At 34.0% G+C, this 72,089-nt stretch overlaps 6 protein-coding genes across 8 annotated transcripts; 5 read left to right on the top strand and 1 right to left on the bottom strand.

The window, feature by feature from the left end:
• The first annotated feature begins 33,121 nt into the window (after positions 1–33,121).
• Positions 33,122–40,648, top strand: LOC141664326 (uncharacterized). Of its 2 annotated transcripts, none has more exons than XM_074470253.1 (7): positions 33,122–33,379; positions 33,504–33,622; positions 35,893–35,930; positions 36,011–37,017; positions 37,139–37,219; positions 38,585–38,647; positions 40,210–40,648. In XM_074470253.1, the coding sequence occupies exons 1-7, from the start codon at positions 33,326–33,328 to the stop codon at positions 40,264–40,266; spliced, it is 1,419 nt and encodes a 472-aa protein (XP_074326354.1). In that variant the 5' UTR covers positions 33,122–33,325; the 3' UTR covers positions 40,267–40,648. The 2 variants fall into 2 exon arrangements, with proteins under 2 accessions (XP_074326354.1, XP_074326352.1); XM_074470251.1 differs by having other exon boundaries at positions 33,124–33,379; positions 35,893–35,939.
• A 2,114-nt stretch (positions 40,649–42,762) lies between these two features.
• On the top strand, positions 42,763–46,271 carry LOC141668382 (chaperone protein dnaJ 16-like). Of its 2 annotated transcripts, none has more exons than XM_074475251.1 (12): positions 42,763–43,145; positions 43,665–43,788; positions 43,928–44,010; positions 44,163–44,274; positions 44,367–44,471; positions 44,606–44,656; positions 44,828–44,917; positions 45,039–45,150; positions 45,257–45,405; positions 45,480–45,533; positions 45,617–45,842; positions 45,929–46,271. In XM_074475251.1, exons 1-11 carry the CDS (start codon positions 43,012–43,014, stop codon positions 45,836–45,838), a joined length of 1,236 nt encoding a protein of 411 aa, XP_074331352.1. In that variant the 5' UTR covers positions 42,763–43,011; the 3' UTR covers positions 45,839–45,842; positions 45,929–46,271. The 2 variants fall into 2 exon arrangements, with proteins under 2 accessions (XP_074331352.1, XP_074331353.1); XM_074475252.1 differs by having other exon boundaries at positions 42,766–43,145; positions 45,042–45,150.
• A 5,725-nt stretch (positions 46,272–51,996) lies between these two features.
• On the top strand, positions 51,997–54,660 carry LOC141666690 (IAA-amino acid hydrolase ILR1-like 6). Its single transcript, XM_074472836.1, has 5 exons — positions 51,997–52,360; positions 53,422–53,547; positions 53,633–53,947; positions 54,047–54,178; positions 54,269–54,660. Exons 1-5 carry the CDS (start codon positions 52,025–52,027, stop codon positions 54,635–54,637), a joined length of 1,278 nt encoding a protein of 425 aa, XP_074328937.1. The 5' UTR covers positions 51,997–52,024; the 3' UTR covers positions 54,638–54,660.
• Positions 54,661–54,871: 211 nt separating this feature from the next.
• On the bottom strand, positions 54,872–60,779 carry LOC141666689 (DEAD-box ATP-dependent RNA helicase 22). The gene is made up of 8 exons (XM_074472835.1): positions 60,396–60,779; positions 59,340–59,630; positions 59,079–59,201; positions 58,554–58,993; positions 57,800–58,127; positions 55,909–56,061; positions 55,559–55,610; positions 54,872–55,366 (listed from the first exon to the last, which is right to left on the bottom strand). The coding sequence occupies exons 1-8, from the start codon at positions 60,735–60,737 to the stop codon at positions 55,311–55,313; spliced, it is 1,785 nt and encodes a 594-aa protein (XP_074328936.1). The 5' UTR covers positions 60,738–60,779; the 3' UTR covers positions 54,872–55,310.
• A 3,064-nt stretch (positions 60,780–63,843) lies between these two features.
• On the top strand, positions 63,844–65,952 carry LOC141664569 (uncharacterized). Its single transcript, XM_074470524.1, has 3 exons — positions 63,844–65,145; positions 65,307–65,846; positions 65,938–65,952. The coding sequence occupies exons 1-3, from the start codon at positions 63,844–63,846 to the stop codon at positions 65,950–65,952; spliced, it is 1,857 nt and encodes a 618-aa protein (XP_074326625.1).
• A 70-nt stretch (positions 65,953–66,022) lies between these two features.
• Positions 66,023–66,430, top strand: LOC141664568 (putative mitochondrial protein AtMg00860). Its single transcript, XM_074470523.1, has one exon. The coding sequence runs from the start codon at positions 66,023–66,025 to the stop codon at positions 66,428–66,430; it is 408 nt and encodes a 135-aa protein (XP_074326624.1).
• The last annotated feature ends 5,659 nt before the right edge of the window (positions 66,431–72,089 follow it).

The raw sequence follows: 72,089 nt of genomic DNA, 5'->3' as shown, positions 1-72,089 counted from the left end.
TATTCTTTATTTTATTAAAGAATAATGTGTCGATAATCAAACTCACTTTTGATTATTCAAATAAAGATATTACTTTCGTATAAGTATATCTTTGGTTATTTAATATTCATTTCAAGTATAAGTTTTACAACTTCTACTTCAATTATTTTTATGAAGATTATTCTTTATGGGAATATTATTTAAATAATAATATTCAGATATTTTCTAATATATTGGGACTGATTTATTTTATTAAATCAGCATCACTCCAAACATTCTTAAAAATGTTTTCGAGTCTTCAAAATGATTTTTAAAAGTTAGAGCGGATCCCAAAACTCATTTTTATATTTAAGATCTTTCTTTTGAAGGGGATTTAAATACTCGCTCAAAATCTGAGGGATCCGGCTCAGTGATGTATTTTACATTCGCAACGAGGTTGCTGTTTTGAGAAACATCTTGATTACTTACCCAACGTTCGGGAAGTAAGTCCATCTATTGAGTCGACATTAGCAACATGGGCTCAGTGGGCGTCCATGAAAGTGTAAGTGGCTCAGTGGGAGTCCATCAAATGCGTAAGTGGCTGAGTGGCAGTCCAGCATAAGGTCCTATTGCGGCCAGGGTGATGACCAGTGGGGAATTCGTCCATCTACTAGTAGAAAAGGTTACTTATTGGTATCTTTGCCTGATCAGCAAGATATCGGATTTATGCCAAAATTCTTTTCCTTTCCAAAATTCATTGGATGTTACAAACTCTGTTCATACTTTACATAACAGAGGTTTCCAGGAAATGTATAAAAGATATATATGTGGATATATATATCGGGACTGAATAAAGTATCTCGTAACTTCATTTCATTCAATAATATATCAAAGATTGAATATATTCAAGTCTTAACTTGTAGTCTCATCTATGGGATGACCTTTTGAAACCTATAATACTTTGAACAGTGGTAGTTCAAGTAGCTTTATAAAATGGTATAAGTATAGAGAAGTAATTGGTAACTTCATCTTCCTCTAAGCTTATATCCAGTAAGTATCTACCTTACACTTGATAAAGGTTTCCAGTAAGATATCCATTTAGATACTTGCATTATTGTTTACACTATATATTATCTTGTGAGCTGTAATGCTCACTCTTGCTTCATTTCTTCATCACACAACAACAGTTAGGAAAGATGGCCAGACTCAAGCAGACCCAGCGCAAGCGCGTGGGAAGCGTCCCGCATCTTCCCATTGATGTTGTAGCTGCTATAGCTGCAGAGGTAGATCTATTGGTAGATCAGGCATTCTAATTTTGGGAACCAAATATTGTATAATTATAACTTGTGCCAGATAATGGCAAATAACTGTAAACTTATCAAGTAATCATTTTGGGTTGTAATAACTTTTGAATTGTGGATTCAAGGACTTGTACTTATTTCAATTTCATCTCTGAGACTATAACGGGTTGTGGTGTGTGTTAGTGTGGGGTCACAGCATGAGGTTATTTATTATTAATTAAGTTAAGTGATATTGTGGAAAGAAAGACCGTGACGACCCGGATCCCCGACCCCGGATCTGGGGGTGTTACAAGTACAGCTTGGCTCTCTTGAAGAATCCTGTAAAGTGGCCACACAATCTCCTTTCCTCCTTTGTACTTGAACACTAAACTTTCAGGTAGGTTTCTGTATGCATCAATTCCCATCACTTCATCTAGTTCATCCAGATAGAGGTTTAGATCAGAAAATTATTTGATGACACACAAGTACAAGTAGTCTCCCTTGTTGACTTTGGATTGAGCTTTAACTACTGATTTGGATTTGAGAGGTGACAACTTCACTTTCTTGACTGCCCTTGACTTTGTCCTTTTTGGCTTGCTAAGGATTGGTAAACTGAAGTCAGGAATTGGTATGTTATCCCACTCTATTGGCTCATCCTTGGGCACAATAGGTTCGCCATGAATATTCCTGTAGGGATCCACCACCTTTATATCTTCAAATACCACAGGGGGCTTTGATGCTTGAGTTGTAGCTGGTGTGGGTACCTTAGGAAATTGATCTTCCAATTCCTTGTCAACAATATCCAGTTTCCTTTTTGTTCTTCTAGCCAATTCTTTCTTCCTTGGGGATTTCTTTTGTTCTTCAATTTGCTTCCTTGATTCAGTGGCTTCAGATGGTTGAGAGGGAATTTGTTAAGATGAATTCACAGCCTGTAGCTTGGCCAAGATAGCAATCTGCTCTTTCTTTTGTTTAGTCTTCTTTGCATCTAGAGCAGCTTGCTTCTTTTCCTGCTTTAATCTGACTTTTTCTTCCCTCTTTGCTTGAGCAAATTGTGGATGTCCAGCTACCACACAAATTTCCTTTCCATTTCTGAATATCTTAGCAATTCTTCTTTTTGAAGCTGAATCAGTTGGATCTTTATAGAAGACAATTGATCTTGACAGAAGCTTCTTCTCATCAGGCTTGGGTGTCTCATACACAGTGTCCAAGGGGTTCTTCAAAGATGATTTTGGATAGTTTGCCCTTGGTTTAAGAATTATTTCAGCCTTTGGAGACTTGATGCAGGAAGATTATCCTTTTTCTAGATAATTCATGCTCATCTCATTCACACTGATTTGCTTGACTTGAGAGTGATGGATGGCTGACTTAACTGGCTCCTTGACAAGTTCAAACTTTTTCTGTATCTCCTCATCAATCTTATCCCAGTTGATCAAACTCAACTTTCCTTTCTCAGCAACTTCCAAGTTTGCTGATGCTGCTTTAATTAGATCTATACCATCTGTAACTGGTGGCTTGGAGACAGTAATTGAAGGTACAATTACTTTGTTGATTTGTACTTAAAGTTTCTCCCCCTCACGTGGTCCTTTATCCCCCTTACTTGGTTCTCTCTCCCCTTTTTTGTTATCATCAAGTTGAGGAGTTAGGCCTTGTGCTTTAGCCAGTTGCATGAGAAGATTTGTCTGAGACTGTTGATTTTGAAGAAGGATGGCCACAGAATTCTCAATAACTTGAACTCTATCTCCCAGCTTGGCCAGCTTCTTTTCAGAATCTGATTCTCTCCTCAGTCTCAGTAATAGATCCTGCATGGTACCATATGGCATGACTGAATCCAGCTTCTCAGAATTGTAGGTCTTCAAGTCAGCTATATCCTTTTTGAGTTCATCCACACTCAGATTCTGTCTTAATTGTTGTATCTTCATGAGATGTAGAGAATATAGGTGAGCTTGAAGAATAGCCTTGGTACCAGCATCTGAAGTTTCCTGAAGGGCCTTTTGAATAGCCATAACCTGCTTGACCAAAGATACACCAAATTGTCCTGGTGTAGATTCCTTTGTCCATGACCATTCAGGTAAATTTGGAACAGAACTTGGGCCTTCATCTGAAAGGAATATGTCCTAAGTCCAATCATGTATGAGGATTTAGGAATAACTTTTATGTAATCTGTTTTGATTTCATTGATATTAATAAAAGACTTGTTTTGTTTTTATTACGGGCTTTATCTATTTAAGTGTTTAAATAAGATATACCATAGTTTAGAGTAAAGCTTTTTATGGATTATGATGAGATCATAATAGTGAAACCTAAAAGATGATAACTCTAAACTTAAATAGTTCCTGATCATAGGATTACTAACTGGTAATTAATAATCCGCAAAGATCGGTACATACTATGCTTGCTTCATTATGAAGGATGTCTGTTCTCATAGACATTTATGTGGTGACACTATAGCTAGTATGTAGGTGCTTATTATAGAATAAGTTCACTGAACATGACCCCAGCTGAATAACTGATGGAGTTCACTCACGTGTCAGCAGTTGTTCACATAGTGATAGTTGTACAAGTATTCTTAGACTTGAGGTCATCATAGTAATCTTGTGTACACTGAACTATGCTTTGGTTTAGTTCTTAGTCTCCAGGGACAATTATTAGGGCTCTTCTGGGTATAGGAATTTGTACACGAAGATAGTGTATGATCAATAAAGGATCTACCCCTTCCAGTGAAGGAAGCGAATGTTCAAGGCTGATCCACTTATGCTAGTTTAGGAATCTCTGGCCAGAGTGAATGAAATTAGAAAGGAGAATCTAATTTGCATAGAACTAAGCATAGTAAATGGTAAGCAAGTGATTGAATTAGATAGGCTTGACACGAGATCCATGCCTTGTATTTAATCGGGACATTGTAGGGTAGAAGGAGTTTATTGTACGGTAACTATTCACTGAATAGGTTCTTGGTATTCTAAGCAGTGAATTCATATTATCCGGATAGTCGCGATATGCTGAGAAGTATCCCTCACGATGTAGAATAAATATGATTAATTAATTAATCATATTTAATAAATTAGAGAATTTATATAAATAATGATAAAATAGTTTTATTACTATTTATTTCTACTACCGGCTTAATATTGAACCTACAGGGTCACACCATAAAAAGAGAATGATTTAATGGTGGATGAATTAATTAATAATGGCTAATAATTATTTATTTATGAAATAAATAATTAATTGGCAAATTTAATAATTGATTAAATGAGATTTAATTGATTATAAATTAATTAAGAAAAGTTCTTAATATTATTAATTAAAGGATTTAATTTTTGGAAATTAAATCAAGAGAGAGAATTATTTCTAAAGTGTTTAGAAAAAGGATTAATAATTAAAAGGTGTTTTAATTATTAATGAGAATAATACATGGGATAATAATAATAATATTTATGGGAAAATTTCAGCTGAAAATTTTGCCTATAAATACACTATTATAGACCCTATCTTCATTCTAACACAAGAACCCCAAAAACCCAAAAAGTTTGGAAACCCCAATTCTCTCCACCTCCTTCCTCCTCCTTAACATCGTTTTCTTGGTGGATACCGGTGGAGTGCTTCACACTTGAGGAGCAACTGCTAAGGATCTCTGATCGTTGTCTCCGAATTATTTTAAAGGTTAGATTTGATCCCCTCGTTTTTACCACGATTTATATGCTTTTATTTGGATTTTATATGCGTAAAAGTGTTTTGCCATGCCCCGCTGCGTTTAAAATCCAACATCATCTCCCCCTAAGTTCATGCTTCCATCCAAAGAAACAGAGTCATCATAATTAGAATTTACTTCAAATTCTTCAGATGGCTCACCAGCTTGAGAAGGCATCTTATTGACAGCAGTTTTATCTCTTTGAAGAGATTCTGAAGTGTGTACTAAGTTCAAAGTCTGTTCTGCCTCCACATTGCCCTGAGCAGCCAACAGTTGATAGGCTGACACAGGGTGAGTAAAAGTGTCAGCATCCAAGGAAATTTTATCAATTATAGCTTTGTAATGTTGCTGAAATTGTCTTTCCTTTTCAGCATCATCCACAATCATTGACTCACTAGCAATGGCTGGATCCACCCTTATAGCTTCTGTACCTGATTTTCTCTCATGCTCTCTCTTTTGTTGCATCAGGGTCTCACCCTGGCTCCCCACCCTCACCTTCACCTACTAAGGTGGGACTCCTCTCACTCACTTTTGCCAATCATGAATAAATGGATTGCTGATTTTCACTCTTTTCCTCTCCTTTTTCCTGGGAGCAACCCAGCCTCTCACTCAATACACTCTCCTCTCTCAGTCCTAAGAGTGACTGTACAACCACTAAATCTTTTGTACTTGAAATAATTGAAGTTTGAAGTTGTGCAGAGATACTCGACGGATAAGTGATATCCATCGAGTGAGTGGTAATGTTATCCGACGGATAACTGCTGTTAAGCTTATCCGTCGGGATACAATCACTACTCGGCGGATGAGCAATATCCATCGAGAGAGTAGAAATGAAAGAGGGGGGAAGAGAAACTATTGTTGACTCTGTGTTGATTGAAAATATTTGAGGCACAGATGTCACAATAGTATCTGAAAGAATTGGCAAGTGAGCCAACAAATCATCTAAAAGATGATGCTCACTTGCACTAGATTTTGGCTTCCCCAACAGAGTTAAAGAAGGGGAATCAGGAATTGAAGTGTTTATCATATCCACTTCCAGAGAGTTTGTTGGTGAGTATGGTGTATCAGATGCTTGTATAAATAGAGATTTTGGTTGTGACTCCACATTTATTAGAGCCACATCAAACTGAGTTTGAGAGAGTGCAGGGACTATGTCTTTAGCACCAGTTTGCACTGTGTGTGTGCCCTGTGCATCCCCGGAGGTTTTAGATTTCTTCTTTCTTGTGTAAGTTTGGGGTGAGCTTGTGTCCATAACCCTTTTGGCATGTGCTCTTGGCTGAGAGCTTTGTTCAATAACTACATCCTTTTGGGAGGATGCAGCTAGAAGTGAGCTTTTATCCTTTTTAAGCACTGCAGTTTGTTAGGAAACTGCAGTGTGGCTAGGCTGAGATTCACTCAACTCTCCAACCTTATTCTTGGGGTTTCTTTGATGTTCACCCCTTCCCTCACCTGACTTTCCCTCCTTCACACTCCCCTCTTTTGCTTTTGTGGATTTTTCAACTGGCATCTTTTGAGAGATGCCAGAGGGGGTTTTCTTTGATTTAGATTTGGAAATTGTAGAGGGTTTGGAGGCTTTGGAAGGCAACTGTTTGGTCATTGGCACAGTTGTCATAGCTACTCTTGAAGTCAAATAAATAGTGAAGGTTGGAATAGTTGTAGGGATGGATGAACTTACCTCACTTACCTGAGGTGTCTGCATTACAGGAAAATAGAACATTGGCACATCCCTGTGATGGTTGGCTCTGTTCAAATCTGCAATGAGTCTTCTCTCTTGAACCCAACAAGCGAGTTTGTTGTTTGGGTTCTCAAGCACAATCTCTTGACATAGATGGTTAGCCAATAACATGAAAAATCTAGCATAATACACATTCTTTCCTCTTTTAGCTAACTCACCTAGTTTAAAACCTAACTCAAACAAGACAAGGTCACTGAAATTATAAAATTTATCTGTAACTAGCATGTATAGCATGTTAAGCATGGAAATATTCACTGAATCAAAATTACTGACTTTTCCAGAGAAAACTTTAGTAACCACATCACACAAGAAACTCCACTCCTTCCTAAGACCCAATCTCCTAATATCACTTAGTTTAGTAGTAGGAAGTGCATAATGCATGGAATTAAGCATATTGATAATATCAGTGTCATTGTGTGGTGAAGTCACATTATTATCAGGAATTTTGACATCACTATTGATACAGAACTCATTACCTTTGATGGTTAGAGTGATGGTCTTGTCAGCAGAGTTGTAGATAGCAGTGGTCCACATCTCTTCAACAACTTCACAGAAGATTGTGGGTAACTCCAGCATGGCGTAATTTAGCTTGCAATTCTTCACAAAGTCCATCATCTTGTGATAGTCCTCTCATTGTTGAATACCCTTATTGACCAAAACAGTGAAGTTGTTCTTCTCATAAATGAACCCAGTTTGAGACATAATCTTTACTACAGGTGCCATTGTTAGATAATGAAATCTTGAAGAGAAAGAGAATATTTGCTTGAGAGAGAATGTAATAAAAGCAGTTGAATTTGAGAATGATAAAAGAAAACAATTGGAATGAAATAAGCTTTTATACTATCTCAAAAATAACTGATAAAATAATAAAGAAAAGTAAATTAACCAATAGAAATTGCCTAAAATAGTCATTTAAAAGTAAACTGTAAAAATTCCACCCATTATCCGTCGTGTAATGCTTACAAACTGTAAGTATACTCGATAGATAATGTTTAGGGAATTAACGGCTGAGATTTAGACAATTCGACGGATGAGGATAAACTGATATCCGTCGAGACATAAAGTATTCCAGAAAAGTAATTGACTTTTATTAGCAAGTAGTATATCGACGGATGACTAAACTCGATAGATAAGGGTCATCCGTCGAGATGCAAATTTTGACTTAGCCAAAATTTCATCCAAGACTTAAAAATCAACTAAATTTCTGGCTACATTACAACTTGCAAAATAACTCAGATAAATTTAAGAGTAATTAAGCATACCTAACTCCCTTACCAACCTTGAAAAGGTGGATTCATCCAGTGGCTTGGTAAATATATCTGCAAGTTGCTTCTCACTTGGAACAAAATGTAATTCCACGGTACCATTCATCACATGTTCCCTTATGAAATGGTACTTGATGTTTATGTGCTTTGTCCTTGAATATTGCATTGGATTTTCAGTGATGGCAATTGCACCTGTGTTATCACAGAAAATAAGAATCCTATCAACTTGCAAACCATAGTCTTGCAATTGATTTTTCATCCATAAAATCTGTGCACAGCAACTGCCAGCAGCAATATATTCAGCTTTAGCTGTAGAAGTAGAAACTGAATTTTGCTTCTTACTGAACCAGGACACAAGCTTGTTTCCTAGAAATTGACATGTTCCTGTTGTGCTCTTTCTATCAATTCTACAACCTGCATAATCTGCATCTGAATAACCAGTTAGATCAAAACCAGAATCTCTAGGGTACCAAATGCCAAGTTTTGGTTTTCCCTTGAGATATCTGAAAATTCTCTTAATAGCTATCAAGTGAGATTCTCTAGGATCAGCCTGAAATCTAGCACATAAACATGTAGCAAACATTATATCTGGCCTACTAGCTGTTAAGTACAGAAGTGAGCCAACCATGCCTCTATAACTTGAAATATCCACAGACTTTTCAGTAGTGTTTAGTTCAAGCTTAGTTGTAGTGGCCATGGGAGTTTTTGCAGATGTGCAATCCATTAGATCAAACTTCTTTAAAAGATCAAAAATATATTTAGTTTGACTAATGAATATTCCATCACTAACTTGCTTAACTTGCAAACCAAGAAAGTAAGTTAGTTCTCCCATCATACTCATTTCATACTTACTTTGCATCAATTTGGCAAACGTTTTGCAAAGTTTCTCATCTGTAGAGCCAAAAATAATATCATCTACATAAATTTGAACAAGTATACTAGAGCCACTAACATTTCCTGAAAAATAAAGTTTTATCTACAGTACCTCTTGTGAAATGATTTTCCAAAAGGAATTTTGATAAAGTGTCATACCAGGCTCTAGGTGCTTGCTTCGGTCCATAAAGTACTTTAAAAAGATAATAGACATATTTTGGAAAATTTGGATCTTCAAAACCAGGAGGTTGACTAACATACACTTCTTCTTCCAAATGTCCATTTAGAAAGGCACTTTTGACATCCATTTGATAGACCTTGAAATTGGCATGGGCTGCATAGGCTAATAATATTCTGATGGATTCAAGTCTTACAACAGGAGCAAAAGTTTCATCAAAATATGTTCTTTCTTGCTGACAATAACCCTTAGCAACCAATCTAGCTTTATTCCTGATTACTATGTCATTTTCATCCATCTTATTTCTGAATACCCATTTGGTGTCTATTGGATTCTTTCCTTTAGGCTTGGGTACCAGCTTCCATACATTATTCCTTTTAAATTGGTTTAGCTCCTCCTGCATAGCTAAAATTCAATCAGGATCCAACAAAGCTTCTTCTACTTTCTTTGGTTCTTCCTTTGACAGAAAGCTGTTGTATAGACATTCTTCCTGAGTTGCTCTTCTTGTTTGAACTCTAGAAGAAACATCACCAATGATAAGCTCAAAAGGGTGATCTTTTGCCCATTTCCTTTGTTGAGGTAGATTAGCTCTAGATGAAGAGACCTCATGATTGTCTTGATGTGTGATTGAGTTTTGATTGCTAGAAACTCCCCCTGAGTTTGTGGATCTTTGATTTGAGAAAGGGGAATTTTCTATAGGTGATCTGTCTTGACCTCATGCTCCTTTTGATAACCCGACGGATGGTGAATTTTGAGTACCAATGGATGAGGCAGGTTGTCTTCCGACGGATAACACAGATTGCCTTCCGACAGATGAAGCATTATGCAACTCGACGGATGTTGAGTTTTGTGCTTCATTTGTGGTAGATTTGTCTGCATTATCCTTAGACACTGTTTCTTGATCACTCTCATCATCACTGTCATCACTAACCATCTCCACATTATCGAATTTGAGGCTCTCATGGTAATCTCCATCTTTCAGTCCTTCAATCTTTTTATCATCAAACACAACATGTATAGATTCCATAATAATGTTGGTTCTTAGATTGTAGACTCTATATGCTTTACCAACAGCATATCCAACAAAAATTCCTTCATCTGCTTTAGCATCAAACTTCCCATTTTGATCAGTTTGATTTCTCAGGATATAGCATTTGCAGCCAAAGACATGAAGAAAGTTTAGAGTTGGCTTATTATTCTTGAACAATTGATAGGGAGTCATGCATCTTGCTTGATTAATCAGAGAAATGTTCTGAGTGTAGCATGCAGTATTTACAGCTTCGGCCAAGAAATATGTTGGTAGTTTAGATTCTTCAAGCATTGTCCTTGCAGCTTCTATAAGGGATCTGTTCTTCCTTTCCACTACTCCATTCTGTTGTGGAGTCCTTGCTGCTGAAAACTCATGCAGAATCCCATTTTCTTCACAAAATGCTCTCATGACTGAATTCTTGAACTCAGTTCCATTGTCACTCCTGATTCTTCTAACTTTGAAATCAGGATGATTGTTGACTTGCCTTATGTGATTGATGATGATTTCACTAGCCTCATCTTTAGACTTTAGAAAATATGTCCAAGAGAACTTTGAGAAATCATCTACAATTACTAGGCAAAATCTTTTCCTTGAGATGGACAATACATTGACTGGTTCAAACAAATCCATGTGAAGCAGTTGCAAAGGCTCTTCAATTGCTGAATCAAGTTTCTTCCTGAATGATGTTTTAATCCGCTTCCCTTTTTGGCAGGCATCACACAGTCCATCCTTTGTAAACTCCACTAGAGGAATGCCTCTTAATAGTTCTTTCTTTACCAGCTCATTCATGGTCTTGAAGTTTAAATGGTATAGCTTCTTGTACCATAGCCAACTTTCATCCTGACTTGCTTTACTGAGAAGGCAAGTTACTGAATTCTGCTTTGGATGAGTTGAAATCAGCTAGATACACATTTCCTCTTTTTACACCAGTGAGAACCACTTTGTTGCTTTGATTATTAGTCACAACACAGGCTTCTTTGTTGAAGGTTACTGAATTGCCTTTGTCACAAAGCTGGCTGATACTCAACAGATTGTGTTTGAGACCATCCACTAAGGCAACCTCCTCAATGATGACATTGTCCTTTAAAATCAAGCCATATCCCACAGTATAACCCTTGTTGTCATCTCCAAAAGTAATACTTGGGTCAGCTCTCTCCTTAAACTCTGTGAGCAGGGTAGAATCACCAGTCATGTGTCTTCAACAACCATTATCCAAGTACCAAAGATTCTTTCTGTTTCCCTGCACACATCAAAATCAAATCAAATTGATTTTGGTACCCAAGTTTCCTTGGGTCCTGCCTTGTTAGCTTTCTTCTTCTGTTTCTTAGGTCTTATCTCATTTGACTTAGGAATTTCAGATACATCCTTAGTCATTTGGGTTGGACCTTTGAAACCATTCATTGTAACAGAATTATCATGCATGTTATGACTAACAGGAAATGGCATGATTGGTGTAAACATGTTATTCCAGTAAGGCATGCTAAATGGCATTTGAGGCATACTATATGCAGCATAATAAGAATTATGTGCAAATGGCATATTAGCAAACTGTGCATTTATGTTCTGTGTAGACATAGCATTAACAGACATGGGAGGCATGGCATTCATGTTGGGAAATTGAGACTGAACAGACATGGGAGTAGGCATAGCAGATTTGCAATTAACAGATAAATGATTTACACTACCACGCTTGACACAGATTTTTCTAGGAGCATATTTATCAGGTGTGTAGTTATTGTGTTTGTTAATCCCTACTTTACCATTCCTATTGTTTTTCCTTTTAGTCTCTGTTTTTACCTCAATTTTCTCAAGTCTGTCACTTAACTGTTTGACAGTCATGTGACCAACTTTAGCCTTTTTTCCTTTCTTAACTTGACTTGACTCTCCTGAAACAAAGTTCTTGGAAACAAACCCATACTTCTCATTCAGCTTGATTAGTTTGGCTTTGCTAATGGGCTTGCTCACAGCCGACGGATGAGGATTTTCATCTTTCGACGGATAACACTTTTTATTATCCGACGGATAGTCCTCATCATTCGTCGAGTCTATATCTGTTAGCAAACCATCTACCAAATTAGGTTCTAGTTTCTCTTTGCTCTTTTTCCAGGCTTCATCACAAAAAGACTCAATTCCTTGAACTTTGGTGATTTGAGCATGGACATCCCTGGATGTTTTCCATGCTTTAATCACCTCTTGTTCACGCTCGAGCTACTTCTTTAAAATCTCTTCCTTTTTCAAGGACTCAGTTATTCCTCCTTAGCAATCTTACACTCAATTCTTAATTTCTCAAAATCAATAAACTGAGACTCAAGCACATTATTCCTCTCACTTAAAAACATATTGTTTTCTTTGATTTTAGCATTTTCTTTAGTAAGAGACTTAAGTGTAACACGCAAATGATATAATTCTGTAGACATGTCATTTATGGCATCATTACACTTAGCTTTAGATAAATGTGCAAGGTTTGTAGTAATTACCTGATTGCTTGAGGAACTTGTCTCTGTTTCATCAGACTTGGCCATTAGGGCTAGATTGGCATAGCTGACATCTTCATCTTCATCCAAACCATCTGCTGCCCAGTCATTCTCTTGTGTAATAAAAGCCCTTTCCTTTTGTTTGAGTAGATCAAAGTATTTTTGATTATAATCCACAGACTCAAACCTTTTTTTACTGAAATCTGACTTTCTACACTCATTTGCAAAATGCCCTGCCAAGCCACATTTGAAATATTTGAATTTTGACTTATCCACCATGTTTCTATTTGGCTTGGCTGCTCCAAAGTTCTTCTTGAACTTGAGCTTTGCAAATCTCCTGGAAAGAAATGCTAGGTTCTCATCAATGTCCTCCATGTCATCTTGGCTCAATGAGTCTTCACTTTCTACTGCAATCCCCTTGCCCTTGTTCTCACAGACCTTAGAAGTTGACTCAACAGCTTCCATCTTCACTTCCTTCTCCTTTTCTAAATCAGCAACTAGTGCAATGGATCCTCCTTTCTTCTTTCCTCTCTCCATCCTTTCATCCTGCTCTATCTCAAGCTCATAGGTCTTCAGGATGCCATACAGTCTCTCCAAAGTAAACTCTTTATAATCTTGTGAGTTTCTTAATGAGACTGTCATTGGTTTCCATTCCTTTGGAAGAGATCTAAGGAATTTCATATTAGAGTCTTTAGTCTGATAGACTCTTCCATGCAACTTAAGAGCATTTAGTAGTTTTTGAAATCTACTAAAAATGTCAGTGAGTGACTCACTTTCCTCATTGTGAAAATGCTCATATTGCTGAATCAAGAGCTGCATCTTGTTTTCTCTAACTTACTCAGTGCCATCACAGATTATCTGTATAGTATCCCAGACTTCCTTGGCAGTTTTGCAGTTGATAATGTTGTCAAACATGTCTGCATCAACTCCATTGAACAGAATGTTCATGGCCTTTTTATCCTTCCTGAGTTGTTCAATGTCAGGATCAGATCATTCGTGCCTTGGTTTGGGAACTGATGGCTCGTTTCCTGTTGCAGCTCTCATTGGAACGTGCGGGCCTCTTTCTATGCAGTCCACATAGGCCTCATCTTGAGAAAGCATATGAAGATGCATCTTTACCTTCCAATGATGGTAATTATCTTTATCTAGAAAAGGAATCTTGACTCCAACGTCTTTCTTGTTCATCTTGCTGAATTGTTTTGATCTTTAAACTCTTTGTAGATTAAGAGATTGCTCTGATACCAATTGTTAGTCCCTTAACAATATAGCAAGAATTACAGAAGGGGGGTTGAATGGAATTCTTGAACCTTTTTCTCGAAATAAAAGTGTTCAACTCGAATATAGATATAAGTGTTTTGATTAGCACAATGCGGAATAGAAACTTAATTGAATCAAAACATAAGTAATTAAAAACAAGAGTCTTTAAAAACTTTCTGGTGGATTTAAATAATTCCACCAGAGATATATATATTATATATCGAGAGAACTCTGTATGCAAGAATGCTCACAGCTGCTTATAAATTGAACTACTGAGAATACAGGGAAATGCTAATAATACTGCTTACAAAGATTTCTCTGTTTTTGTATCTCAACTTTTTTTTTATTTGCTACTTTCTTGGTTTATATATTACCAAGATTACAAAGTCAAAAAGACTGAATAAATATAAAAATTATCAGTCTTAAGCTTTGCTATTTTTCGTCCTCTATAACCCAGTTAATGGGCTTCCACAGTAGATTTGTATACATCTCGACGGCTGTGCTCAGCTTTCAGTGTTCAACTGCTGTTTGAATTCTTTATATGATCATCCGTTGGACTTTATGAACATCCGTTGGATATATGATCATCCGTCGACTTTCTGAACATCCGTTGATGGCTTCATTGATCATCCGTCGACTGCTATATTAAACATCCGTTGATAGTCATTTGATCATCCGTCGATAGCTTTGTTAATCATCCGTCGGTAGCTATTTTGGCACTTGACTTCATTTCACTTATGCAAAATTACAAGACATCATTTATATACAATTAATCAACCTATTCTGCATATCCAGTTAAAGTCAACATGACTTATAGGCTACTATAGAATCTATACAAAGATGTATACAGAACTGTGCTACAGACTCATTATTACATAAGCTACTCATTCGATGGATAATAAGTCAACATCCGTCGGGACTATAATGAGTTATCCGTCGGGACTATAATTATTATTCGTCGAGTGCTACATTATTTCACTAAGTAAAATCTACTTAGATATTTTGTTTATGAAATCATCAAGTACACAACATATGCACAACAAACGTCGTTGATCAAATTTCATTGAACTACTTAATTAGGTTATACTCCCTTTTTGGCGTTTGTATACGAGTCTTCTAGCTCTCATATAACCAAGCTGGTTCATGTATAATTTATACTAGCATATAATCATGTATTAATATAGTTTGTTAATAGTTGAAAAATAAATTGAAGAACATAATAAGTTATAATAAATATATTTTATGATAATTTAAAACTTGACTGAAAATAAATAATATAATAAATAATATGTTATTAAGGGAACTTGAATCTTGAACCTGTTGAATTTGTTCAAAATAAAGAATATAAAAGTTTAAATATAATACTATGTTGACGGAATTCGAACCCTGAACATATGAACATATGAGAACAATTTAAATATTAAGATAATATTATTTTATTATTACATTTAACGGTTTCTATCTATCTGTCTTTAGATCTAACGATTGTTATTTACCGTACGAAACAACAACTGTACCGAACAACCGACCAACAACTACCAAATAGAGGGTGTTCTGCTTATAATAGTATACTAGCCTATGACCCGTGCGATGCACGGATTGCTTTTAACACTTGAATGATTTTTAATAATATAACTATATCTTAAAATTATTAAATTTTGATATATAGTTTCAAGAAAAATAAATTGAAAAACATAATAAGTTATAATAATAAATGTTTTGTGATAATTTGAGACTTGACTGAAAATAAATAATATAATATTATATGTTGTTCAAGGGACTCGAGCCCTGAACCTGTAAAAAATTGTTAAAATGAAAAATATAAAAGTTTAAATATAATAAGTTGTTGACGGGATTCGAACCCTGAATCCATGAGAGCAGTTTAAATATTAATATAATAATATTTTATTATTGCATCCAACGGTTCTCATCTCTCTGACTTTAGATCTGACCGTTGTTATTGGTCGTACCAAACAACTGCACCGAGCAACCGACTACCAAATAGAGGGTGTTCTGCTTATAATAGTATAGTATAGATAGATAATATAATAGATTAATATTATAAGTACTTATTTTTTGGTTCTTATATGAAACTACATTAATGTTTCATATAACCAAACATTAAAAGCTTGGTCGTCTATATTTATTTTTTAATATAAACTGATTTTACATAATTACCCTTACTTATAGATTATATTAATATTATTTATTAAAGTCAATTACTCATCTCTATTTTAGTCTATAATTTCAATTTTATGACCACTCAGATAAATTTCTATAAAGTTTTTTATTTGGATAAACTGCATACTGCCTCTCCAAACTACCTGCACCGTTTGTGCTCATGTCTTCAATGCATTCAACTCAAAACTTTGTTTACTCGCTTCTCTGTATTGACGCCCCATTAAGTTATTTTGTGAATTAAAGTTTGTATAATTATTATAATTATTAATTATTATAATTACTAACAATCAATCAATTATTATTTTTAACTAAAATAAAATACACTCTATTTAATTCAAAAAATGATATTATTTTTAAAAAAAATCAATTCACGTAAATTAAAAAATCACATACATGTAAAGTTTGGACGGTCAGTCATTCGAATTCTAATTGATATTAAAGTAAAATTCATGTACATATTCTAATTGGAATTTCGCGACGTGATTAAGTAAATAAAGTATAATTCTGTGTTGTAATTATAAATTATGTGAATAAATAAAAGGTTAAATGATTTTTGTTGGTCAATTGTCTTTATTGTATATTAGTAACTGGGAATGTAAAATGACCAATTCCAGTTTGATGAGTCAGCTTAGGAGATAAGTTGTGTTGTCGGGCCGTCAGGTTGAAAGGAACCCGTTTTAAAAGTGATTAAGGTATTTAAATATGAACTATGTGTTAGTATATGAAATAGGAATGTTTAAGTGAGTATTATATTTCAGTGAGGTGTTAGTTGATATAAAAAGGATGATTGTCGGACCGTCAGACAAGACGCGTCCCGTTACGCGAATAGTGAATATGAATAAAAAGGGAAAATTTTTATGATTGAATGTATTACAATATGAGTAGTGATATGTAAGTATATGTTATTGCCTGATAATATGCATGAATATGTGATCTGGATATTTTTAAATAATTTTAATGGATTTATTTGATTTAAAGTAAGGTTTATTGAGCCTTTGTATATTTTTATAAAATTATCCGAGTATGGTCAAGATGTAAAATTTGTTCTGTTATCTTCAAAATAGTCCTAGAGACTTTATAAAAATGATAGATGAACTTATTTGGTGATCGGTGTATGTTAAAATGATTTTATCGAGTTATAATTCTATTTTGAGCACAATCTTGTAAAATCCATATTAAATGAACCATTCGGTCAAAAATTATTTTAAAAATATGGCTGAAAAGCTAATTTCGAGAGCTATATTCTAAAATGGTTGTTCGTGGCATTTTCATCTTTTCCGAGAGATTTACGTATTAAACAAATTCGTTTTTGATTGAGAATAGAAAGAAATAGAGAATAAAAGAAAGAAGGATTTGCTAATTACTAAAATGCCCCTGCCCCTAATTATATAATGTCACCCTCCCCCTTTCTTTTTCTTTCTTCACCCGTGTACTCTCTCTCTCTCTTCTCTCAAATTCTCTCATCTATCTTCTCTCTCTCTCTCTCTCTCTCTCTCTCTCTCTCTCTCTCTCTCTCTCTCTCTCGGTACAACCTCCTTCTTCCATTGATTTCTATGAATTCTTCCATAAAACTGCATTATTATTCCATATATAAGCTTTAAATCATGTGCATGTGTGTGTGGGTGCTTACATGCGTGTGTGCGTGTGTGTTTGGGGCTCGATATTGAGCCGAGAGCCGAGTTTTTGATTCATTTTGAATGTTCGACTTGAGATTGTGTTATTTCTGTGATGATTATGTATTGCATGTATTTGCTGCTGTGTTTTTGATTGAAATCGGAGGTTTAAGGTTGGAAACTCCCGAATGGGGGCACCACCGTGAAACCACCGCCACCGATGATGAACTCTGGTGAACCGGTGGTAAGTTATGATGTGTAAACTGAACTCTAGTATGCATAAACTAGATTTTCTGTAGTTGCATGTGATGTTTTGCTTGAAACCGAATGGGTTTTTGATTTTTAAAGAATATAAGTTGATTTTATTGATTAAGATGATTGTGGATAATTGATATTTTAGAATATTGGATAATTAGATTGATTGTTGGTTAAAGAATCGAATTGATGTTTGCAGGTGATGTTTCTTGGTAAATCCGAGTATTATAAGTTAAATTTGTAAGAAACTAAGATTTAATTATGTGCTTAGGTCTTAATTGAGTGTTCAAATGGATTATAGAGTTGAACCGGAATTAGTTTGGGTGAAATATTGAATGCATGTCATAGAAATCTATGCGCATGTCGCTAAGAGTCATTGCATGTTAATGTTCTAAGTTTCATTTGGTTTTGATATGTGTTAATATGAATGGTAGCATTAAAATGGTTGCAAGTAATTTGGTTGGTTTTGTGTTGATGTTTGGTTCGAATTTTTGGATAAAAAGGAAAGGATTGAGTTGCGTTGTTATCGAGTCATACGAATTGTGATTATTTGCTAAAGTATGGAGTTTAAGTATATAAGTATACACTATTAAGTGTTATGTGAGTATTCGGTGTCTATACTCGTATATATGAGTTAAGCATTAGATCGAATTGGAGTAATTATTAAACGTTCCAGGAACGTCGAGAGGGAATCTAATTAGGGTTTTGATTCGTGGATTATAGATTCGGAGCATGAAGGCATTCAGGCTAGAAAATGGAAAGGTATTCTAGGTGGCAGTAGCTCAAACCCCGTAAAGCAGGAAAGCGAATTCAGGAAAGTAACACTGCCTACTTGTATAAATTGTGTATAGAGAGGATATTGTTGATGCCATGATAGAGTAATGATCTTTATAAACACTTGTGATAACCTGTTGCTGATTCTTGAACCCCGATATTAATTCTTGTACCATACCTGTTATTGATTCTTTGAAACACCCTGATATTGTTCTTGTAACGACTTGATATGATTATTGTTCAAACCTTTATAGTAACCCTGCTGATTCCTTTTGATGCCTTGATTTTTCGTGAACCTTATAAGAACCTTACGAACTCCCCTGCGTATTGTTTCGATTTACCTAAATCCTTCATTTGTTTACCTTATTCTGTAATGATCCTTGGAGCTGTTTTGATGCCCTAACTTGTATACCTTGCTTATCATTTGATCAAGATCCTTAGTATTGATCCTTGATTACCTTTGATCCGTTCATTATCTTTGAATTCTTGAAATTGAACTTAAGAATAATTTTCGACTTGAAAGAGTCTGAATGATTTCATATTCTTGTTAATGATAAAATGAATATAGTCAATCTTTTCTTTTCCAACACAAGGTTTTCCAAATAAATTCCTGATGGATTGGATTGAGATGTAAGAGACTAGTTGTTATTCCTAGTAAACTAACAATGAGATTTACATAAGGGGGTTGAATGTAAATCTCAAAACTTTTTCAAGTTTTGAGCAGTTTCAAAGGCTGTGTGTTTAAGATAAACAAGTGTGTGAATTGCTTTAAGCTAATACAGACAGATATATATTCAAGCACAAAAGTACAGAACACAACAGACCTTAAAAACTTTTCTGGTGGATTTGTTGTTCCACCAGAGATGGTATTTCAGAAAATCTGTGATTCAAGAAGTTGATCACAGCTGCATCCTAGTACAAACTAGATAATTTTTCTCAAGATTTTTCTAAACAGCTCTGGAAAAATTCTCATCTAATTACTAGCTGCTACTTGGTTTATATAACACCAAGTTTACAAGTGAAGACAAAGATAAAAGTACAATAATAAAATAAGTTCTCCACTTGTTTCTTCTCCATTTTACTCCAGTGCATTGTTGACTATTGCCTCTTTATACTAGAGTAGAACGACTGCTTTTTCTGATATTCCTGAAATAGGCTACCACATCTCAGTTGTCTCTGTCAACCCATGTGCCTCTGTTTGTAGGTACAACTACCACTTGTCAACTGCTATTTAACAGAACATCCGTTGAAGCCTTCATCCGTTGATGGCTTTATCCGTTGATGTGTTAGCAGTTGAAGCTCTATCCGTTGATGCACTCATCCATTGAAGGATGTTATCCGTTGAAGCTTTAGAGACATCCGTTGAAGCTTTATTTCTCATCCGTTGAAGGTCTTTAAGTTATCCGTTGATACCATTTCATTTATACAAAATTACAAGGCATGAAATATTTACAATTGGCCTTCCTATCTGCATATCCTTTAGTAGTCAACATGACTTATAATTTTCCTCAACATTTAAGAATTATATCTCAAATTCAGAGACTGAAATGTGCTACAACACTAGACTTATTTCTAAGTAAAGCTACACCATCAACGGATAGCCAAAGTGGTCTTATCTGTTGAGGCTACAAACACTAGATTTCTACTTAAGTGTTTTGTTAAACATATCATCAAACTAATGCACATATATTCCTAACAATCTAGCACAGAGACATGTAGAAAACATTATATCTGGTCTACTGGCAGTTAAATATAAAAGTGAACCAACCATGCCTCTATAACTTGTAATGTCCACAGACCTTTCAGTCTTATTTAATTCAAGTTTGGTGGCAGTGGCCATGGGAGTTTTTGCAGATGAACATTCTATTAAGTCAAACTTCTTTAAAAGATCATAAATATATTTAGTTTGACTAATGAAAATTCCATCACTAACTTGTTTAACTTGTAAACCAAGAAAATAGGTTAGTTCTCCCATCAGGCTCATTTCATAATTACTTTGCATTAGCTTAGCAAACTTTTAACAAAGCTTATCATCTGTAGATCCAAATATTATGTCATCTACATAAATTTGAACAAGTATACTAGAGCCATTAACATTCCTAAAGAAGAGAGTTTTATCAACAGTACCTCTAGTGAAGTGATTCTCCAAAAGGAATTTTGATAAGGTTTCATACCAGGCTCTAGGTGCTTGCTTCAGTCCATAGAGTGCTTTCAACAAATAATACACATAGTCTGGAAAATTTGGATCTTCAAACCCTGGAGGTTGACTTACATAAACTTCTTCCTCCAATTTCTCATTTAGAAATGCACTCTTGACATCCATTTGATAGACTTTGAAATTGGCATGGGCTGCATAGGCTAGAAAAATTCTGATGGCTTCAAGTCTTGCAACAGGAGCATATGTCTCATCAAAATCTATTCCCTCTTGTTGAGAATAGCCTTTAGCAACCAATCTGGCTTTATTCCTTATGACAATGCCGTTTTCATCCATCTTGTTTCTGAATACCCATTTTGTGTCAATAGGACTCTTGTTCTTTGGTTTGGGTACCAGCTTCCAAACTTTGTTTCTCTCAAATTGGTTCAGCTCTTCCTGCATAGCTAATATCCAATCTGGATCCAATAAAGCTTCTTCCACTTTCTTAGGTTCCTCCTGAGATAGAAAACTACTATACAGACATTCATCTTGAGTAGCTTTTCTTGTTTGCACTTTAGATGATGCATCACCAATGATCAGTTCAAAGGGATGATTCTTGGTCCATTTCCTTTGAGGTGGAAGATATACTCTAGATGAGGTGGCCTCAGTATTGTCATGATGTGAGACATAGTGTTGATTAGTTGAAACTCCCCCTGAGTTGTTGGTCCTTTGCAGGGAACTTGGAGTTTTATCAACTGATGATGTAAATCGATTATCCGTTGATGAACTATGATCAACGGATGCTTCATTTTGTACTTCAACGGATGATGCACTATGTCTTTCAACGGATACTGCATTGCCTCTATCAACGGATGCAGAATTTTGTGCATTATCCAAGGGCATGTTTTGAATCCCTTTTGAAGTGTCATCTCCATCAGTCTCCTCTTCACTATCATCACAATATATCTCAATGTTGTCAAATTTGAGTCTCTCATGGTGTCCCTCATCTGTTAGTCCATCAATCTTTTTATCATCAAATACAACATGCACAGATTCCATAATAATGTTGGTTCTTAGATTGTAGACCCTATAAGATTTTCCAGCTGAGTAACCAACAAATATTCCTTCATCAGCCTTTGCATCAAACTTCCCTTTATGGTCAGATTGATTTCTCAGTATAAAGCATTTACATCCAAAGACATGAAGAAAGTTTAGAGTTGGTTTTCTTCTCTTGAACAACTGATAAGGAGTCATGCCTTTAGCTTGATAGATCAAAGAAATATTCTGAGTGTAGTAGGCACAATTAACAGCTTCAGCCCAGAAATATGTGGGTAACTTTGATTCTTCAAGCATTGTTCTAGCAGCCTCAATTAAAGATATGTTCTTTCTTTCAACTACCCCATTTTGTTGAGGTGTTCTTGGAGCTGAGAACTCATGCATGATTCCATTTTCTTCACAGAACAGCCTCATTGTCAAATTCTTGAACTCAGTTCCATTGTCACTCCTGATATTCCTAACCTTCAAGTCAGGATGATTATTGACTTGCCTGATGTGATTGATAATGATTTCACTTGCTTCATCCTTTGATCCAAGAAAATAGACCCATGAAAACTTTGAGAAATCATCTACAATCACTAAGCAATATCTTTTTCTTGCAATTGACAATACATTGACTGGTCCAAACAAATCCATATGTAGCAGCTGTAATGGTTCATCAATTGTTGTTTCAAGCTTCTTTTTGAATGATGCTTTCCTTTGTTTGCCTTTCTGACAAGCATCACACAAACCATCCCTTGAGAATTCAACAAGAGGAATTCCTCTAACTAAGTCCTTTTTGACTAGATCATTCATTGTCTTAAAATTCAAATGGGATAGCTTCTTGTGCCATAGCCAACTTTCAACTGGACTTGCTTTGCTGAAGAGACAAGTAATAGATTCTGCATCAGTAGAGTTGAAGTCAGCTAAGTACACATTTCCTTTTCTAACTCCAGTTAGAACCACTTTGTTGTCTTTCTTACTGGTGACAACACAGGCTTCAGAATTGAAGGAAATTGTATTCCCTCTATCACATAGTTGACTGATGCTCAGTAAGTTGTGCTTGAGACCATCAACTAATGCAACTTCATCAATGATGACATTCCTTGTTGAAATCAAGCCATATCCCATAGTAAACCCTTTGCTGTCATCTCCAAAGGTTATGCTAGGGCCAGCTTTCTCCTTAAACTCTGTGAGCAGGGAGAAATCTCCTGTCATGTGTCTTGAACAGCCACTGTCCAAGTACCATAGATTTCTTCCGTTTCCCTGCACACCATAAAATCAATCAAGTTGATTTTGGTACCCAAGTTTCCTTGGGTCCATTCATGTTAGCCTTTCTCCTAGACTTTATTCCTCCTGCATCTTTAGACTTAGGTAACTTTGAGTCAACCTTGATCTTAGATGTAGTTGGTTGAGGTGTAGGGTTAGTCACAGAATCATTTAGCACATTTGGAATTTGATAAGGCATGGATTGTGCAAACATGTTATTCCACATAGGCATATTGTATAGCATTTGAGGCATACTGAATGCAGCAAGATAAGGATTGTTAAAATATGGCATGTTTGCAAAATGTGCATAAGGATTCTGTTGAGACATAACAGGCATAGCATGCAGAGGTGATGCAGACATATTAGGCGTGGAAGAGGGTACAGGTATGGGAGTTTTCTTAATAGATTTGCAATTAGCAGATAGATGATTAACACTATTACAATGCACACAGCTTTTTCTAGGAGCATACTTATCAGGTGTGTAATTGTTATGTTTGTTAACCCCTACCTTCCCATTTCTATTAGATTTCCTTTTAGTTTCCTTTTTATCCTCAACCACTTTGAGCCTATTCTTTAACTGTTCTAAGGTCATGTGTCCTATATTCACCTTACTGAAATCTTTGGATGTGCTTGCTTCTTCTTTGACAAAGTTCTTGGAAGTTGAACCAAACTTTTTATTGAGTTTCTTTAGATTTTCACTTTTAGAAACATCTGCCTGTTTTAATTGAGGAACCTTCAACGGATGCTCCTTTTCTTCCTTCAACGGATAATTTTCATCATCCGTTGATTCCACATCCGTTGACAGCCCATCAATTAATTCCATTTTCTTTTTGTTTTTATCCCAGGCAGCCTCACAAAATGATTCAATTCCTTGTACCTTGACAATTTGAGCACTAACATCCCTAGATGTCTTCCAGGCTTTAATCACCTCTTGCTCTCTCTCTAATTGATTAGAAAGTATTTCTACTTTCTTAACAGATTCAGCTAGTTCATTTTCAACAAATATACAATGTTGCTTAGTTTTCTCTAGGTCAATCAACTTATCTTCTAACACAGCATTTCTATTACTTAAAAACAGATTGTTCTCTTTAATCCTACTATTTTCTTTAGCAAGAGATTTAAGAGACACACGCAAGTGATACAATTCAGTAGACATGTCATTAAAAGCATCATTGCACTCTTCTTTAGTAAGCTGTGTTAAATCAGTAGTGATTACCTGGTTGCTTGATGAACTAACTTCATTTTCCTCAGAATCAGCCATGAGAGCCAAGTTGACATATTCCACATCTTCATCCTCTTCTTCTCCATCAGCTGCCCAGTCTTTTTCTTGAGTAATGAAAGCCTTCTCCTTTTGCTTGAGCAGATCAAAATATTTCTTTTTGTAATCTACTTGGTCAAATTTCTTCTTTTCAGAAGTTGGCTTTCTGCACTCACTTGCAAAGTGTCCACTTATACCACAATTGAAACACTTGAACTTGGATTTGTCCACCATGTTCTTATGAGGTTTAGTGGCTCTAGTGTTTTTCTTAAATTTCATCTTTGCAAATCTTCTGGACAGAAATGCAAGATGCTCATCAATACCATCAGAGTCATCTTGGCTGGAGTTGTCTTCATTCTCAGCAACTTGCTCCTTACCCTTGCTTAATTCTGATTTGCTTGTGCCATCTTTGGAGTTTAATGTTGATCTCACTGTTTCTTGTCTGCATTCTTTCTCATTTTCAGCTACCAAGGCAACTGAACCTCCTTTCTTTCTTCCCTTCTCCAATACCTCATCCTGTTCCAGCTCTAGTTCATAAGTCTTCAAGATTCCATATAATCTTTCAAGAGTGAAGTCCTTATAATCTTGAGAGTTTCTCAAGGAGACAGTCATGGGTTTCCATTCCTTTGGCAAGGATCTTAAAAATTTAAGATTTGAATCCTTCACCTGGTACACTCTACCATACAGCTTCAGTTCATTCAACAGCTTTTGGAATCTATTGAATGTGTCATTTAAAGATTCATTTTCTTCAAAATGAAAATACTCATACTGTTGAATGAGAAGCTGCATTTTGTTTTCTTTTACTTGTTCTGTACCTTCACACAGTAGCTGAACTGTGTCCCAAACCTCTTTGGCAGTTGTGCAATTTATCACATTATCAAACATATCCTTGTCAAGACCATTAAACAAAATGTTCATAGCCTTCTTATCCTTGTGGACTTCTTCTGTGTCTTCCATTGTCCATTCTGCTCTAGGTTTTGGAATGGATTGACCAACAATAATTGTGGCTGTAGCAACTGTGGCTACTTTGTGGGGAATGTGAGGACCATTTTCAATGCAGTTTACATAACCTTCATCTTGGGAGAGTAGATGAAGGTGCATTTTCACCTTCCAATGGTGATAACTGTCTTTGTCAAGAACTGGGATTTTTACTCCAATATCCTTCTTACTCATCTTTGTTAGTTTCCAAGAACTTTAAACTCTTTGTATGTCAAGAGCCGGCTCTGATACCAATTGTTATTCCTAGTGAACTAACAATGAGATTTACAGAAGGGGGGTTGAATGTAAATCTCAAAACTTTTTCAAGTTTTGAGCAGTTTCAAAGGCTGTGTGTTTAAGATAAACAAGTGTGTGAATTGCTTTAAGCTAATACAGACAGATATATATTCAAGCACAAAAGTACAGAACACAACAGACCTTAAAAACTTTTCTGGTGGATTTGTTGTTCCACCAGAGATGGTATTTCAGAAAATCTGTGATTCAAGAAGTTGATCACAGCTGCATCCTTGTACAAACTAGATAATTTTTCTCAAGATTTTTCTAAACAGCTCTGGAAAAATTCTCATCTAATTACTAGCTGCTACTTGGTTTATATAACACCAAGTTTACAAGTGAAGACAAAGATAAAAGTATAATAATAAAATAAGTTCTCCACTTGTTTCTTCTCCATTTTACTCCAGTGCATTGTTGACTATTGCCTCTTTATACTAGAGTAGAACGGCTGCTTTTTCTGATGTTCCTGAAATAGGCTACCACATCTCAGTTGTATCTGTCAACCCATGTGCCTCTGTTTGTAGGTACAACTACCACTTGTCAACTGTTATTTAACAAAACATCCGTTGAAGCCTTCATCCGTTGATGGCTTTATCCGTTGATGTGTTAGAAGTTGAAGCTCTATCCGTTGATGCACTCATCCGTTGAAGGATGTTATCCGTTGAAGCTTTAGAGACATCTGTTGAAGCTTTGTTTCTCATCCGTTGAAGGTCTTTAAGTTATCCGTTGATACCATTTCATTTATACAAAATTACAAGACATGAAATATTTACAATTGGCCTTCCTATCTGCATATCCTTTAGTAGTCAACATGACTTATAATTTTCCTCAACATTTAAGAATTATATCTCAAATTCAGAGACTGAAATGTGCTACAACACTAGACTTATTTCTAAGTAAAGCTACACCATCAACGAATAGCCAAAGTGGTTTTATCCGTTGAGGCTACAAACACTAGATTTCTACTTAAGTGTTTTGTTAAACATATCATCAAACTAATGCACATATATTCCTAACACTAGTGGGACTAGTCCTGTCATATAAGAGACTAGCGGAGCTAGTCCAATTTAAGGCTGAAATTATGTCATAGGTACCTTAACGACCAGATGGAGGTCGGTACGGGCTGATCACCCGTATTATTATTTATGAAAGATAAAGTAGTCCAATCAAGGGTTCCGTATCACTTTATAAAGAGTAATTGAATACATTTCCTTAGCAATTATTTCCTTGAAAATGAAATTATTTAAAATGAATTGAGATGAGTTGATTGTGTAACTGTATAGCTTTGAGAACCCTGATTCTTATCTCTGATATTGTTATCAATCATATAATTGATTCCCATAGTTGTATAGATTCTTACTTTCCACTTGAAAGATCCTTTGAGATCCTGCTAATGATTTGTGATGAATGTCGGCTTTCACCCTATCTTGAGCCTTGATTCCTGAAAGCCCGAATCTTTCTTCATACCCCTTTCATAGCCAGAAATTGAAATCTGCCACCTAGAGATTTAAAGTAGAATGCCTTAAAAGTTATTTTTGGATATTTGATATTGTTGTATCATAGAACTGTTTTATGGTTACTTGCTGAGCTTTTTATGCTCATATATTTTGCTTTGTTCTAACCATGGCAGTTAAGCGAGAAGATGGTCAGACTTAGGCGCACTGCTCGTAAGAGCGTACCTGGTGGTTCCTACCGTGTCGTAGGCTTCCATATGCCAGAGCAGATAGAACAGGTTGTGTGAGCAAGCGCCTTAGTTGGAAAGTTTGTAAAGATACAATGGGTTATCTGTCGGCTCCCAGTCGGAATCGATTGTATGAATTAAATATTATTTTGGGTTGTAATATATTATCTGGTTGGTAGTTGTAATCTTGTCTCAAACTTAATCCCGTTTAGATATTGTTAATAGTTAATCGGGGTTTATGCTTATTTATTGTTAGTTTAGAGGTGTGTGGGTCCTCATTTCCTAACCCCGAGATTGAGAGCGTCACATCTATATTATTCAAATTGATATTGAAATCAACTTATTCTACTAATTTATTTTTATTCAATTAGTTTCTAAAATGATATTTAATATATTTAATAATTTAAATATTATTTACTTTAAAATAATTTACATTTTTCATTCGAGTTAAAACAATAATAATTTTTTTATCCCCGCTAAAATATAAAATTAAAAAAAACTATATATAATTAGTTGGATTTGGTTGGTATAACGTGTCTCGAGTTAAAACAAAATAATAAATATTATTGATCTGGATAATAAAATTATACTATTCAACCGAGTTAAAATAAAATAATTATACTAATCATTCAGACTAAAAACACATTATACAATTGATCCTGGTTAAAAAAATTATAATAAAACTAAACTAATTAGTTGGATTTGGTCGGTGTAATGCACCTCAGGTTAAATCAAAATAATATAAACTATTAATTCAGAGATGAAAAAAAGTTAATATCAGAATAAACATAATTTATACACTATTCATCTAAAATAACTTAACTTTTAATTAAAAAAATTGTGATCACACGTAGAAATATCAATAAAAATATATAACTGAATGGGTACCAATATTTTTTTCAGATACCTCTTCTTAAAAATGTCATGAACATTGATTAATATATTTATCATTAAATCATGTCATTTAAAAATATTAAATGAACAAATTTAGGAATTAAATTCATATAAAATTTTTAAAAAATTATGTAAGATTATAAAAAAACCCGTGCATCGCACGAGTTTTAGGCTAGTATATTATTAATCATACACAAAGAAAAGTTCCAGGGAGACCACATTTTTATCGGAGACCATCTATATTCTACAATCAAAACACTATGAAATATATTATTTCGTGAAGTATGTTCTACGAATATCACTAATCCATTAAAATTGTTGAAGATCATTTAAGTTTAATAAGTATACTGTGTATGTTCTGCAATTTGAATAACTGCAAACTAAACATGTTTTGTAAAATAAAATATTTTGTAATGTTCTACATGCAGCACTACATGTATGATGTTCAAGATTTTGAATAAAATAATGATATTTGTACAACATTATTCGCAAAACAATACGTTTTGCAATATTTTTATGCAAGATTTTAGTTGCAGAAAATAAATGGTCTCCAGCAAAAACGTGGTCTCCATAGAACGTGACTCATAATACACATATTAGGTGTGATTGTGTGTGTTAAAGTAGTAAATATTTAATGTTATATATATAGCCTAACTAAAATTTTAATCATCTTTTTCTTTTTGCATTTGTACTTTGTACTATATAGTAACTTATATATTTTAAAATTATTCAACTTAGTGATACATTAAGAGCCGACAATTTCGTACACGACACGATAACATGACACAAAAACGACAGGAAAATAATAGGTTTGGTTTGACATTTTTGTTACACGAACACGAAAGTACACGGATGAATTTAGTGTCGGTTTTGGGTTTACACTTGGGTACAAGACACGAAACGAAATTACACGAAATAAATAAATATTTAATTAAATTTATCAAAATTATATGAATACATATATCTTACAATAATATTTTACATAGGAGTATAATATTTACTGAATATCGATACAAAATAGATTCAAATTTAAATTTTATAAGATTTGACCGCACTTGAGTCTTTATGACTTATCGACTTAAGACTCGATTAGTAAAAACTTAATATTTAAATATATATTTTATTTATCTTTATTTTTATTATTAATTTTAAATTACACGAAACACGACACGAAACGTACACGAAATGAAGTTACACGAAACGAAACGAATCCTTAACGGTTCGGGGTTGGGTTAGACATTCATGACACGAAACACGAAAGTACACGACACGAAAGTACACGACACGAAAGTACACGAAACGAATGAATTGCCAGCTCTCTAGATACAATATTAGTAATAATTATTTTCTATATATAGAAAATTGTAATATGTTAACTAGATATTTATTATTATTTAATAAATTCAAACGTAATAATCATAAATTTATATATAAAAAATAATTAAAGTGGATACATATATACAGTAAAAATAATTATTAAAATTATATTGTTAGAAAGTAAATGTAATTCAAATCGTAGATAATAAATTGTTAAATTTTAGTCATTTGGTCAAACTGACCTTAAAAGGTGAGAGAAATCATCAATTATGAGGTAAGAGTGCTACAAAGTGTATCGACAAGTATAACTATTTTTAGTTTTTATTTGGACTAATCCGTTTAAACTTATTTTGAACTCAGTATTAGAATGTCACTCAAATTTTAAAAATTACCCAAAATTTGACCGTTTTTCACAAAAGGTGTCACAGTCTTATCGAGCTAAAATGAATTTTTTACTCTCAGTTTTAGTACGTTTGTTTAATCGTTCGATGATGATATTATCTCAATAAAATTGGGTATTTCTAACATTTTACATTCACATGAATTCGTGCGCAAGGGACCTTTATAATTTCAAGCCAATAAATATTATAGATCAAAGTTGTTAGATTGTTTGTGGTGAGTTGTTAAAGATTTGACCCGATTATTAAAAATTACTTAAGACTTGGTCAAAGTTATCGCACGATCGGATAAAATTATGGGCGTAGTACTCTACCAAATTTTTCTTAATATTCCATTGCATTAGGAAAATATGCATTATTATCAAAATTTAAAAATATGTGTATGTGATATTTTAATAATAAATAATTGTAAAGTAATGGAGTTTAAAATTATAATTTATTTATTCAAAATTAGAAGAAGAATATTAAATTTTTATAATTATAAAAAATGCTAACGGCTAATTAATTTGAAAAAGATATTGACATTTAACGATTTTAGATAATACCTTTTTAAAAAACAAGTAAATTGTAATTGTTTCATATAATTGACACTATGTTTTTATTCAAAACTTTGTGAATGAAATATTGAACCCCGCACAATTGTTTGATTTGATAAAAAAATATCCCATATTGTAAAAACTTAAATCACACTATTTGTCATGAAAAATCACCAAATTATACTTAAATCAAAGATCTCAAAAGATTAGGTAATGTAAAATGTTTAAAATTACTTTAATATTTAAAAATACAATATATGAATAAATCATGTAAATTCACTCAATTATATGACTTGATATTCCTTTCTTGAATAATTTAAAGAAAAATGATTAAATTATTTACATAGATTATTGCATTAATTCTTTCATAAAAAATAAAATTATTATAATTTTAAACTAATATTTATGACACTTTAAACGAATTTATAAATTTTTGTTGGGAAAAATAATACAAATTATTATTATTAAGTTAGTATTCGAAAAAAAGTTGAAATCATTAACGGACATGACTAAACAACGATTTAAATAACGTTATATTAGTCTTTAAAACAGAACACAACATATACATACATCATGCATAATATCACTCAACATGCTAGACAACGATTGAGAATAAGCTGCTTTCAGTGACATATTTCGTATACTTTATTTAAATTATTATGAAATATATACTTTATTTTTCAACAACACTACCAAAAAAGGTCAATAGCCAATTGCTTGAAACTGGTGTCTAAAATGTAAAAAATCGATGTATTCATGGGTGTAGTAAAAGTCCATATTTTTCACATGTGAAAGACAATTATAATACATTGTTTCCAGATAAATAATTGATGTATTATAAATACCAAGACATCAATTAGTAACCAGTGTGAAAAATAAAAAACAATGTCAATTGGCCATACAACAACGTTTCTGTAAATTAAAAAGACGTGTTATGCACACACCAAGACATCAGTTATTGTCTGATGTTTTTATCAAATTGGGGGAAACCGTCTCCGTCTTTTTTTTTTGGTTTTTTTAAATAGTAGTTTAGACGTCGATTTTGTTTACAACTAATGTATACAATCTCTTTTAACCATTATTTCCTAATTTACGGATGTTAAAAATATCTTTAACATCCGTCATTTTTTATAGCGATATATATGAGATGATGTCAATTAACTATTTTCTTGTAGTGCAAAACCTGCACAAAGTGAAAACTCGAAAATTATACGTAAATTATATGCAAATAACACGCCCAATATTTCGAAATATAGCTATATAATGACCCGTGCCTCACACAGGTTATTATGCTAGTTTCACTAATGAGATATTTTGATCTTGCATTCAAGTTTATTCATCTTTGATTATTATTTAAAGTATTTTATCAATTATATCAATTCATCCATTTTTAATCGATTAAATTGATTTTTACCTTGACAGATTAATAAATATCAATAATTTATCTAATTTCAGCAAACTCATATGTTAATTAAAAAAATTACAGGCCTAATCAAAAGTGAGGGGAGTGAATTTTTTTTTGCAGACGTGTTAACATTATGTGTCATGTACAAACATTTTTTGTACTTTCATATTTTTTTGTCAAAATTCGCAAACCCGAACCCAACCCGGTCCAGTTAACAATGACTAATTTAGTGGACATTAACCTGAAATTAATATATTTGTGTTAACCTGTCTCAGATTGTAAATGAGTTAATATGCTAAAACATAATTGAACTATTACCTGACTTGCAGTTTAATAACTAAACTCAAAAAGTTTACGGTCAACTCATTAAACTGATAAAAACTTGTATTTAGGTAACCGAACTCGAAAAAATTCAATCAACTTGATAAAAAATTGTATTTAAGTAATTGCCATTAACATTTACTAACAGAATGAACGGAAGTTTATTCAAATTTCTTAAATTCAATAATTTATAAATTTTATAAATTTTGTAAAAATGATAATTTCAAAAACTTTATAAATTTATAATTTTTTTAAATAAGTACGTAAAAAGCAAACTAATTGATTTATTTAAAAAAACTAATTGATTTAAGCAAAAAAATTAGCATATTTATTTAGAAAAAAATCAAATGATGTATTTAGAAAAAAAACACTAATGGATATATTTAGAAAAAAACTAATATTGGGAAAAAAGTTAAAAAAAATTAATTGATTTATTTAGAAAAAAGAAATGAAAATAACTAACTGGTTTATTTGGAAAATAAATAATACAAAATAAAAAATTAACGAATTTTGTTAAAGTAAAAAATAATTTAACTTTTGTGTAAATTTTTTAATGTTCACCGACTAAATTGCAAGTTAAATGTAGTTCACTACTGATTCGTTAGCAAGTTTTTTGAGTTCAGTAACCTACTCGTAAGTTGGTGATTAATTTAGTGATATTTTATTCTATTAACCTTATAAACAAACAATTCCTAATAAAAAATATTAAAATAAGTGAAAATATTTTTGAAAGTACAGTAAAATACGTTCAACATCAAAATAAATATTTCTCATGTTCTTTGTATTTAGGAGAAAAAGTTATAAGTTTTATTAAAATATTATATATTAAAAGAATTAATTTAATCATTTCATGTATTTCATTCGATATCTAGTATCGGACAAACGAAACCCATCATAAATTATATTCCTATTTTTTAGTATTCATATATCAAATATTTACAATCAAATGTCAATTATTCGTGTTTTTCCTACAATTTCGTACAATATTAGGTATGTGGGGAAAAATTCCAATATTTCTTTTTTGAATCAAACATTTTTAATTAATTTCATCTCCCCCAATTCCAATCCCCAATTCCCCGTCCCATCGTTTCGTCATTCCTTTTCTCTCTCTCACACACAATTCAATAAACCCTAATCTCTCCTGATCTCTCTCTATCAAATCTCTCTCAATCATCAGCACCAAAAAATGATTAATTAATTAATCACCGTATCGAATCACTCAACTTGAATCGCACACTTGCATAATGTCAGACTCTTCGATGTCTCGAGTTACTATCACTCTCGGTCGTAGTGGTCAGGTACAATTTAATCAACTCTTGCTTTATATATACACATCTATACACACAGCTATACACACACATATATATATATATATATATATATATATATATATATATGAATGTTTGTTTTTGTTTGTTACAGGTGGTGAAGAGAGCTGGAGCAGTGTTGGAGAGTGCTTATACGGATCCAATTCCATCGGTTGGTGCTAAGAGATCTGTTCATGATAGACTCGGAACGAATGTCGAGCTCAACAGTAAAAGGTGTTTTTCAGTTATATTTTTAATCGTTTCGTTTCCGAGATGTTGAACTATGTAGTTTATCCGTGTAGTGGTTTGTATGGAGGTTTATGATGTTATTTGTCGTAATTTAGTGTAATGATTTGTTGTTGCGAAAAAATGTAGCGATTTTATCTTTGATTTGTGTTGCTAGGAGACTGTTATATAATAGTTGATTATATCACGAGTATGTTTGATTCATTAGAATAGATAAGTTTATAGTGTGTCAGTGTTCCGTTATTTCACACTAGAGCATCTCCAAGAGACTCGGTATATTCATTATATCTACTTATCTATTTTTTTTATTATAATTATTAAAAACAACTTGGATTTATAAGAGCATCTCCAGCAAAGGCACCTCAAACATAGATGCTGGCATCCTTATTGGCTTTGGCTTGGATTGGAGATAATCCCAAGTTGAAATATATGAAATTTGACTTGAATTGTACTCCAACAGTCTCCTAAATGGTTCCTTAAAAGTTAGGACACACCTCTCATTCATTCTTGAAAGCACTAGCCTTCGTAATTTTTTGTTAGTGGAATTTGAACCTAGTATTATTTTATTTATAAGGGACAAGTATAAGGAGTACTGTCGGAGTTGACATACAGTATAATATCCTAAATTACCAAGAGTCATATTATTTTTAATGTAACTGGAAAACTGTTGGACTTGCTCTACTGTTACTTAGAATTGGATTTGGACTCTTAAATTGAGAAGAGAGACTCTTAGTTATTTTGAGGATCTCCGGGAGGCTTTTTATGCAAGCTTTTAAATTAATAGAAAAGATATTTGTTCAAATGAAAGCTACAAGAGACTCTTGGAGGCTTTTTAAAACTTTAAGAGTCTCTTTTTTCTTCTCATTTTAAGAGCTACTAGTAGCTCTTAACTTCAAATTTATTAAAAAAAATTCATGTTAATGAATTCTTGCACAGTTGTCATAGTAGAGTTGGTTTGTTAATAAATTATATATATATAAAAACCTAAATATAAAGAGCAATGTTGGAGTTTGGCACATTAATCAATGTCATAACTTGCTAAAAGCCATATTTATATAATATTTTTAAGAATCAACTAAGACACCCCTGGAAATGCTTTTACATCTTTGATAGACTCTTAAAATACTCTCAAATATAAATAGGATATCGACTTTTAAAAATTTAATGTATATTCATCTCCAACAATACTCTTTATAACCATTCCCTATTTAATTTTAAATTAATAAAGTACAAAAGAAAGTGGAAGTGGACAGAGAGAGGGTTTGTTTTATTAATTTAAATATAAATAATAGGTAAGAGTGGGAAGTAGTTCTTAAAATTGAGGAGAGAGATGATATTTTTAGTGATTTTTAAGAGTCACTAATAGTCTCCTAGAGCAAAAACAATCATCCATTCTCATATTTACAGAGTCAATATGAAGATTCTCTTAGAGGTGCCCTTAAAGAATCAATAAGAGCCTTTTGGGGCTACATTAGAAGCACAAAAAACCTATGCCAAGATTCTTAAGTTTTAAATATATCCAAATAGACAATCTACATCAGGATACAGATCGAAAATTTTCTGCAACATTATTAGACAAAGTTGAATAGCATATACAAAGGGCTTTTATGTTTTGAATTGCATTGGGATTATATTATAAAAGTCTCCCCTGCCCCTGTATCTCACTTGGTCAGATTTTGTTATTAATTTTGTACGTTGAGCATTTTAAATCTGTGATTGTGTGCCTTACATTTTGTCATGTTTTTGGGTAATCACGTTTTTTAACTTCACATATTTAATTAAAAGGATATGTCTTTATAGATTCGATGTACTTAGAGTTTCAAATGGATGGATCACGTATCATTGTCCACCATAACACCTAAATTAATGTTACTGACAATATTGCTACATTCTAGTGACTGGATGAAGGGAACCCGGGGACATGGATTTCATATAGATTTGTAACATCTTCTTAGTAAAAGAACACCTTTTGTGTTCGTAATTATCTCTTGATCAGCGGTAGAGTAGCCGGATTAAATTAGATCTTATGTGATTTGAATGTGGTAAGCAAGAATGCAAGGATACTAGGAGATATGTGTTCCTTAGGTTAACAATTCTTGAGATAAGTTAGGCTGCGGAAATTTTCTCTGCTCCATATGAAGTTAGGGGTGTATAAGCTGAATTTTATTGTCGGACTATCCGCAGTTAAAGAGTTTGGGATTTTTTTAATTGGAATTTCCATCTGGTATGTATAATACGTCTACAATACCTTTTGGCAGGCATCGAGGAAACGATAATGGTCCAAAGTCGGCTAATGGTGTGGACGGTAATTAGTTTCCTCAGAATTACTGTATGAAATTTGTTTCTTCTTAATCTCATTATAATGAATTTGACTAGATGAAGGTGTGCCTCTTCGCAAAGATGATCTCCGTTACAAAATCATGCAGAAAAGCAAAAAGAAGGGAACTGAAGGTGACAGCTCGCTGAATGGAATTGACCTACGGGAAATGCTGTCAAGGCAAGCACGACCTTCAACGAGTGTAGGCATGCAGAAGCTCATGCCTGAGGAAATGAATGGGGGATCTAACATGCATGAAAGAGGTGAAGTAAGGCAACTAATATCTGACCCAAGGGGTGCTAGACCACATATGCACGAGGACCGTGACACTAGAGAGCGGCTGCCTGAAACAAGGGAGGTTAGACAGAGGATTCCGGATTTGAGGGAGGTTAGACAGAGGCTGCCAGAGGCTAGGGAGGTTAGAGTGCAGGTGCCAGAGATGAGGGAGGTTAGAGAACGGATGCCTGAGTTGAGGGAGGTTAGAGATCGGATGACCGATATCAGGGAGATCAGAGCACGGATACCAGACAGAAGGGAAGTTCGAGAGCGTATACCTGACAGAAATGAGGTTAGAGAGCAGATTCCGGAGAGAAGGGAGGGAAGGGAGCGGATGCTTGAGGCAAGGGAGGTTCGGCAGCGCATGCCTGAGCCAGGGGATGATCGGCGACACATGCCTGAGCCTACTGGTTCTAGCATACTGCGACGTGCACCTGCTTCAAGGGGTGTAGATGCAACGCCTCAGATAGATTCCTTTAGAAATTCCTATTCTCACTTGACAATGGATCGTTTAAGGCGAAGATCGCCAGATCGCGTTTTAGTTAATTCTAGAGGCGCCTCACCGCCAAGGAGTGTGGAAGAACTACGGAGAAGGCAGTTAATTCGGTCATATGATGATGGTAGATCAGCTGCATTTCTGGGTAAAGACAGTTTTGAGGTTCCTAGACCCCTGGGTGCTACATCATATAGGACAAATTCGTCTGTAGAAGCTGGACCTGCAAAGCGAGTGGGACCTACGTTAGCAGCACCTTCTCCACCTGGTGTCATTATGCATAGAAGTCCTTACACAGTAAAAGCTATTTTTTGCGCTCTCTTCTTTTTTTTGGAAATGATTGTTACTAAAATGAACTTCGGCAGGTTAAATGATTTAATACTATGTTCCTTTTCTTATTGGTTCCGTTGTTATGTAGGTTAATGAACCACATACCGTTGACGGATTTTTGCGCACATTGGGCTTGGAAAAATATGCAATCAATTTCAAGGCAGAGGAAGTACGTAGTGTCTTGTGACCTACTATTATAGTCTAGTAACTTACTAGATAATAGTTTTTCTCATTTAAAAATTTGGTTTATGTGATTGCTTTTTCATTCCACAAAAGTGTTGGGATTTAAAGTTAAAGTACCGCATTTGCAAATCTTAGCATTTGGTCGTGGATTAGACCCACCAGTCAGTCGTCCATCCAATTTGGGACAGATTTGAATGCTATGTGAGTTGCTTTTGATTAATAGAAGAAGTTAATAATAGAATTTTTTTCCCAAATCTTTATCCGAGAATATATTGTTGTAAAACTTCACTAGATGCATTTGACCCTAAAGATTCACCGTTACAGTACCCAAATTTTAAAGAAGCCTCTTAATATAAAGCATGAGAGTATTGAATTTAATAGGATTTTTGTATTAATTCATCTAATATATTGTGCATGATTATGCTTTAAGCAAGTATTTTATGCAAGCAGTGGTTTCAAACTGTGGCAATATAGATTTAGAACAGTTTTCGTCTCTATTTGGCTTTCTTTCCCAAATTGCGTACGTGTGTGCACTCTGCATTTTTTTTCCTTCATGTAAGTAAAGTAGTACCAGATATAGCTAATCAGTGCAGTTTTATAGAGGCATATCTTATATTTTTTTACATAATTGGTGATATGATGAGGAGCTATCTCTTGTGATGTTAGGAGCCCTTCAATATGTCAGGAGAGCAATTAATTAGTACATTTATCTATAGACTAGTTGAGAGGGGTTAGAACTATTATAAGCAACTTCAGAGTCTGAAGTCTTTGCATATAATCCGAGATAACTGATGTCACCTTATTGAATTCCTGAAGCTGTTCAGGTCAGGGAAGTAGTTTTGGAAGGGTACAGTGTAACTAGTATAAGTTTCTAAATTATTAGAACATGTCAAAAATAACTTGGGTATGGAGTTTCATTTGTACTACCCAATTGGATATAGACATATAGTATTAAATATCTTTCAGGAGCACTTTACTTTTTGTATAGATTTCACTTTGCCACTGTCATATAGGAATATAGGATCTCTGTATGAAGTGTTGTAATTTTTGCAACATAGTTCATAATAGATCATATGGGTCTCATGGTGTTTGTGAAATTCATTAATGGAGGTCAGGAGTCTTTAGAAGTCGCAAGTACTATGATGCTCAGTTACATTATTGTTAATCTTTCTGGTGGTGCTGTTTATAAATTGTAGTCAGATTATGAACTTCGGAGACGGTGGCAATATTTATTTATTCTTCATATTATAATAACGTGGAATGATATTTCTTCTGCAACATCTCCCCCCTCTCCTCTCCCAGACTCTTTTTTTTTCTATTCTGTTCGAACCTGATGAGCTTTATTCTATAGGTGGATATGCATGCATTGAGGCAAATGGGAGACCATGACATGAAAGAACTTGGAGTACCTATGGTATGCTATTTTCGTTACCTTAAATTTTGAACTTTAAAATGCAGCTGTATTTAGTGTTTGCACGTGCCTGCGTTACAACTCCTTATGTTTTGAAAAAGCTCAAAATCTACTCTACGTGATTAGCGCTGCAATGATGTACATCTTCGTTGTATACATAAACTACCTCCGTTTCAAATTAAAATTATGACTTTTTGGCACGTTCGTTTAGACGTAAAAAAATAATAGTGACATTTGATCATAAATTTTAAATTATATTAAGATAAAGTCTACAACATAAATTTTAGTTTATATAAAATAAAAAATAATCTTATGTATAAGTATTGTTGTTCTTACATCCAATTATCCGTGTCAATCATCAGCCAAATTGCCTGCTGGAAACTTTGTTTAAGAAGATCCAGTGTTCCATGCGTCACATTTGAATCTTAATTGATATTTGTCCTGCTGGAAACACAGAAATTAGGTGAATGCCAGTCAGTCAGCTTTCTGTCGGAATGAGTTTACGTTATCAAGATGCCAGTTTGGAAAACCTCAAAATCAGTAATTTATGACTTCGAATGAATAAGTGATCCTGACAAAAAAAAAGTGTTGTATAAGTGATAAGTAGAGATATACTTATATGTTATATAAGTAGTTGGATTAATTTACTTTATAAATCGGTGACAAGTTTACTGAATGTAAATCAAAATATATAATTATTAAATACATTTTTTCTAATTCACGAGTTTTGAATTAGAAAAACATTTAAAAACATATTTTTATAATTTAAATTAATAAAAAAGTGAGAAAATCAAAATAAGTTGGAAAAAAGTACATCGTTTTTAACTTCTAACTTATCAACTTTTAAGGTATAAATTGTACTCATATTTTGGGTCGACAAACGCTCTTAGATTAGTTCTTACGTACAGTGATGTTTATATTGGCCTTTTTAGTAGGCTCATTGGTAAACAATGTTCCCAGTAGGATCTTATAAGCATATGGAACGGGGAAGAGGTGTGACACTGAATAAGTTATCTGCAATTTACAGCATATTACAGTAAATTAACAACTTAGTCTTGGAGTTTTTCACTTGTAAATTTAAAATACATATTGACTTATGGTTGCACTGATAAAGCTCGTGGTTGCCAAAAATGAAATTATGCTATCAGTTTGTGCTTAAGAGCAAAGAAAAAATTAAAGTAGCAAGTTCAATGCATGCACATCCTAGTGATTAGTGAACTGTTGGAAATTCTAGCTATATGATATGCAGCTTTAACAAAAATTGACCAGAAATAAGGGCAAGAGGGAATCATTTGCAATTTTTTTGCTTTGATTTCTTCCTCTCTATATTACTAGCCAATTTTTTGCTTAATAAAGAAGTGAATTTCAGAATTTATAATATTGGAGCTTTGTTGTGTGCATCATAGTCATTGATTACACGTACGTTAGGCTATCAATAAAGAAGAAAGTACGCCTGCAGTCTATTAGATGCTGTGTGAAAGATATTGCAGCACCTTTATATGATGCACTCCTTTCATGTATGAACTTTCTTTTACTTCCAAGTTCCAATGTTATATGATGTGTAGGGACCAAGGAAGAAGATTCTTCTCGCACTCTTGCCTCGTTCCAGACGGCCAATGTGATCAATTAAGGCAATCAGATGCAAGGGGGGTGGTGGAGAAGTCCTTTTTCCCTTTCAAATGCAGGCCTGCACCTCAATTCAAAATTAATTGGCTGTTGGATATCTGTTGGTTATTATCACAACGAATCAACTGTGGGGTGTAGAAATCTGTTTATGATCAGTTATTGCCCTGATGTTTTTTGTATGTCTCTGCTTAAAGTAACTATTCTTTACATTTCAGGGGAAGTAGATGGAAATTTTATTCTCATTATCTGCAAATTTGTCTTTCTATATATTCTATTTCTTTAGTATTTGCATTATTGGCGTCCGTACAAGTTCTCAAATTATAATCCTTGAGCAAATTTACTCTTGTAATGTTTTATTGTTCCCTCCTTTTCTATTGGCCTAATGTTATAGATCTGTTTGAAAGTGCTGATACTCTGTTCTTATCTGAAACATAGTTTTCATTCTTAAGAGCATCTGCTCAAAAACAAACAATAGGATATTATTCTGTAAAAATCGGTCCAACTCTGATGAGTACTCGGAAATTGGAGCTGAACCGATTTGGATTGAAGCGAGTACTAGGATGCTGAAAGTACTCGGAAGCTAGGCCGATTGCTCGGATTTTGAAGACATAACCGAGATCCAATTTTACAATTTTACGATCTTGATTTATAGTAAACAAAAAGCGGTAGGAAATCAGTTTGTTACAAATAACCAAGTAAGAATTAGGTTGCGCAAAGAGATTACAAATTCACGTGCGTTAGTATGTCAAAAAATTGCACATCAAGGACAAAATGAACGAGTAACTAGAATTGCTATGGCTAAACACTCTTGTAGTTTTTTGTCATTTTCTAGATACACAAGTGATGAAGTTCCTGTTTTAGGGGGTTATATTTTGGCTGGAGTTATTTTACGCAATTTTTTTGTATTTTTTATTGAATTAGGGGTTATTTTTTGTTTTACATGTCCCAACTGACTGATTGTAGCGTCAGGGACCCAGGATTACTTGAAATTTATAGGGTTTTAATTAAAAATCAACTTTTTTGAAATTTAACGGGTTTATCCTTATTGTTACTATTCGATTCTTTTTATTTAATTCTTGCTCGTCTCGAAATTATTAAGAATGGAAAAGACTTATTAGCTTACAAATTATAATTAAAAGATATATATCTATTATACGTATTTTACGCATAAATGTATATATATTATTCAAAAAATTGGGATCATGTGTAAGTTTTGTCAGGTTTATAGATAATAATTTTTTTCCATCCGGGGTAACCTATAAGAGTAAGTCCAATACAATGTTATAAGCGGTGATATTTTTATAATTTGAAAATTCAATTCAAAAGAGTTCTATAATTGGATGCAAATATGCATTTTTTTTACATCATCAAAATTAACCATAAATGATACTCATATTGGTAAACTTTTAATAAGATTTATGAGGAAAAGACAGAAATTAGTTAAATTTGAAATTATTTGATTTCAAAATGCAACTAATATTAAAATTAAAATTCTATTTTAATATCAAATTATACCAATGACTGTATTGTGATTTGTAAGCATTATTATGTCTCTACATGTCCATCAGTCCATGTGTTGGTTAAGTTGCCAGGTATGGTAGTAATGCAACTTTCAGATCATATTTCTACATAAAAAATATACGTCTCAAATATGTGGGGCTTGAGATTCAAAATGGAAAATTTTAAAAACCTCAATTTTTTTTCCCAAATACTGATATATTAGTATGTAATTATTATTTTTTTTAATAATAATTTTGGATATATATTTATTTGCGTCACAATTCAAAATTCGTCACATATTTTATCACGTTTTTTTTAATAAAAGTCCAGAAATTAATTTTGGACGACATAATACTACTCATTCAAAATTGCAAACTATCCTTTCTTTTATCGATGCCACTTACATCTTTTTCGGAAAGAAACATATTAAATTTTGTGAGATTAGGTAACAAATCTTCTTCATTAACTTAATAACCTTGAGGACAACCCTTACTTACTCCATTCATTATTGGTACAAGTCTTTTTCCTCTTCTATTATTATATTGACTTCCCATCTTTTATTTACTATCTTTTAATATACTCAAAACCCTATAATCATAAAACACTAAAATTTTAAATTAATTATCAAGTAATACAAATATCTCGAAATAAGAAAGTTGTTCTGCAAATATTATTTATCATATAATAAAAGGTAAAAAAATGAGACAAAGACAGCCAATGCCCCCAAATCCTCATGTGCATATAAATGTATCTCTCTATAAATGATTAAACCATATGCATTATTCTTTACTTTATTATATATTTGGTAGGAACTCAACTTAGATTCTCTCGTCGGTAGGGTGCAAATTGTATACTTACGCATACATAAAGGGCTTTTATTTCATATTAACAAACCCCAAGTCACAAATTAGAATAAGTCAGAAACTTCAGGGACTAAATTGAAATTTATTCAAATTTGAATTCTCAAGGTCTTATTACAGTCTTACTCTACAGTGTATTAGAGTCTACACACACAATACATAATTACATACACAACAGACAGAGAGAGAGAGGGAGCGAGAGAGAGAGAGAGTTGAGGAGAGAGATAACACATTCTTTTGTCATATATAAATCTCTCTCACTAACTCCAACTTAGAGAGGCTTTGTAATAATCTCCTATTTTCCCCCAATTTTAAAGTCTAGGGTTTGATAAAATTGACCCGATTTGAATTAGTTTAATTGAGGTTGAATACTCGGATATAATGACGAAATCGGAGAAGAAAAGTAAAGAAGGAGCTGAAAAGAGTGTGCGAAAAGATCCGTATGAGGTTCTCGGAGTCTCTCGGAGCTCCACGGATCAAGAAATTAAATCCGCTTATCGTAAATTGGCTTTAAAGTATGATTCTTTATTTAATTTGATTATAATTGATGTGTTTTTGTGATTGGAGCTGAATTAGTTTAAGTTGAGGTTGAATTTTTAGGATCGAATAATGTGTTTTCGATACTTGTGAATTTGTGATGTAAAGTTTGGATCTTTATATCTGTGATGGAGTGTACTGTTTTTTGTATTGTTTTAGGTTTTGTAGGATTTCTTGTTTGAAGTTGATTTTCGAGACTTTACCTGTGTTTGGCTTGACTTGAATGTGCACAAGATGCAAGTTAATGCTGCCTAGTGTAGTCGATAGAGAAGTTTAAATAACTATGACTAATTGATAATATGGTAGCTTGAGCTGACGGTAGTTAGTGTAGTACTTGCCCTATGTGTTTTCGAAATAATGTATTTGAATACAATTACCCTTTGATGCACAGAAAGAGATGGATTAATTCTAGTTTGTTATAGGTATTGAGCTGGTATTTTTTCAAGCCATTGTGTTCTTTATGTAGCATCTGATTATGATTGAGTTATTATCTAAAGGTACCATCCTGATAAAAATGCAAATGACCCGGAAGCAGCTAATATGTTTACGGAAATTACCTTTTCCTATGATATATTATCAGATCCAGATAAAAGACGTCTGTTTGACACCGATGGTTTTGAGGTATAATATTTCTTGATTGAAGTTTTTTTGTTAAAAACGAATTTTACTTTGTAGTGCCCTGCCAAAGTCTTCTCAAGTCATAATCATGAACTTTTTGGTGCAAAAGATGTTGTATTTAAGACAGTTTTCTACTCCACAGGCTGTTGAATCAGGTAACCAAGAAGTTGAGCTAGATCTTTCAAGTCTAGGAACTGTTAATACAATGTTTGCTGCTATTTTCAGGTAATTTAGGGTCACAAGTGTCTGTTTTATGTTCTAGTTTTATTTGCTGTTTGCCTCTACTCTCTTCTCTTTGTTTATTTGTCATCATAGTTCCGAAGCGATGTATCGTCATTTTATGCTATATTATTCACTCTTGTTCTGTACGTGTACAGTAAACTTGGTGTACCAATAAAAACAACTGTATCAGCAAATATCTTAGAGGAGGCACTAAATGGAATGGTACCCGTTCGTCCACTCACTCTGGGGCAACCGGTTTCTGGGAAAGTAAGGTTTAACTTGTCTTCCTGTATTTAATCACTGTCCATCCAGTCTCCTGGTCTCATTTTTTTTAAATTTTGTTTAAATTGCTTGTACAGGTTGAAAAGCAGGGTGCTCACTTCTACTCAGTTACAGTAACAGAACACGAAGCAGCTGCTGGGTTAGTTTGTCGAGTTCAGTCAGCAGATAAAAGTAATTTTAAGGTTTGTAGTAAGTGAATGTCGCATGCGTGTCTTTCTAGATCTAATATGTTTTGTGCATATCCAATAAACATTTGAGCAATTGTACTAAAGGTACAAACCATAAGCATGTACTAAGGGGTGGTGTGTTTGTGCAGCTTTTATACTTTGACCAGGAAGGAAATTCTGGATTAAGCCTCTCCTTGCAGGTAAAGTATTAACTTGTGTTGGTTAGCTGGTTAGCATTACAGAACATTCACACATCTGGCTTTAGGTCCATTTGACATGATTTTTAGCCTGCAACTTGTTTTGATGGTAAAAAATATGCACTATCCCTTGGCATATACTAATTGACTAGTATATACTTTATTTTGGCGCAGGAAGACTGTGTAAAAACAGGAAAGGTAACATCTGCTGGAATGTATTTTCTCGGGTTTCCTACATATCGCTTGGACCAAACAGTGAATTCGGTGAGTGTTGGATTCATTGTATTTTTTTTTATTTTAAGCAATGCTTTAACCTTCTTTAATTCCTTTAGCGTAGAGTTCCAAATGTTTAATTACTTCTGATGTTTTTTTGTTGAATTTGAAGCAGATGGCAGCTGCTAGAGATCCTGACACTGCCTTTTTTAAAAAACTGGATGGTTTTCAGCCATGTGAGATAAATGATCTTAAAGCTGGAAATCACGTATTTGCTGTTTATGGTAAGAATTACTGCCCATTGCAAACGTCCTGTTTAGGCTTCTCCCATGTGTTCAGTTTTTCAGGATGGCTATATTAACCGCCACTCTATGTTGATTATGTTTGTAGGTGACAATTTTTTCAAAAGTGTGAACTACACTATTGAAGTTCTTTGTGCTGCATCTTTAGAAGAAGAAAAGGCTAACCTCAGAGCTGTGGAAGCTCAAATTTTGTCAAAAAGGGTAGACATTTCTAGGTTTGAATCTGAATACAGAGAGGTGTGGATATTTATTTACCAAATGTATTGCTCCACAATTTCCTGGTTCCTCTCATTCAACTAGTATGTTGACAGGTTCTAGCACAATTTACGGAGATGACTAGTAGATATGCACAAGAAATGCAGACGGTAGGGTGAATTAATAACTACATATATAGCAGTAGTAGTTTTAGGTATTGCTGCTTACTCTTTGTTCTCAATGATTAATGCAGATTGATGAGCTTCTCAAGCAAAGAACTGCTATACAGGCATCATATACAGCTGTTCCAGCAATGAAGCGGGGTGGTAGTAGAAGCAAGAATAAGGGTGCTTGCAAGGACGGTAGAGAAGATGGTCAGGTTAGAGATAAGAAGGCTTCTATGAGGGAAAGGCTAAAGAAGAAGAAATGGTACCATAACATTTCTGTGAAGGTGGACAAGACGAAACCTTGTTAATTAGGTGATAATTTAATTCAACTTGGTTTTATATTGATAATTTTCTATCACATTTTTGCCACATGCCAAATTTCTTCTTTACTACTGCAGGATAGTGTAGGACTATTAAGGAGCTTTGGCACCGTTTGCGTGAAGCGTGTAGCTGGTATGCGCCTCCTTTATCATCGCAGTACTTCTATAATTGTACAAATTGAATGACAAAAAGAACTGAATCTCTTGACGGGATGCTTCATCAACAATGAAAGTCGAATCTAGGATCTAGTTGCAGAAGGATACGAGCAAATTTGTCAGCTCCGTGTATTGTAATATCTTCCTCTTTTTTGATTATTATATACTTTCCTCATTTTTACTTTTGATTTTTTTTTTCTCGTCTCTCCATGTACGCCAAACACATGTAAATTACCCAATTTATAAATGAAATTCTTTTCATTAATCCTTATTTTTACAAGTTTAATTTACGTTGGACAAAAGAAACCTGACGGCATTTTGGCACTAATGTTATGCTATAAATGTGATCATTGGTGCTTGCATTTTCCTTATTACATCTAAATAATCATGTGGAATCACTTTTATATAATCTTCTTGGAACATTTCAAATTAGAAAAACAATGTTCTTATGTGTCTTGATTGTGAGGGACTACGGGTTGAATAATGTGCTTTATCTATCAGCATTGTAGCTGAAGACATTGGAATGGAGATTGAAGTAGTTGCTTATATTGGCATAGTCAAATTGGTGTGTTGTACTTGTACATCCAAGCAAACTATCTTTTTGTTTGACTACTTGATCCACAGATTAGGTGTAATGACATACTTGACTATCAAATTGGTGTGTTTCACTTTGTTTTATTTTCTCTTTTTCGTTATTATAGATTTCGTCTCAAAACCCTATTAGCTCTGTTGGTTAAGAATTAAGACCATCCATGATTTCTTTCTCTACTAAGGCTAGTAATGGATGCTGAATTTTTTTCTTAGCTCATTATAATTACAAGAACATGTATAATATAATACTAAGGCGTGATAAAACGCATGTCAAAAGAACAAGTGCACAACAGTTTAGATGTAATTAGCAAGTACGCACATATATTCTTTAGTCTAATTACTTTATTTACCTCTAGTCCTGATGCCTGCTCTGTTGTCGCTAGAAAGGCTTTGTCTGTGTTGAGTAAAATTTATTTAGAACATCTGTTTGCCTCTCCATTCCTCTCGTCCCTACTAAATCTGATTATTTACATGGGGAAAACCCTTGATTCTATTCTCACATTGGATTAGTTGGCATAGCATCGAAAACATCACCATGCTCCTTATCTTCCCATCCTTTCCAGTCTTCACCTCTGTAGCAAATATGTTGAAGAAATATTTTGGTTTGTTTCATAAAGATCCAAGAAGGGCCTTTCCTTGAACCAGAAACAAGTGCTGGGTCGGAATCGTGGTAATCTATTATGTAAGTTAGTAAAATGCATGTTGTAAAATCTGCTCCACGTATTTGCATTGTATAAAGCAATTCCTGAATTTTTTTGTTGTAATCAGTGCATAGCCTACATAGCTCTTCTGCGTATTGTTGGGTCTTTGCTGGATCATTCCGTGACGTCTTGCTAAAGTTGTAGAATCTGTCACTAAACTGTGAGCAGTGGGAGATTCCTATTGTATGTGGTCCAATCAAAAAGCTTCAACAGGTCATGGATTGGCATGGTTGGCTTGACAACATCGTTTGCGATTCATTGAGGCTTAGAAGCATTCAGTCCGTCCTCCCAGGTATCACATTGTTATATGGACTGTCAATTAGTGCAACTAGGTCATTAGCTGCAAGGGGCTAGGATATTTGAAGATAAGACAATGCCAATGCAGGGGGCACTCTAGCCCGACAGCCTTCAGTGGTAGGATAGCTTTGCTGCTTCGCTCTCGCGGGTTGGTTTGCGGTTTTATTCATATTTTGACATGTTCTCGTGTTGTTGGCCTTTGGAGTCAAACTTTGTTTATTACGTTTTGTGTTTTTCTCTCTACGGTTGCTACCTAGTCTCTTTGCGATCGTTACGAATTCGTCTTGGTTATCAAGACAATGTGGGGATACATGAGAAGAAGATTGAGATTGGTTTCTGGCTTAATTTTCTCAAGATTTTGTTAAATTGGTGTTCAACAATTCCTTGGGGTAGAGTGTAAATTCGATCAGGAGCATCATGGTCGCTGCACTAAGATTTGAATTACCGCGAATCATTACCAGAAGTCCATAACCGAGGAAGAAGACTACAAGTCTGGAATTGATTTGATGGTGGCGCAAACATCAATGTTAGAGTTAAGAGTTAGATTGAGTCGCATCTAGAACTGAAATTTGAATTAATGCAAAGGGTTTGGATTTCAATGGTAACCGTTTTCCCCTTCAATAGTTGGCAATACAACAAGTTACGTATAGTCTCGAACAAATCAAACACTTTTTTATATATTGATGCACTAAGCCGGGGTATTCACGGAAATAACCTCTCTACTTCACGGTAGGGGCATGATTAAGTACATATCAGAGCCCGCTCTAAGCGGGATATACCGAGTACGCTTGGTTTGGTTACGTGGACATTCAGGAGCAAGTACCATTACTACTTGTAATAAGGTAAGAGACAGGAAGTAGTAGAAAAAGAAATGAGTATGATTCATGGCTTTTCATGAACACGTGAAATATTTAGTTAGTGAACAAACCTAGGTAGAGGAGGAGGTTGGTACTAAAACAAGTGTTGTGGAAGATAGAGAGATTTTAAGGATAGCATTGTTTTGACGTTTTTGTGCCCACACGAGTAAAGTTAAGCCCAGGTATGTAACAAGATTAGCCCAACTCAACTACTAAATTAATGTGGGCTGTGGGCCTGTGGTCCAAACCATTGAAAGAAAGAATCTGAATGTGAGTAAAATGAGGTACTCGGTAAAGAAGATGTTATTGCGACATGGCCCGTGAAGGTGACGACTGAGGAGCGACGACACATCGTATTTGGAAAGTTGACTGTGACATTTTATGTCCGAAACTCGAAATCTGATCCGGTCCGGTACTCGGTTATGTCGATTTATTTCGTTAAAATTTTCTGTTTTTTACCTGATTAAAAGATATTAAAGATAATGACTTAATTACTTATAACATAAAAGGTATTAAAGATAAAACTTATTAGATTATGTAGTCTTACCGCACAGATGGTATGAACTACAGAGTCTACACTTCTCAGTGCATCAAGAGAAACATATATTCCCTCTGTCTCTATCATTTATTTACGCTTTTCTTTTTTGAGTGTCTCTTCCAATTGTTTATATTTCAAAAAATTTCAAAAATAGTAAATTTTTTATAAATTTTAAAATTTTACATTCATTATACCCCTTTATACATATACTATAATATTAATACATCCCACTATTTTACTCACTTTTTTAATTTTGCTCCATTACTTTATCATTTTCTTTAAACTCCGTGCACAACTCAAATGTAAGCATTTGGGAGAGACAGATGGAGTATTAAATATAAAAAAAATAACAACTAACAAGCTCCTGAAATAAATTCAGACTAGAGTGTACAGACGAACCGCTCAACCGCATTCAACTGCTTAACTACTAGCAACTGAACCGCATTTTGCGGATAATCACTAAATGCGGGTTAGTTGTAGATTTAAATTTTAAAAACCGCTTATTCGCGGTTTGAATGCGGTTTTAAATTTTTGAAAATCGCAAAATCGCATCCGCAACTTGTAACATATATTTATAATAAAATATATTTTCAAAAATATAGTTGATATCATATAAATTAATAAGTAATCACATTTATTAACTAATCTTGCGTTAATGTTAAGATTTCATTCATAAAAAACACAATCATTATAAGATATATAACCATGGAAAATGTAATTTAATTTTTTTATCCTTTTCTTTTTTCTTTTCTCTTACCTCTATATTTTTGTATGTTTTTAATATTGTTGCTCCACACAGAGTATTATTGGTATTTTATTTTTGAATGTAAATTTATCACGTAACTTAAACTTAAATTATTAATATTCCGATTTTTTTTGCAAATTAATAATTATATAAAATAAGTTGTTGAACCGCAAACCGATCCGTAATAATCGCAATTTCGCAACCACAATTGATGCGGTTAACCGCAAATACGGTTGCGGATGACAATTTTCGCGATTTGGTTTGACTTTAACCCCAAAACCGATCTCATCCGAACCGCGTACACCCCTGTCGCGGACCATACTCTATTTTGGACAATACAAAATGTTAAATATAATTATGTGGGACCATACTCTATTATTTATACTATAATAGAAATAGATTTTTTTATGAATGCTAAATAAATTATCGGTAGCGGTGCGTGCCCCAACAGGAAATATGTGAATTGTGATCCCCAATTAATAAGAATAATTATTAGTACCTTTTTTTGTACAAACAAATACCTAATTCTTCAACACAAAATTTATGCTACGATGGAAGAATTTTATCGCAGCGAAGTTTAATATTTGGTAACAAGATTATATAATTTCATGGGATAATGCTAATAGATTAGAACAATTCCAACAGGTCCCTTATACGAGTTCTTAATTCAATTATAAGGATTTTGATAAAAAATGGCACTCCAACGGTGTCTTATTATTTCCTTATATCACTCAGACATGGACTTCATTATTTATATTTAAAGAATTTCTAGTACTCCCTTATAACATTTTTAGCAATAAAAAATTTATTTATCTCACTTATTTTTACATTTCTCTCTCTATTTGTTTCACTTTTTGTCCATATTTTTTTAAATTTATTAATATAATAATAATAAGGAAGAAAGATAAGAATCATTGTCGAAGTTAAAATTTAAAATCTTGTCTTAAATCACTAAGAATTAATATTTTATAATATTTATAAAGAAGCCACTAGAATACTGTTGAATTTGCGAAACTTTTGTTTTGGTTTGTTTCATTACTTTTGAAGAAGTTTTTGCACTCGGCTTCCGAATTTTTTAAGAAGATAAAGTAAATGAAGGTTGGAGGAAGTATTTGAAGGACGAATTTATATAATTCATTCAATTCTATTTTAACAAATATTTGAGCGAGAATCCGCCAAAAAAATATATAAGTAAGAATTGAATTAAGGATCTAGGATCTAGGACGATAAGATATAAAAACGGAACACTTTGGATTATCTAAATGCGAATTGATAGCTCTGAGCGAGAATTTGTCAAAAAAAAATATATGAGCAGGAATTCAATTAAGGATCTGGGATTTAGGACAATAAGATATAAAATCAGACCACTTCTATTATCTTATCGCGAATTGATAGCTCAAATCCACGTCATTTTATCGATTTTTATATTATTTTAAGATGGGGTAAAAGTAAAGAGGCATTGTTGCTTGATGACCTGATTTGTGAACGTGGTTATAGAAATCGGTTGATTTTCAAAAATCGTCAATTAATTACTTAAAAATTAGTTAAACTTTTTTATCGAATTTTTAATAAATTATCGACAAATTATTCAAATTTTTAAAAATCGCTTGATAATCTCAACCAAATAATTTCGATTTTTAATCGAAGTGATCATGAATGCCATCGTGATTATGAAGCCGACAGATAGGGAGCGCATATAATAAATGTTTTTAAAGAAACACACACATGCAACATACCAAGTCTTTGTGGGCTGCAACCAAGAGATATTAACTTTCCCAGTACGAGAATCTTTTACAAAATGCTAATTTCTGAAGCTGACATTAACATGTGTGATGATGAATCCACACATGTAAAATTACCTCCTTTTTTTCATTCCTTTTTTTTTTCTTTTTGTTCCTTTCCTCCTAATTTTAAAAACCAAAAAAAAAGTTGCCCACCCCCACACCAATTAATAAAGGAAATGTAGCATCTCACAAAAAAGTTAACTATTATCTTCGTCCCAAAATATATGTTTCTTTGACTTTTTATGCGTATTTTAAGGTGAATAAAGAAAATATCTCCATAAATTATTTTTTAAATTTTTTTTCTGAATAAAAGTATACATATTAAATTTTAATTCAGAAAAAGAAATTTTAGAAAAAAGTGTGCGGATCTTTGACTTTTATACAACTTAAACTACGCTAAAAAGTAAAAGAACTTGTATTTTGGGACGCAAGGAGTATGTACCGTGAAACAACCGCATATAACACACCACACAGCTACCATCAAAAATTCTGTACCTACAAAACAATGGCCATCCTTCTCTTACTAGTCATATGTATCTTAAGAGCTGTAGCAGCTCATTCTTTTTGTGTTTACAACTCTTCAGTAGTTGATCAGATAAAAGAAATGGCAAATGAGCCACAAACTGTCGACTGGATGAAGATGGTAAGGAGAGAGATTCACAAGAATCCAGAACTTGCTTTCGAGGAATTCGAAACAAGCAGATTTATTAGACAGGAGCTTGATAAGTTGGGTATAGAATATATGTGGCCAGTAGCAAGGACTGGAGTTGTAGCCTCAGTTGGTACTGGTTCCTCACCATTTGTTGCACTCAGAGCAGATATGGATGCTTTGCCTATTCAGGTTTTTTTTTAGTAAATTAAATTTACTGATTTAGTGTTTTTTTTTTACAAATACGGCTTATAGCCTTACAAATGAATATCTGTTCTAAGAAATTCTCGGGTGACTGATTTAGTGTTCTATTGATTCTAAAAGTGTTATATAATATGTAACCCTGTATTTAAGCTATTTGATTTACCCCTTTTTTTTTCTCTTTTTGGTTGCTAAAAACTTAGGAGAGTACTTGTGTCGACGTAATCAATGAACGTTCATAAGTCAAGTTCTGAGTGCCTGAAGAATCTAAACTATAACACGTATATCGAATGTGATGTAGTCTTATGTTCTTGATTCCATACTTTACAAGGTTTTGGACAAGTAGATGAACATAAAGTTTCATTGCGACATCGCCTGATGCTTGATACTAATAACCAAATTAAAAACCAAAGATGAATGTACGACTACATTCAAGATGTTACTTATCCCTCAATGAATTATAGTGAATACTGAATATTACTCTTCAGGTAACAAGGAGGTAGATGTTTAGCCTGAGACCAGATCAGGGATGAAGAGAGAGGGGTTTTATATTGTGCTTCAGTGATTGCTTTCTATTGCGTTGGCTGCCTCGTTTCACTTTACTTTAAAATCTCTCTCTCTCTCTCTCTCCCTCTCTCTCTCTCTCTCTCTCTCTCTCTCTCCCCCTCTCCCTCTCTCCCTCTATCTCTCTCTCCCTCTATCTCCCTCTCCCTCTCCCTCTCCCTCTCTCTCTCTCTCTCCCCCCTCTCAATCTCTCTCTCTCTCTCCCCCTCCCTCCCCTTCTCTCTCGCTTCCGCTCTCTCTCTCATGTGTATTTTCTTTTCTCGGTGCAGCTCTCTCTGCCGAGCTACTCTTTTTTACTGCTTTACCTGTTTACACATTTTTTGAGTCTTGCTAATTTCATGTTTTTTCTACATGTTTGAAAAACGTATAAATGAGTGACCCAAAATAATCTATTGTTAAGTTTTTGTATGGTTTATATTGAAATTTAGAGTTTTAATGTTCAAAGTTGCATTAAAAAAACAAGTATTATATAATGCTGCTACATGCAGGAGATGGTGAACTGGGAGCATAAAAGCAAAGTAGACGGAAAAATGCATGCTTGTGGACACGATGTCCATGTCTCCATGCTCTTGGGTGCTGCAAAAGTACTACAACAAATCAGAAAACAATTGCAGGTAACTAGTCCGAATGATCTGAATGTGTCTTTGTCTGAGGTAGTGGTAGAACCTCCTAAAGTTGTCGGAGTTTTGGCATGTGTAGGGAACCGTAGTTCTCATATTTCAGCCAGCTGAAGAAAGAGGTGAAGGCGCAAAACACATAATCCAAGAAGGGGTCCTGGACAATGTGGAGGCCATATTTGGGATACACGCGGTCCTCGAGTACAATACTGGTATAGTTGCAGCCCGGCCAGGAGAGATGTTAGCTGGCTGTGGAAGCTTCAAAGCTACCATTAGAGGAAGAGGAGGGCATGCAGCTAATCCACACCAATCTGTCGATCCTATATTAGCTGCTTCAACTGCCATTATCAGCTTGCAGAACATTGTGTCAAGGGAAACAGACCCAGATGATCCTAAGGTTTCCTTGTGCCTCTAGCTTTAATATAATCCACTGAATTGAAGTAGCCTGCTGATTTTGGTTACGGGTTCGAATCTCATTGTGGGAATTCAACTGCAGGTGGTATCTGTGACGACTGTAGATGGAGGAAGCACCTATACTGATCTTATTCCTGATTCGGCTGTAATTACTGGTACTTTCAGAGCATACAGCAAACAAAGCTTTTACGGGCTAAGAAACAGAATAGAAGAGGTAAAACATTCTCGATATCTTTGGAAATCAACCTCCAGTTCAACAATTTCGATGGTTTCATATCAGCATTTGAGTAATTGTGCATATCAGGTTATTGCAGCTCAAGTGGCAGTGCACAGATGCTCGGCTGAAATCGACTTTGATGGAAAAGAACATCCAACAATTCCACCAACTATAAATGATGAAAGATTATACCAGCATGCACGCCATGTCTCGAGTATGATTGTAGGAGACCAGAACACAGAAATATCACCTAGATTCTTGGGGAGTGAAGATTTTGCATTTTATCAGGAAAGAGTACCAGGAACTTTCCTTTTGCTTGGTATAAGGAATGAGAAATTTGGATCTATACACCCTGCACATAATCCTTATTATACTGTTGATGAAGATGTTCTCTCTGTAGGAGCAGCTATCCATGCTGCATTTGCCTATACATACCTTGTCAATTCAACAAATTAATGAAATAGTTATTGTTTGATATCCTTTTCTAATTTTGAACCTGATGCAAGCAAATTACATCTACACCTGTGCAATCAACTTCCTTAACTACAGACCCTAAAAAAGCAATGCAGAATTTCAAGGGTCTAGGGATAAATGTAAAGTACCCCAAACAACTACAGTGAATAGGAAATATACTTGAAGGGAGGGTTAAGTTACTTCATACAATATAGAACCATACAAAAAGTCGCTATGTACAAAAAAAAACTAAAGATTTAAATAACAACCATGTAAATTCCAAGTCGATTTTACTCAACAGGTGTGCCCCAGCTTCATACAAAACTGTCTTACCGTCCATAAAAGTTCAATTCAATGTAATGCCTTTGGTACACATTCAGCTGTCTTTACTTAAACACCATATGCTTTCTAAATTCTGCTCATAATTAATTGCAAAAGAAAACGAGAAAGCGGACATTTACAACTCACTACGATCAATAATACTTTTTCATCCATTCCTCGTGGAGGCAGAATATAGATTAATAGGTAAAAGCGAAGAACTGAAGGACAAACACGAATAACCCTTTTGATTGATAAGTATAATTCTGAAACAAAAGGTAGCACGGGTGAGAATGACATTAGCCGTGTTTGTATGCCTGGTTGATCCAACTTCATCAATCCTACTGTGATCAACTTATCATATTTGAATTCTTTCCCGGATAGATGCTGGCTCGCTATCTTTGTTCGAAAGTGCTGGAAATAGAAATTAACAACCACTCAGTCCCAATCATAGTAAGCCAAAGTTTACAGCCTTAAAATATTTAACAATAATACATATCATTATTACTGGAGACGAGGTATAATGTCAAAACAAATTTTATGACAACGCCATCATGCATCAGATATATTTTTGAGAGATAGGATATACAATATGCACAGCCTCACCTCTCTTCTTGATCTTATTCCTGAAGCTCCTTTTCCTGCTAAATGCCTTCTCCTACAGCCCAGAGAAAATTATTTAGCACAAGTAATGTTTTAAAGAATGAAGGGCATCATATATTTACTGAATATATTGTTTAACATGTATCTGGTGGTAAATAAAATGCAAGTGGTGGACATTATTTTACAGGCTAAATAAGCAATATGACAAGATGTATTTCTAAGAATTTCTACTTGCTCTTTCTTATTTTTTTTGTAGAAATGATGGAAATTGCAGCCACAACCTTGTCCTGACATGTCACGGTACAAAGTTGCTTCCCAGAAAATTTATTTAGAAAATTAGAAAGAAAGTTTACCACAGGCTGACCCAGCTTCCCGGCTTGACGAACTGCAGCAACAAGATCTTTATTTGATTCTGTGTATAAACTAGTAACTAAACCTGGTTGACCTGCTCTAGCTGTGCGACCAACTCTGTGTATGAAATCTACTGCTGATGAAGCAAACTCTGCCTACAAGAAAAAAATATTATTAGATTGCGATCATACTACACAGTTATATGATAAATACAAGTGAGAGAGCTAAATTATAACATAATATAGAAGAAATAAAAATGAAACGGCAATAGCAAATATGACAAACATAAATATCCAAAAAGAATATAATCACTAAAAAATGTATAAATGCACATACAATTAATATCTTACAAAAAATTGGCCGCACATATATGAAACAACTCACCTATAAAACCCCAACAGTGACCTTTAAAACTTCAAGTCGATTCAATTTCCTAATTTAAATTTTAATGAATATATATGATAATAACAGTAGCAACAAACTATTACTTCGTAAATAGAGCTTAGGATTAACACTTGCAGCATGATCATGTTCCTATGTTTACTATCAATAAAATTTCACTGCCGCCACTACATAGTTGTAACTTGTATCTAAGCATCTCCATTATTCTTGCCGCTGATTCAGTGAAGCTTCCAATTTAAGGAACTTGCCTCTATTTTTTTCTTTACCTAAGAATGTTAGGGTTTTAACCGGATCTTTTATTATATTTTAAGACTTAATAGCGGCCCAAGTTTTAGATTAAAATTTAAATTACGAAATATACATTTAATTGATCTTTATCTTTAACTTTGTTATATTTTATTTAACCATACCGCTAAATTACAAAATCATATTTATTACAATACAAATTCTCCAAAAAGGAATGTTTAACGGGATACACTAAAAGATCCGGTTAAATATCCTAACATTCTTACATTACCGCTGGGAAAACGGAGACATAAGGTAAAGAAAACAAAAGGCAAGTTCCTTAAATCGGAAGTTTTAGTTTATCAGCAACAAGAATAATGGAGAAGCCTAGATACAACTATGTAGTGACAGCAGGGTAACCTTCAAGAGTTTATTATTTGCGTGCTAGAAATTTTACATATAGTAAACATAGGAACATGATCAAGTGTTAACCCTAAGCTCTATTTACTTAGTAATAGTTTGTTCGAAGTTTTTCCTCTACTATTATGTTGCTGCTAATTTATAATTAGCATATATAAATAATCATTAAAATTTAAATTAGGAAATCGAATTGACTTGAAGTTTTAAAGGTTACTGATGGAGTATTAGAGGTGAGTTGTTTTGTATTACAAAAAATTAACCGCACATGCAGATATGTATCAGAAGTTCGAAATTTTTTTGGACCACGTAAGCAAGACAATTAATATCCTATTAAAATTAACCGCACATATATGTTTAGGTGCCAGATTCTCTTTTTTAGTTTCTTCTTGTCAAAGAATGAAGATAACAACCATTAAATGATTATTCCACTATGCAAGAGATTAAGAAATGCATTGATTTATCATGAGTATAAGTGTTTTCATAGACCAAATCGACTATCACATCAGCGAGGTGCTCTGACGATGTCACATGAGTTAAAAATTGTAATAATATGGATCTCAATGTACTAGGAGAACTATGGAACAAGTGAGTCAGCTTTCATTTTCGCCTTTTATTACTCCTTAGGACATTAAGTTACATGCACAACTCATACAAATACAAATTCAGGAGTTTGGTAGGCAGATTTGGCTGTTCAGGAAGGATTTGAAGGTCAAACTCAAAACTCGGACTCAAAACGGTAATGCAGACAGATTTGCAGCAGTCAAGTATATATTTTAACAGCAGAGCTTAAATCATTGATTATTCACAATCCCATGAAGCAGGAAGATCGTTAACTATATTCTGTACCTGGATGACATGAGAAACATTTGTAACATCTAGACCACGTGCCGCGGCATCAGTGCACACAAAAACACCACCTTTCTGTTGGAAATCAACCAAGTTCTGTGCACGTTCCTCCAGAGAGCCATCTCTATGGTAACGAAAACAATGAATCCCGGCTCCCGACAAAATATTGGCAACTGCCTCAACAGCTTCGACAGTATTGGCAAATACCATGGTACGACTTACTTCATTACCAGGCTTTAGTAAGTTAGAGTTAATTCCTTGGTTTACAGCTTCGATGAGAATATCCACTTGGGTATTGACTGTAACTTCAACCCAATTCTGTACCAATCTTAAGTACATATGAATAACCCGGAAAAAAGAAAGATAACCTTTATTAATATACACCTCATCAACAAACCTATGTGGTAACCTTGATTACAGGCAATTGCCGACATACCTATATTCAAGCAACTCCCAAATTTGACATGACGAGTAACAGTATATAACTTTATTTATTTTAAACACAGGTTAAGATTATTAACGACGTGGGTATAAATGTACAATGATGTGATGTACGTGTTCCATAGGCCAATAATTGGAAATAATAACAACAAAACAGGCAAATTACTATTGATTAAAGCACGAAAGTCAAACTTGCAAGGAAGGATAGATTTTTAACAAAAACAATAACATACTTGGTAGGTTCGGCAATTGTAAAAGAAGCAGAGAAACAAGGAAAGTCAGGTGGTAAGATAAGAATAGGATAAAGTAGCACCTTGGATTGTGGCAGTGGAGATAGCTTCCACTAACCCAACTAGCATCAGGGAACATCTTCTTTAAAACTCCTCCAGCAGTTCTCTTTCCATTCTCAGGAAGAGTGGCGGCAACAAAGATGTACTGCTTACTTCGCTCATAAGTTTTTCTCACCCTCCTCCAATCCCTTCTTTTTACGATTCCTACCTCATTTTCTCCTTTTATGTTTTGCACCACATTATTCAAATCAGCCTCTTCCTCTTTTAGGGTGAATTCAGGGTTATGGTTTTCAGACTCTTCTTCTTCTTCAAACTGTGCTATAAAATCAGAATCTAATAATTTCTCAGCTGCAGAACTTTTCTCCCGAGATAGCAACTTCTCATCAAATCGGAACATGTTTATAAGACGGATAACTTGGTTCTGGAAGCTGCCGCAGAGAAGCATGTCTGCTTCATCAAATACCTAAACTTCATTAAAGGTAAATAGTTGAGTACATGATCTTAATACTAGTAAGAAACCATGTTCCACAAAAGACAATGAAACTTACCACATATTTGACACCACGCATAAAATTTGAACGTCGACGTCTGTCTGGGTCAATTGCATAGAGATAATTAAGAAGAGCAGCTGGTGTTGATACAATTATATCCGGTTCTTCAGCTGGCCAACCCTGCAGAAAATTTGATTTTTAGCAACCCATAACAAACTAAATGAAAAGAAAAAATACACATCAAAGTGAAGATTATAAATAACAAGATAAAATGATGAGTTGAATCATTCAGACCAAGAGCAAAATGATATCCAGTACCTGTCGCCCACAAACAGCTGCCGCTCTGAGAAGCGGCTCACCACTATCATTGCAGATACAATTGGCCATGCGGACAACTTGCTCACATAACATGACATTAGGGCAAAGAACAAGAGAATGTGAATGAAGCTGAGTTACTTGTCCCTCCACCGGATTATCATTAGCAGAATTATCAAGTGTAGTACATAGCTTATCAATCAGCGGAACTAGGTACCCGTGAGTTTTTCCACTACCAGTCTCTGCAGCAACAACTACATCATTTTTTGACTTAATAAACGGAATGCAAGCAGCCTGAATTGCAAAATAAACTTCGTAGTAAGTATCAAAATATGAAAATGCCATAATCGCAATGAATAAGTAAAATGAGATTAATGACAATACATAAAAGCTACAAACTTTAGACTAAAAAAGTACAAGAATTACTGCCAATTAAAGAGAGTACACATATAATGAACACTATCATCCATTCCTGTATTTCGAGATAAATGTATACACAGATAGTTGTTCTATTCAGCTACAATTCTCAACCTTTTTCTAAATAAATCATGGGATTTAATACTAAAAACTCAAATAAGATACAAGAAACAAACAAATTAAGGAACTCCAGCTATAAAGTTCCAATTTTTATAAACATTCATGAGATATAACAGAGAGAGGGAGGGAGGGAGGGAGGAAGGGAGGGAGGGAGCAGCAGAGGGAGGGGGAGAGAGAGAGAGAGGGAGAGAGATGGAGAAAGAGAGAGCAGTAGAAAAGTCTCAAAACAGAGAGAGAGAGAGATGGAGAAAGAGAGAGCAGTAGAAAAGTCTCAAAACAGAGAGAGAGAGAGAGAGAGAGAGAGAGAGAGAGAGAGAGAGACCTGAACAAGGGAGGGTCTATCAAGGCCAATATGAGACAAAGCTTGAGACGAAAGAGAGAGCAGTAGAAAAGTCTCAAAACAGAGAGAGAGAGAGAGAGAGAGAGAGAGAGAGAGAGAGATGGAGAAAGAGAGAGCGGTAGAAAAGTCTCAAAACAGACAGACAGAGAGAGAGAGAGAGAGAGAGAGAGAGAGAGAGAGACCTGAACAAGGGAGGGTCTATCAAGGCCAATATGAGACAAAGCTTGAGACAACCTATCTGAAATGCCAAGTGATACCCATGACACGTTTTCTTCAGCAAAGAAAGTGTTGGCTTCAGCAGCGGCGGTGGAGGTGGTTGAGAAGGCCCTGACACGGCGGCGCGTGGAGCCGGATAAGGTTAAGACAAGTGATGAGCAAGGAGAAAGAGAAGATTTTGATGAAAATTGCTTGATGGGTATTGTAAACTTGGGTGCAGAAGAACAAAAAGTTGTTAACTTGAACAAATTTAGTAAAGAAACTGATGATTTGATTAATGTTGGAGCAGATGATGTCGAGTACAACATTGTGTAAATGTTGTATTTCTTCTTTCTTCTGAGGTTTTGTGGGGGTTTGAGGTGCTACTTTTATTTACTCATAAAAATTCAACATTTTATTATTTATAATTTAGTTTAATTAAATGTGAGTATATTGATTATTAAATTGTATATTCAACTCATATTAATGGAGAATAGAATGGTAAATTTAAAATTCTTTTGCTTTAAAATTTTGATGTATATTTAAATAATATTTATTCAAATATATGTTATATTCAACTGAAATACATCTATAAATTTAATAAGAATATACAAAATCTGATATTTTAATTTTATTCTTTCCTGTAAGTAATTATAAATATTTTATAATGTTTAATCGAATAAAATTTAAAGTTGTTATAATACCCCATATTTTATTTGTTGCATTATTTGGTGCATTAATTAGTAGATATTTTATTAGTAAAGTTTAGAATTTAGAATTATGGATATTATTTAACTTAGATAATTGTTTATCTACAATTTGAATTTTTAAGATATCCGTTAGTTTTTAAAATTTGAAAGTTACATGATAAGATGGATAAGAAGTTATTTTACCTGCACGTGGAGAAACTAGTGGGTATTAGTTACAAGTCGTGGAGTCACTTGTTATATAAATAGATTTGCACTCTAGTGTTATGTAAGCAACTTATGTCATATAACTCCACAAATAAAAATGATATATATTAGCTGTAGAACAACATACACATATACATAGCTTACGGCGTGTTGAAAATCAAAAGAGGATACCAAGAGGTTGTGGTCTAGCATAGCAGTTAATCTATCATCTTGTCTGGGGAGATTAATCGGTCAATTTATCTCTGAATTCTTATCAAATGTGTTGGGTTTTTATTCACTATCCAGTTCATACATTTAGTCCTCACTATATATATAAAGATGTGCAACTACTTTTTGTTTTTATTTATATTTAGACATGTATAAATAGTTAACTTTTCATATTTATATTTATTTTAGCATGTTTAGTTAGTTGTTATCATCCTCATGTTTATAATTTATGTGTAGTTTTAGTGCATTTTAGTTAGTTTTGAATGTTTTATCAATACATAATATAATTATGGTGAGAAGGTGTATTGATCACATGTGTTGCTAATAAACTGATAACATGATCTATTTTTATAAATTTGGCCATTTGTTCCTTATTGAGATTAAGTAATATATTTGATTTGATGGATGTGTATATTGTTACTAAGTTATCATTTGTTTACGTGTAACATAGATTTTGAATGTAAAAATAAAAATAAAATTTTAAGTTTCTATTTTAAATGTACAAAGTAAGTCATAATTTAATTATTTGAATCAATACTTATAATTTCATCAAATTTATAACAATATGAATATGTACTTCTTTTTATAAATTATTTATTCATATTAAGTAGTTAGTTTTAATAGTATAAATTTTGGTAAATTCATGATATCATGATTAATTGAGTATCATTCTAGTATATGATTAATTATAATTTTATTTTATCTCTTAAGTTATAAGAAAATTGTGTAAAAATAAATTGGTGTTAAATAATTATATTAACTGATGAAATATGAGGCATTAGTTTAATTATAATTATGCATGTGTTAAAGTACATGAGAATCTCAATTATTAATTAAGATTTATAGAATTTTTATTATTAAATAATTAGGTTAGTCATATAATTATTGTTGTTATAATTATTATTATTATGTTGCATTTTCCTTAAAAGGTAATAAGTGCATTTTAGTGTTATGTTAAAATTCTTATATTTTATTGTCACTGTTACAAAATTCACAAATATATGAAATTGTTTTTATAAACTATTTAGTTATTACTTCACATGTTTAATTAAGTATTATTAATATGTAGTCACTGTCACAACAGTGAGCATGCATATATAATTATATTTTTATATTGCTAAGCATTTAGAAAGATAGTAAGCATCTATTTATAAATGTATTTTTTTTTATTATAGATTGATTTGGATGTTGAATTGGATGTTGAATTGGAGTTGTGTCAGCATTATTAAATATTCTAGATTGATTCCAGGTACGGATATCTATTCCCTTTCTTTTTATTAAATTCTATACATTTTCCATTATACTCCTCAGTTATATTTCTATAAACTGTGACTTTTTGCTACACCTTGTTTACTCCTCCGTCATATATTTCCTTGAGATTATAGTTGACTCTTTGTTTATTTATTGGATCCATCTCATTTTGACTACTTGGAAAACAACTTTGTAACCTATTTGTTAGGGCTCTTCAACTTATTTGTGTGGGTAAATCACAGACGAGACACATGGAGTTTTTGCAGTCTTTGGTGCTCACGGCACTAACTCGTATCAGTGCTGTGAGTATACGAGCATGTCTCTGGGGTATGAGGCATGATTAAGATCATAATCATTTTGTTTGTTCGGGAAATGTTTTATATATTTCATTTTATCCTTCTTGTGGATAACCGGAGAAGGAACTGTTTGCACTGTGTTTTGCTTGGTGTTTACTAGCAAGCAGAGGTTTTATAAGATGCCCTTATTAGTACCCACCTTACTTGTTCTCAGCCATTTCTTTAATTTTGGTTTGGATTAGTTTGTTCCTTGATTCTAAATAATTACTGTCATATTACTCATCTTCTTGGCTAATTGTTAAAATCAAATATATTCTTTTGCTTTACCTTTTTATTGATATATTCGTACTGGGCATTTGACTCACTCGTATTTATTTCTTTCCACAGGTAGTCGGGGGTAAAGCGGGGGTGTGATGAGTGCTGCCCATATTTTAGCTTGTTTATCTAGTTGAAAATAAAGTCAAGGACATGTTTTATTCCATATTATTTTGGATCTTGTTAGAGAACTTTATTTTGGATCTTTTGAACTTTTGTTAGCTTAATAAATTATGTTTAGCTTGTTTTTACTTCCATTAATAAATAAGGCTTAGTTTGTGTAGCCTCTACTTGTTTAAGTGGGGTGTTAAAACGTTGGTATCAGAGCTTATGTTATAGTTTCTATAGACTGTCCTTTAGGATTTGACCTGTGAGTTTTGGGTTGACTTCGTATGGGTAGATTTAAGATTTTGTGATATATGTGTTTGTGCACTCATAAAATTTTGTGCAGGATGGCAAGAGGTAGCAGTAGTCGAAATACTGGGGGGAATGATAATCAACAGATTGTTATGGATAGGAGTACTTTTATGGAGATGTTGCGGGAAGTTCAACGTGGACAGAATCCCACTGCTCAAGGGCAAGATCGAGATGGTCAAACTATGTTTGATCATTTTATGAAGCAAATACCCAATTATTTTAAGGAGGCCAAGACTCCCATGGATGCTGAAACTTGGATAGATCACATGGAGAAAATTTCCAGGGTCTTGGAGTGTTCAGAGGTGGAAAAGGCTCGATTTGCTACTTATCGTCTTGAGGGGGATGCTAATACTTGGTGGAAGTCTGTGGTAGCCTCGCATGCACCTGGCTATGAAAATACTCTTACTTGGCAGGTATTCAAAACTCAGTTTGACCAGAGGTACTTTCCAACCAGCATATGTGAGGAATATGTAAGGGGGTATCAGAGTATTACTCAGAGAGATGATGAGTCGGTGGCAGACTTTCAAGTCAGATTTCAGAGGTTAGCTGGTTATGCGAGATCTGTGGTTGGGTCAGAAGCGGATAAAATCATGAAGTTTAAGTGGGCATTGAAGAATTCCATCCGCAACCATATCATCTCTAACCGTTATACATCCATGGATACCTTGGTTGACAGTGCCAGAGATCAAGAGCTTCATCAGGCTGACTTTCTCAAGAAACGAGACATGCAAAATCAGAAAAGAAAAAGGGAAGAGGAATTTTCCGATCGTCGACATGGATTTCAGAAAAATGGTGGGTCTTCAGGTGGATTCAAACCAAATGATCAGAGGTATAATACTCGGAATTTTCAGCAAAAGAATGGAAATCAAGGAAATGAGCAAAAGAGGTCTTTCAACCAAACTGGAAATAAGGAAGCATCTAAGTGTGAGCATTGTGGAAAGATGCATGGAGGAAGCACTTGCTATTGGGCTACTAGAGCATGCTTCAATTGTGGAAAGAAGGGTCATACTATTCGAGACTGTCAAATACCACCAAAGAAGCCTTGGGATCGTAAGGATTATGGAGAGAAAAACAACCAGAAGACTTCTGGTCGTGTGTTTTCCATCACTGCAAAAGATGCTGCAAGTACTCCAGGTACCATTTCAGGATCACTTTCTGTCGGTAATGGAAATGCTATAGTCTTATTTGATACTGGAGCTACACATTCATTTGTCTCTACATCTTATGCTAAACACTTAGACATTGCATCCACTGCACTTATATCGGATTTTTCTGTTGGCACTCCTATGGGTGTAACTATTCTTGTGAATTCTCGGTATCTTGATTGTGTAGTTAGAGTATATGATAGAGAACTACTTGTAGATCTCTTACCTATTCAGATAGGGACTTTGATATCATGCTGGGGATGGATTGACTGGAGCGATACAATGCTACAATTGATTGTCCAAGAAAAAGAATATTTTTTTGCGACTTCAATTCGCCCGAGTTCGTGTTTCAGGGTTCTAAGCCTAGTGGTTGTGGAAAATTCATTTTGGCCATCAAGGCTAAGAAGATGATTGCTCATGGATGTGAAGGATTTTTTGCTCATGTGATTGACACGTCCAAGGTGCAGCCAGACTTAGAAGATGTTCTTATTGTTTGTGAGTTTTCAGATGTATTTCCCGACGATTTGGAGGGTCTTCCTCCAGAAAGAGAGGTGGAATTTTCTATCAATTTGTTACCAAATGCACAACCTATTTCTAAGGCACCTTATAGAATGGCTCATTTAGAGCTACAAGAGCTGAAAGAACAGCTGGAGGAGTTACTTGATAAGGGTTTTATTAGACCCAGTGTTTCGCCTTGGGGAGCACCAGTTCTATTTGTGAAGAAGAAGGATGGTTCGATGAGACTCTGTATTGATTATCGAGAATTGAACCGAATCACAGTGAAGAATAGATATCCATTACCGAGGATCGATGACTTACTTGATCAGCTTGAAGGAGCAAAATACTTTTCGAAGATTGATCTACGGTCAGGTTACCATCAACTAAGAGTGAAGGCAAGTGATATTCCGAAGACAGCATTCAGGACTCGTTACGGACACTACGAGTTTCTTGTTATGTCTTTTGGATTGACAAATGCACCTGCAGTTTTCATGGACTTAATGAACACGGTATTCAAGGATTTTCTGGACAAGTTTGTGATTGTGTTTATTGATGATATATTGGTGTATCAATGGAGGAACATGAGGAGCATCTTCGAGTTGTGTTGGAAACACTACGGAATAACAAATTGTATGCAAAATACAAGAAGTGTGAATTTTGGCTTGATCAAGTTGCATTTTTGGGACATATTGTATCAGCAGATGGAATCAAGGTGGATCCAGCCAAGGTTGAGGCTATTACCAATTGGCCAAGACCTAGCACTACGACGGAAGTGAGGAGTTTCTTGGGACTCGCGGGCTACTGTCGCCGATTTGTAGAAGGCTTTTCGACAATTGCGATGTCATTGACACAGTTGACTCGAAAAAGCAACAAGTTCATATGGACCGATGAGTGTGAGACTGGTTTTCAAGAATTGAGGAAGAGACTTGTGACATCACCAGTATTGACACTACCATCAGGATTGGGAGACTATGTGTAACATCCCGATATTTTATAATTATTTTTAGTTGGATAATTTGATTTAATTATTTATAAATGTCAATGTGTTGTAATTAAATTAGTTTGTGTAAGTTTATTTTTATATTTATAATCAGAATATTATTTTAAGAGTATTAGTTTTAAAAAAATAGTAAGGCTTTATTAAAAAATAGTGATGGTTTTAATAAAAAAAGGGAGAAGGAAGACAAGAGTTAGGATTTGCTAAAAAAAGGGTTTGCGTTACTTTGATCGGAGAAGAGAGGAGAGAGGGAGAGAGAAAGAGAAAATAGATGGAGATTGAGATGAATATCAAGAACTTTTTGGAGGGTTATGAATTTGGCGTTTGGAATTAGGGTTCTTGTAATTTGTGATTCTGAAATCGTTATTAGCATTCTCGGTTACTAAGATCTCGAGTTACGGACATTTTTTTTGTACTCTTTCTTTTCAAATTCGAATTCGTGTGTACGGATATATTTCTTGTACTCTTTATTTTCGTATTTGAATTCGTGTGTACGGACATCTTTTTTGTACTCTTTCTTTTCGAATTCGAATTGGTGTGTACAGATATCTTCTTTGTTCTCTTGTTTTTCGTTTCCGTATTCTTCATTGTATACGATTTGATTTCTTGTTAAATTCATATCTGATTCGTTATCTGTTAGAATTTGTTGATTTTGGTCATTTAGGAAAGGTCTTTTAATTATCTACAACTTTCGTTCCTTGCCGTTTGTGAAATTCGGTCTCTAAATATGAATTTTTCTGCAGTTTGTATGACCTGCCTGTTTGACTTCGGGATTTGAATATCCAACCTTTGAAAAATCATATTAAATTGAATATTTGTTCGAACATTATGAGCAATACCATTCTGGAAAGCTCTTTTCGATATATGCAATTTACGTTTACATTCTGCTGCTAAATTCTGTGATTTTGATGTCTTAAACATCAAAATACAATTGTAATCAGGGGCTAATTTCGTTCTGCGGTTCGCATTCATTTGTTTTCTGAATTCGTTACTTGTTCATTTTTGACGAGCCTTACCATTCTGGAAAGGTCTCGGAATTTCCTACGACTTTCGTGTTTCGTACTTTTTCGTGATGTTGGGTTAAAGTGTTTTGAGGTTATTTGATAAATTTATATATGATTTTGGAGATGTAAGATATTTGAGTGTGTGATCTTTGAGTATTTATTTTGAGTTATTTATATTATTTGTATGACTTGGGAGTTTGTAAGACATTTATCGCGAGTGGATAGTCTCGTACTTGGCACCTCCTATGCGGTGTACTTAAATTGTATGGGCGTGTCGCCGACGTTGTGGGACACGTATAGTCATGGCTAGTATGTGTATGATTTGGCTTTTTGGGTAGCACGTGCTTATTGTCGTGCAAGCCCCTGTAAGATATTGGGTATCATTTGCTTTGTGCTGTGCAAGCCCCTGTAAGTTTTGATGACTACATATTTCTGGATTACCGAAAATGTAGGACATCCTGTAAGTGTAAGATTGTCTCCCATGTTCGTATGTAGGCTATTTTCTATATTATTTTGTAAGTGTGAGAATATGTGTAAGAGTATGTGTAAGGGTATGATTTCATTTTATCATTATTCTTTCGATTATATTATTTGTGATTATTATGTATAATTGATAAGGATATGTGTAAGAGTATGATAAGTTTTGGGTGGTAAGCATTTAGTTTTGTTTTGTGAGTTGATTATTCATTTTTTTATATTGTCTCATTCACTATTATTATTGTGATTCATTCAGATATTCAGTTGTGTTCTTAGCCTCGTCATCTTTTAATCTTTGTTCAGTTATGCTTTATTTTATATCCGTATATGAGCCTTTCGCTTACTGCCGGTCCTTTGTTTTTCTTGTTTTCCTCCGGCAGGTATTCTCTCTTTTAGGTGGGTTGTTTAAGGGGAAGAGTGCGAGTTCCAAGACTTTGAGGAGTGTTGTATTTTCTTAGATTTTCTTTAGAGTTTGTTGGTTTGTTTGTAATTTAGTTGTATTTTATATCAAGAATTGAAAGTTTTATCGGATTTTAATGGAGTTTGGATTTAAATAAGTATTATCTTGAGAAATTTTATTAGTTGGGTTGTTAAACTATGTGATTTATAGCGATGCTTCGAAGAAGGGACTTGTCTGTGTATTTATGCAACATGGAAATGTGATTGCCTACGCTTCAAGACAATTAAAGCCTCACAAGGTGAATTATCTGACACATGACTTAGAGCTTGCAACCATCATTTTTGCATTGAAGATATGGAGACACTATTTGTATGGTGATAAGTGTGAGATCTTTACTGACCACAAGAGTTTGAAGTACATATTCACGCAGAAAGAGCTTAATATGAGGTAAAGACGATGGATTGAATTATTGAAAGACTATGATGTGAGCATTCAGTATCATCACGGAAAGGCTAATAAGGTCGCAGATGCTTTAAACAGAAAGGATTTTGGGAATTTGGCCACGTTGGTGACACAATAACCTCCTCTTCAACGTGAGATTGAGAAATTTGGTTTGGAGTTTTATCATCGGGATACAGTTGGTATGGTAGCAAGTTTGCATATCGAGCCTAGTCTTATCACTAGGATTAAGGCAGCTCAAGATGGAGATGGAGAATTGTGGTCTTTTGTCCATAATATTAATCCTGAAAAGCAACCAGGATTTCATTTTGATGATCATGGCATTCTATGGATGTATAATCGTTTATGTATGCCTGTTAACAAAGAACTCAAGGAGGAATTGATGGAAGAGGCTCATAGATCACCGTTTTCTATTCATCCAGGTGAGACAAAGATGTACCGAGATTTAAAGGAACGCTTTTGGTGGAGTGGCATGAAACGAGATATTGCCGATTTTGTTTCGAAGTGTTTGACTTGTCAACAGGTGAAGATTGAGCACCAGAGGCCAAGTGGCTTATTACAACCATTGGAGTTACCTACTTGGAAGTGGGAGAATATTTGCATGGATTTTATCATAGGACTGCCTAAGACTTTTAAGAAACATGATGTGCTATGGGTGATTGTAAACAAACTCACTAAATCTGCTCATTTTTTGGCAATCCGTGAGAACATGAACTTGGAGAGCTTAACGCTATTATACAGGAATGAGATTGTTAGACTACACGGGATTCCAGTTTCGATCGTGTCCGACAGAGATCCCGGATTCACTTCAAGATTTTGGAAAGGATTTCAAAAGGCATGGGGCACTAAGTTGAACTATAGCACAGCTTTTCATCCACAGTCGGATGGGCAGTCAGAGAGGACAATTCAGACCTTGGAGGACATGTTGCGAGCATGTGCATTAGAGTGGTATGGAAATCGGGATGACTATTTTCCTTTAATTGAATTTGCTTATAATAATAGTTGGCAGAACAACATTGGTATGACTCCTTTTGAGGCACTATATGGGCGCAAGTGTAGAACACCTATTTGTTGGAATGAAGTAGGAGAGAAGCTTTTAGAAGGTCCCGATCTAGTCCAAGTCACTACAGATAAGGTAGCAGTTGCTCGAGAAAGACTTGAACAAGCTCGATCTAGGCAGAAGAGTTATGCTGATAAGGGTATGCGAGAATATGAATTTAAAGTAGGATACAAGGTCTTCCTTAAGGTATCTCCTCAGAGAGGCATTCAACGATTTGGTTAGAAGGGTAAGCTAAGTCTGAGGTATATAGGACCTTTTGAGATTCTTGAGAGGGTTGGAGCTGTGGCATATAGAGTTGCTTTACCGCCACAATTGTCACGGGTGCACAATGTGTTTCATGCATCGGTTCTGAGAAAGTATGTATATCATCCTAATCATGTTGTTCAGTATCCCTTCGACGCGTTTCATGAAGATTTGTCTTGTGAAGAAGAAGCTGAAGCTATATTGGCAAGGGAGGAGAGAGTATTGCGCAGGAACACGATCTCTTTTGTTAAAGTTTTATGGAAAAATCATGATGTTCGAGAAGCTACTTGGGAAATTGAGGATTCAGTTCGTGCAAGATATCAATACCTCTTCGAATCAGGTACATCACTAGAATTTGGAGGACGAAATTATTTTAAGGGGGGGGGGAGAATATAATACCCCATATTTTATTTGGTGCATTAATTAGTAGATATTTCATTAGTAAAGTTTAGAATTTAGAATTATGGATATTATTTAACTTAGATAACTGTTTATCTACAATTTGAATTTTTAAGATATCTGTTAGTTTTTAAAATTTGAAAGTTACATGATAAGATGAATAAAAAGTTATTTTACCTGGACGTGGAGAAACTAGTGGGCATTAGTTACAAGTCGTGGAGTCACTTATTATATAAATGGATTTGCACTCTAGTGTCATGTACACAACTTATGTCATATAACTCCACAAATAAAAATGATATATATTAGCTGTAGAACAACATACACTTATACATAGCTTACGACGTGTTGAAAATCAAGAGGGGATACCAAGAGGTTGTGGACTTGTGGTCCAACATAGCAGGATAAGCTATCATCTTGTCTGGGGGAGATTAATCGGTCAATTTATCTCTGGATTTTTATCAAAGGTGTTGGGTTTGGCAGCTTAGCTGTGCATGTTATTCAATATCCAGTCCATACATTTAGTCATGACTATATATATAAAGGTGTGCAAATACTCTTTGTTTTTATTTATATTTAGACATGTATAAATAGTTAACTTTTCATATTTATATTTGTTTTAGCATGTACCAGATTAGTTAGTTGTTATCATCCTCATGTTTATAATTTATGTGTAGTTTTAGTGCATTTTAGTTAGTTTTGAATGTTTTATCAGTACATAATATAATTATGGTGAGAATGTGTATTGATCACATGTGTTGCTAATAAAAATAACATGATCTATTTTTATAAATTTGGCCATTTGTTTCTTATTGAGATTAAGTGATATATTTGATTTGATGGATGTGTATATTGTTACTAAGTTAATATTTGTTTACGTGTAACATAGATTTTGAATGTAAAAATAAAAATAAAATTTTAAGTTTCTATTTTAAATGTACAAAGTAAGTCATAATTTAATTATTTGAATCAATACTTATAATTTCATCAAATTTATAACAATATGAATATGTACTTCTTTTTATAAATTATTTATTCATATTAAGTAGGTGAGTTTTAATAGTATAAATTTTGGTAAATTCATGATATCATGATTAATTGAGTATCATTCTAGTATATGATTAATTATAATTTTATTTTATCTCTTAAGTTATAAGGAAATTGTGTAAAAATAAATTGGTGTTAAATAATTATATTAACTGATGAAATATGAGACATTAGTTTAATTATAATTATGCATGTGTTAAAGTACATGAGAATCTCAATTATTAATTAAGATTTATAGAATTTTTATTATTAAATAATTAGGTTAGTCATATAATTATTGTTGTTTTAATTATTATTATTATGTTGCATTTTCCTTAAAAGGTAATAAGTGCATTTTAGTGTTATGTTAAAATTCTTATATTTTATTGTCACTGTTACAAAATTTACAAATATGTGAAATTATTTTTATAAACTATTTAGTTATTACTTCACATGTTTAATTAAGTATTATTAATATGTAGTCACTGTCACAACGGTGAGATGCATATATAATTATATTTTTATATTGCTAAGCATTTAGAAAGATAGTAAGCATTTATTTATAAATCTATT

This window comes from Apium graveolens, chromosome 6 (genome assembly GCF_009905375.1).
Source record: "Apium graveolens cultivar Ventura chromosome 6, ASM990537v1, whole genome shotgun sequence".
NCBI classification, from domain to species: Eukaryota; Viridiplantae; Streptophyta; class Magnoliopsida; order Apiales; family Apiaceae; genus Apium; species Apium graveolens.
Note: the sequence above shows the minus strand (reverse complement) of the source record. Positions and strands in the feature narration are given on the sequence as shown.

Excerpts from the sequence above, each read along its gene's own strand:
- LOC141664326 (XM_074470251.1), top strand. The coding sequence starts at position 33,326 with ATGTCAGACTCTTCGATGTCTCGAGTTACTATCACTCTCGGTCGTAGT. Across the intron at positions 33,380-33,503 it reads CTCTCGGTCGTAGTGGTCAG|GTGGTGAAGAGAGCTGGAGC; the intron begins GTACAATTTAAT and ends TGTTTGTTACAG. Across the intron at positions 37,018-37,138 it reads TGCATAGAAGTCCTTACACA|GTTAATGAACCACATACCGT; the intron begins GTAAAAGCTATT and ends GTTGTTATGTAG.
- LOC141668382 (XM_074475251.1), top strand. The coding sequence starts at position 43,012 with ATGACGAAATCGGAGAAGAAAAGTAAAGAAGGAGCTGAAAAGAGTGTG. Across the intron at positions 43,789-43,927 it reads TTGACACCGATGGTTTTGAG|GCTGTTGAATCAGGTAACCA; the intron begins GTATAATATTTC and ends TCTACTCCACAG. Across the intron at positions 45,406-45,479 it reads TTGAATCTGAATACAGAGAG|GTTCTAGCACAATTTACGGA; the intron begins GTGTGGATATTT and ends GTATGTTGACAG.
- LOC141666690 (XM_074472836.1), top strand. The coding sequence starts at position 52,025 with ATGGCCATCCTTCTCTTACTAGTCATATGTATCTTAAGAGCTGTAGCA. Across the intron at positions 53,548-53,632 it reads AAATCAGAAAACAATTGCAG|GGAACCGTAGTTCTCATATT; the intron begins GTAACTAGTCCG and ends TGGCATGTGTAG. Across the intron at positions 53,948-54,046 it reads CAGACCCAGATGATCCTAAG|GTGGTATCTGTGACGACTGT; the intron begins GTTTCCTTGTGC and ends ATTCAACTGCAG.
- LOC141666689 (XM_074472835.1), bottom strand. The coding sequence starts at position 60,737 with ATGTTGTACTCGACATCATCTGCTCCAACATTAATCAAATCATCAGTT. Across the intron at positions 59,631-60,395 it reads ATAGACCCTCCCTTGTTCAG|GCTGCTTGCATTCCGTTTAT; the intron begins GTCTCTCTCTCT and ends TTTGCAATTCAG. Across the intron at positions 55,367-55,558 it reads GAATAAGATCAAGAAGAGAG|CACTTTCGAACAAAGATAGC; the intron begins GTGAGGCTGTGC and ends TTCTATTTCCAG.
- LOC141664569 (XM_074470524.1), top strand. The coding sequence starts at position 63,844 with ATGGCAAGAGGTAGCAGTAGTCGAAATACTGGGGGGAATGATAATCAA. Across the intron at positions 65,146-65,306 it reads ATCTTGATTGTGTAGTTAGA|GGTTCTAAGCCTAGTGGTTG; the intron begins GTATATGATAGA and ends TTCGTGTTTCAG.
- LOC141664568 (XM_074470523.1), top strand. The coding sequence starts at position 66,023 with ATGGAGGAACATGAGGAGCATCTTCGAGTTGTGTTGGAAACACTACGG.